The sequence below is a fragment of the Arachis ipaensis genome, chromosome B6 (genome assembly GCF_059453495.1).
Source record: "Arachis ipaensis isolate K30076 ecotype BB chromosome B6, ASM5945349v1, whole genome shotgun sequence".
In the NCBI taxonomy this organism is placed as follows: Eukaryota; Viridiplantae; Streptophyta; class Magnoliopsida; order Fabales; family Fabaceae; genus Arachis; species Arachis ipaensis.
Genome location: NC_142441.1, coordinates 130,858,857 through 130,930,945, shown reverse-complemented (window position 1 = coordinate 130,930,945; position 72,089 = coordinate 130,858,857). Strand labels below are relative to the sequence as shown.

At 38.0% G+C, this 72,089-nt stretch overlaps 3 protein-coding genes, 1 non-coding gene and 1 pseudogene across 4 annotated transcripts; 3 read left to right on the top strand and 2 right to left on the bottom strand.

Annotated features, from left to right (window-relative positions):
- The first annotated feature begins 19,263 nt into the window (after nucleotides 1–19,263).
- On the top strand, nucleotides 19,264–22,684 carry CCB1 (cofactor assembly of complex C). Its single transcript, XM_016306582.3, has 4 exons — nucleotides 19,264–19,722; nucleotides 19,811–19,932; nucleotides 21,788–21,940; nucleotides 22,075–22,684. Exons 1-4 carry the CDS (start codon nucleotides 19,399–19,401, stop codon nucleotides 22,259–22,261), a joined length of 786 nt encoding a protein of 261 aa, XP_016162068.1. The 5' UTR covers nucleotides 19,264–19,398; the 3' UTR covers nucleotides 22,262–22,684.
- Nucleotides 22,685–23,323: 639 nt separating this feature from the next.
- Nucleotides 23,324–26,309, bottom strand: LOC107604877 (cytochrome b-c1 complex subunit Rieske-4, mitochondrial). The gene is made up of 2 exons (XM_016306583.3): nucleotides 26,029–26,309; nucleotides 23,324–24,230 (listed from the first exon to the last, which is right to left on the bottom strand). The coding sequence occupies exons 1-2, from the start codon at nucleotides 26,189–26,191 to the stop codon at nucleotides 23,587–23,589; spliced, it is 807 nt and encodes a 268-aa protein (XP_016162069.1). The 5' UTR covers nucleotides 26,192–26,309; the 3' UTR covers nucleotides 23,324–23,586.
- Nucleotides 26,310–28,407: 2,098 nt separating this feature from the next.
- On the top strand, nucleotides 28,408–29,498 carry LOC107647316 (uncharacterized; annotated as a pseudogene).
- A 15,865-nt stretch (nucleotides 29,499–45,363) lies between these two features.
- LOC148562748 (small nucleolar RNA R71) lies at nucleotides 45,364–45,471 on the top strand. The gene has a single exon (XR_015886559.1). It is a non-coding gene; the product is annotated as a small nucleolar RNA R71 (small nucleolar RNA).
- An 8,757-nt stretch (nucleotides 45,472–54,228) lies between these two features.
- LOC107604878 (cytochrome b-c1 complex subunit Rieske-4, mitochondrial) lies at nucleotides 54,229–57,257 on the bottom strand. Its single transcript, XM_088490009.1, has 2 exons — nucleotides 56,909–57,257; nucleotides 54,229–55,197 (listed from the first exon to the last, which is right to left on the bottom strand). The coding sequence occupies exons 1-2, from the start codon at nucleotides 57,069–57,071 to the stop codon at nucleotides 54,557–54,559; spliced, it is 804 nt and encodes a 267-aa protein (XP_088346135.1). The 5' UTR covers nucleotides 57,072–57,257; the 3' UTR covers nucleotides 54,229–54,556.
- Nucleotides 57,258–72,089: the final 14,832 nt, after the last annotated feature.

The window sequence follows — 72,089 nt, the reverse complement described above, 5'->3', positions numbered from 1 at the left end:
TGGTAGTTCAGCTCGGATCCCTGTAGCGCTTTGCTAATGAAGTAGACGGGTTGTTGCCCACTTTCGTCTTCTCTAACTAGTGCTGAGGCTATTGCCCGGTTTCCTACTGCGAGATATAATATGAGCGGTTCTCCTTCTCGTGGTCGAGATAAGATAGGCGGCCGTCCTAAGAACTCCTTGAAGTCTTGGAGGGCTTGTTCACATTCTGTCGTCCATTCAAACTGCTTTCCCTTCCTTAAAGTAGCATAGAAGGGGAGATATCTTATCGCTGCCCCTGCTAAGAATCTGGATAGGGCGGCCAATCTCCCGTTGAGTTGCTGCACTTCTTTGACACAAGTGGGGCTCTTCATGTTGAGTATGGCTTGGCATTTATCCGGGTTTGCTTCAATTCCTCTTTGTGTGAGTATGAAACCTAGGAATTTGCCTGCTTGTACTACAAAGGTGCATTTTGTAAGATTGAGTCGCATGTCGTGTTTCCTTATAGTGTCGAACACTTGAGTCAGGTCGGACAGTAATGTGTCTTCGCTTTGTGTCTTTATCAACATGTCGTCCACATAGACTTCTATGATTTTTCCGATGTGGTCTGAGAAGACTTTGTTCATCAGCCTTTGATAAGTAGCACCCGCGTTCTTGAGACCGAAGGGCATCACGATGTAGCAGTAATTTGCTTTCGGCATTAAAAACGAGGTATTTTCTTGATCTGGTGGATACATGGGGATTTGGTTGTATCCCGAGTATGCGTCCATAAACGAGAGGTATCTATATCCGGAGGAAGCATCTACCAGAGCGTCGATACTTGGGAGTGGGTAAGGATCTTTTGGGCAGGCTTTGTTGAGATCGGTGTAGTCAGTACACATTCACCACTTCCCATTTGATTTTTTCACCAAGACGACATTGGCTAACCATAGTGGATACTTGACTTCTCTTATGAATCCTGCCTCCAGTAGTGCCTGTACCTGCTCTTCCACAGCTTAGGATCGTTCCGGTCCAAGTTTTCTTCGTCTCTGCTGCACTGGCCGAGATCCTAGATAGACCGCCAACTTGTGGCACATTAGCTTGGGGTCTATGCCTGGCATGTCTGCGGCTTTCCATGCGAATAGATCGACATTATCGCGTAAGAATTGTATCAGTAATTCTTTTGAGTCTCCTCTTAGGATTGTTCCGATATTAGTTATTTTGTCTGAGGTGTCTCCGATCTGAACCTTCTCTATCTCGCCTTCTGGCTGCAGACGGAGTTCCTCTCGTCGCTGCACTCCGCCAAGCTCAATTGTATGAAACTCTTCTCCTCTGCCTCTGAGGTTTAGACTTTCGTTATAACAGCGGTGCACCATCTTTTGATCTTCTTTTATTGTAGCTATCCCTTCTGTAGTTGGGAATTTCATGCATAGATGTGGGGTCGAGACTATTGCGCCGAGTTGATTGAGTGTTGTCCGACCTATTAGAGCATTGTAGGTTGAACTTACGTCGACCACAATGTAGTCTATTTTGAGGGTCCTGGATTGGTTCCCTTTTTTGAAGGTTGTATGTAGTGATATGTATCTTAATGGTTGTACCGGGGTATCTCCCAGTTCGAACAAACTGTTCGGGTATGCCTTAAGCTCCTTGTCTTCTAAACCGAGTTTGTCGAAAGCTGTTTTGAATAAGATATCGGCGGAGCTTCCTTGATCTATTAGTGTGCGATGGAGATTGGCATTTGCCAGTATGATGGTAATGACCATGGGGTCGTCGTGTCCTGAGATGATTCCAGATGCGTCCTCTTTAGTGAACGTGATTGCAGGGATGTCGGGTGCTTCCTCCTTTCCTTCGACATGATATACTTCTTTGAGATATCTTTTACGAGATGATTTGGAGATTCCTCCCCTGCGAATCCGCCATGTATCATGTGGACGTGTCTTTCTGGTGTACGAGGTGATCGCGCGGTTCGTCCGATATCTTCGTCCCTTCGTCTCTTTCTTTGATCATCATCTCGGATTGCTAGAAACCGATCTAGTTTTCCTTCCCTCACCAACTTTTCTATGATGTTCTTTAAATCGAAGCACTCATTGGTGGAATGACCTTGCACTCGATGGTATTCACAACACCCATTCCGATTTCCTCCCCCTATTTTGCCTTTGAATGGCCGAGGTGGGGGTATTTTCTCCGTGTGGCAGACTTCTTTATATACGTCAACTAGGGATACCTTGAGAGGAGTGTAATTGTGATTTTTTTTATTTTCTCCCCTTGTCGATCTTCTTTCCTTTTGGATTCCTTGTCTTTATCTCGATAGGGGACCCCAGATTTGGAGGTTTCTCCCAACCGAGCGTTTTCTTCCATGTTGATGTATTTTTCTGCTCGCTCCTGTACTTCGTCTAAGGAGGTAGGGTACTTCTTTGATATAGATTGGCTAAAAGGTCCCTCTCGTAGGCCGTTATGAGTCCCATGATGGCGGTCTCTGTTGGTAAGCTTTGAATGTCCATGCATGTTTTGTTGAATCTCTCCATGTAGTTGCGGAGGCTCTCCCGTTCTCCTTGCTTGATCCCTAGTAAACTGGGGGCGTGCTTGACCTTATCTTTCTGGATGGAGAATCTGGCCAGAAACTTTTTGGCCAGGTCGTCAAAGTTTGAGATGGAGGTAGGTTGTCGAACCATCTGATTACTGTCTTCGTGAGAGTTGTTGGAAAAGCTTTGCAGCGAACGGCATCTGAGGCGTCGGTAAGGTACATTCTGCTTCTGAAATTGCTGAGATGATGGTTGGGATCTGTGGTGCCATCATACAAAATCATATCCGGGAGCTTGAAGTCTTTTGGAATTTTGGTTTTCATGATTTCCCTGGTGAATGGATCTTGTTCTTTGCGTGAATTTTCCTCAGGAGCGGTCCGAGGAGCTTTTGATTTGAGATCGGCTTCTAATTGCTGTAGTTTGTCTTCCAATTCTTGACGTCGCCGTACCTCTCTTTGCAGATCCTTTCCGATCTCCCGTTGTTGTTGGGATTCTTTCTCAAGTTGCTTTAAGCGATCTTTAAGTGCTTCTATTGCTCCCGGATTTGATGAGTTTTTGTCTCCGTTGGATTCCGGAGCATCCTTCAATGTAGTGTCCACATTCTTGTGCGGTGTTCTGTTTTCTAGATCTGAGTCGTGGTCGTTGTCATGGCCATCCGCCATGGTGTTGGGATGACTTCTAGGTTCCCCGGCAATGGCGCCAATGTTCCGAGGGTCACCTGAAACTATAGGTCGATCTCGGATGAGATCTTCTGACTGGTCGGAGATGACGTGTTTGGCTGGTGAGTGGCAGCCGGAGCTGTTGTGTCCGACTTGTTGGACTGGCTGCACTTCTGATCCTTGGTCATCGGAGGGTGGGGGGTACCTGCAAGAGACTCCGATGCTTAAGTTAGCATGGGTATTAAGCAGGTTTTATGTAGAATCAGAGTATGAGTTATACCTGGGTGCTCCAGTGTATTTATAGTAGTGAGATGTGACCTTCTTTGGATAAGATAAGTTAGTTATCTTATCTTATCTTATCTTTTGTTGAGGTCAGCTTATCTTCCGTGGAACCGCCCTTGTCTCTATTGGCTTGGGTTGCCTTTGGATCTGGGTCGTATTCCTTGAGTTGGGCCCTTCTTTGGGCTTTTCATGTCGCTTTGGCCGACTTCTTCGTAAAGAAGTCGGTCTGCTTGACCTAAAGAGGTCGGTCGCTTTGCTACTGAACATCCCGGCTCGGTCATCTCGACCCAGGGTATGAACGGGGTCTTTAGCTTGGTAGGTCCCTTCTATTTGTGAGGTAACTACTTGTGAATCACTGAAGATAATAAGATTTTGAGCTCCTACCTCCTTGGCCAGCTTCAAACCAGCCAATAGTGCCTCATACTTGGCCTGGTTATTGGAAGTAGGGAACTCGAATTTCAAGGAGAGTTCGATTTGGGTTCCCTGATCGCTTTCTATTATCACACCTGCCCCACCCCGGTTTTGTTTGAAGAGCCGTCTACATAGAGATTCCACTTTATAGGAGTTCCCGGGGTGTCAGTGTATTCAGCAATAAAATCGGCCAAGTACTGAGTCTTGATGGCCGTCCAAGCTTCATACTGAAGATCGAATTCAGATAGCTCGACTGCCTACTGTAGAATCCTTCCAGCTAAATCTGTCTTCTGTAAAATGCCTTTTATGGGCTGGTTAGTCCGAACCTTGATGGTGTGAGCTTGAAAATATGGGCGAAGTCGTCGAGATGTTAGTATGAGAGCGTAGGCGAACTTCTCTATCTTTTGATAATTCAGTTCGGCCCATTGCAAAGCTTTGCTGATGAAATAGATGGGTTGTTGCCCACTTTCGTCTTCTCTGACCAGTGATGAGGCTATTGCTCGATTTTCTACTGCGAGGTATAATACGAGTAGTTCTCCTTCTCGTGGTCGAGTTAGAATAGGTGGCTGTCCTAGGAACCATTTGAAATCCTGGAAAGCCTGCTCGCACTCCGTTGTCCATTCAAACCTATTTCCCTTCTTTAAAGTGGCGTAGAAGGGGAGAGACCTTATGGCCGATCCGGCAAGAAATCTGGACAAGGCTGCCAGTCTTCCATTGAGTTGTTGACCTCTTTGACGCAGGTCAGACTTTTCATGTCGAGTATTGCCCGACATTTATCCGGGTTTGCCTCAATTCCTCTTTGTGTGAGCATGAAGCCCAGGAACTTGCCAGCTTCTACTGCAAAGGTGCATTTTGCTGGATTTGTCGCATACCATACTTTCTTATGGTGTCGAACACTTTGGTGAGGTCGGATAGTAGCGATTCTTCACTCTGTGTGTTTACCAACATGTCATCTACATATACCTCCATGAGTTTCCCAATATGGTCTGCGAATACTTTGTTCATTAATCTTTGGTAAGTAGCTCCTGCATTTTTGAGTTCGAATGGCATGACGACATAACAATAGTTTGCTTTTGGAGTTAGGAATGAGGATTTTTCCTGATCGGGTGGATACATTGGGATTTGATTGTATCCTGAGTAGGCATCCATGAACGAGAGATACTTGTATTCAGAGGAGGCATCCACTAGAGTGTCGATATTTGGGAGTGGATAGGGATCTTTTGGGAAAGCTTTGTTGAGGTCGGTGTAATCAGTGCACATCCGTCATTTCCCATTTAACTTTTTCACTAAGACAACATTGGCTACCCATAGTGGATACTTGACTTCTCTTATGAATCCTGCCTCCAGTAGAGCTTGTACCTGTTCTTCCACAGCTTGGGATCTTTCTGGTCCGAGCTTCCTACGCTTCTGCTGTACTGGCCGAGATCCTGGGTATACTGCCAGTTTATGGCACATTAGCTCGGGGTCTGTACCTGGCATGTCTGCAGCCTTCCATGCAAAGAGGGCGACATTGTTCCTTAAGAGATGAATTAGAGGTTTCTTTACGTCCTCATTTAAGGTTGCCCCGATATTTGTTGTTTTGTCCTGGTCATCTCCGATTTGGACTTCTTCGATCTCGCCTTCTGGTTGTGGACGGAGTTCTTTTCGACCTCGAACTCCCCCGAGTTCGATAGTGTGGATTTCTTCCCCGTTGCCTCTGAGGTTCAGACTTTCATTGTAACAGTGTCGCGCTATCTTCTTATCTCCTTTTATCATGGCAATTCCCTCTGAAGTTGGGAATTTTATGCATTGATGCAGAGTTGAAACTACTGCTGCGAGCTGATTCAATGTTGCCCGACCTATCAGGGTGTTGTAGGCTGAGCTTACGTCGACTATAATGTAGTCTATGTTGAGTATCCTTGATCGGGTTCCTTTTCTTAAAGTTGTGTGTAGAGAGATTTATCCAAGCGGTTGAATTGGAGTGTCTCCTAGTCCAAACAAGCTGTTCGGATATGCTCTAAGTTCTTTCTCCTGCAGGCTGAGTTTATCGAAGGCGGGTTTAAACAAAATATCCGCCGAGCTTCCTTGGTCTACTAGTGTACGGTGAAGATTTGCATTGGCCAATATGATGGTGATGACCATAGGATCGTCATGTCCCAGGATGATGCCTGCCGCGTCTTCTTGGGTGAAAGTAATTGTAGGGAGGTCGGGTGATCCTTTTCCTCCCTCGACATGATATATTTCTTTGAGGTGCCTTTTGCGAGATGATTTTGAGATCCCCCCTCCTGCGAATCCTCTGTTTATCATGTAAACGTGTCTTTCTGGTTGTGAGGTGGTCGTTCTCTTCGTCCGACCTCTTCGTCCTTTCTTCTTTTTCGAGGCTCATCCGATTTGTTGGCTAAATACCGATCTAGTCGTCCTTTTCTCACCAATTTCTCAATAACATTTTTCAAATCAAAGCATTCGTTGGTAGGATGTCCGTAGATTCGGTGATATTCACAGTACTCTGTCCAATTTCCTCATTCTTTTTTCTTTGACTCTTTATCCTTATTTCGGGAGGAGTAGAAGAATCCGGATTTTGAGGTCTCTCCTAGCCGAGAATTTTTCTTCATGTTGATGTACTTATCAGCTCGTTCCTACACTTCATTTAGAGATGTTGGATGTTTCTTTGATATGGAGTGACTAAAAGGTCCTTTTTGCAGGCCATTGATGAGTCCCATGACGGCTGCTTCCGTTGGTAGGCTTTGTATGTCCAGGCATACTTTGTTGAACCTCTCCATGTAGCTACGAAGACTCTCCCGATCTCCCTGCTTAATTCCTAATAAGCTTGGGACGTGTTTGGCTTTGTCCTTCTGGATGGAAAATTGGGTGAGAAATTTCTTGGCCAGGTCGTCAAAACTTGTGATGGATCTTGGAGGCAAAGTGTCGAACCACTTAATTGCTGTCTTTGTCAGGGTTGCTGGGAAGGCTTTGCATCGAATGGCATCTGAGGCATCCGTGAGATAGATTCTACTTCTGAAATTGCTGAGATGATGCCTAGGATCCGATGTGCCGTCATACGGAGTCATGTCGGGAGCTTTAAAGTCTTTTGGGACTTTGGCCTTCATGATTTCTTTGGTGAATGGATCTTGATCTTTGTGAGAGCTGCCTTCAGGATCATGTTGGATGGTTTTTGTTTTAAGGTCGGCTTCGAGCTTTAAGAGCTTGTCCTCTAACTCTCAACGTTGCCTAGTTTCTCTTCGAATAGTGTTTGAGTCTCAACTTGGTGCCTCATTAAAAAACCTTTTCAGGAAAAAGAGTGCATCCAATAGTGAGATCTTTTACTTTTCTAGCTGTAGTACCTTCTTTGGTTGCAGGCGTGCCATGATCTGGGAAGCTCTCGTCCATCGAGTTCGAACAGTCTGTAGTAGCCCTTTCCAAGTACTTTTACAACTCGGTAGGGTCCTTTCCAGTTTGCTGCCAACTTTCCTTCTCCTGGTCGAGTTGTTCCAATATCATTTCGGATTAGAATGAGATCGTTCTCCGTGAAACTTCTCGGCACTACCTTCTAGTTATATCTGGAAGCCATTCGATGTTTTAGTGCTTCTTCCCTGATCCTAGCTCTTTCCTGGATTTCAGGTAGTAGGTCGAGTTTTTCCTTCTGAAGTTGAGAGTTGGCCTCTTCATTGTAGTGGACTACTCTGGATGACCCTTCCTCGATCTCTACTGGGATCATTGCCTCCACTCCATATGCTAGTCGAAAGGGTGATTCATTTGTGGTGGACTGTGGCGTTGTTCGATATGCCCATAGGACTTGTGGAAGTTCTTCGGCCCAAGCTCCCTTTGCATCTTGTAGTCTCTGTTTCAACCCAGCCAATATGACTTTGTTGGCAGCTTCGGCCTGTCCATTGGCTTGAGGGTGTTCGATGGAGGTGAACTGGTGCTTTATATTCAAGTCGGCTACTAGTCTCCTGAAGCCTGCATCTGTGAATTGAGTGCCATTGTCTGTGGTGATGGAGTATGGAACCCCAAAGCTCGTGACAATGTTCCTGTATAGGAATTTCCGACTTCTTTGAGCGGTGGCGTTGGCTAGGGGCTCTGCCTCAATCTATTTTGTAAAATAGTCTACTCCGACTATGAGGAATTTTACTTGTCCTGATCCCTGGGGAAAGGGTCCGAGAAGATCAAGTCCCCATTTTGCAAATGGCCAGGGCGAGGTTACACTGATGAGCTCTTCTGGCAGGGCGATGTGGAAGTTGGCATGTTTCTGACATGGTGGACATGTCTTTACAAATTCTATAGCTTCTTTCTGTAGGGTTGGCCAATAAAATTCCGCTCGGAGTACTTTTTTGGCAAGAGCTCGTGCTCCGAGATGGTTGCCGCACATGCCGCCGTGTACTTCTTCTAGCACTTCCTTTGTGCTGTTGGTCGGCACACATTTTAGTAGCGGTATTGAGATCCCTCTTTTGTACAGGATGTTGTTTATAATAGTGTAGTACTGTGCCTCCTTTTTTAATCTCTTTGCCTCCTTTTCCTCTGTGGGGAGCGTCTCTGCTTTGAGGTAGTTAATTATGGGGGTCATCCATCCTTGGTCATGACTTGTTATGGCTAGAATTTTTTTCTCTTCCGAGATTGACGGGTTCTATAGCATTTCCTGGATAAGGCTTCTATTGTTGCCCCCTGGTTTGGTGCTGGCTAGTTTTGAGAGTGCGTCAGCTCAGGCGTTTTGTTCGCGGGGTATGTGGCAGATCTTATATTCCCCGAGTTGTCCGAGCTGGTCCTTGGTTTTATCCAAATACTTTTTCATGTTGGGATCTTTGGCTTGATAGCTCCCTGTTATTTGCGAGGTGACTACTTGTGAATCGCTGTAAATGTTGAGTTTTTGAGCTCCAACCTCTGTAGCCAGCTTCAAATCGCTGGTTGTTTGAGGCCGGGAACCCGAACTTGAGGGAGAGTTCAACTTGGGTTCCTTGGTTGCTTTCTATTATCACGCCTGCGCCACTTCCAGTCTTATTTGAAGAACCATCCACGTAGAGATTCTATTCTGTGGGGGTTTCTAAGGCATCTGTGAATTCTGCGATAAAGTCGGCCAGATACTGTGATTTAATGGCCGTCCGAGCTTCATATTGGAGGTCGAATGCTGATAACTCGACTGCCCATTGTAAAATTCTGCTTGCTAAATCTGTTTTTTGCAGTATTCCTTTTATGGGCTGGTTGGTTCGAACCTTAATGGTGTGAGCCTGGAAGTACGGGCGAAGTCGTCGAGATGTTAGAATGAGAGCATAGGCAAACTTTTCTATCTTCTGGTAGTTCAGCTCGGATCCCTGTAGCGCTTTGCTAATGAAGTAGACGGGTTGTTGCCCACTTTTGTCTTCTCTGACTAGTGCTGAGGCTATTGCCCGGCTTCCTACTGCGAGATATAATATGAGCGGTTCTCCTTTTTGTGGTCGAGATAAGATAGGCGGTCGTCCTAAGAACTCCTTGAAGTCTTGGAAGGCTTGTTCACATTCTGTTGTCCATTCAAAATGCTTTCCCTTCCTTAAAGTAGCATAGAAGGGGAGAGATCTTATCGCTGCCCCTGCTAAGAATCTGGATAGGGCGGCCAATCTCCCGTTGAGTTGCTGCACTTCTTTGACACAGATGGGGCTCTTCATGTTGAGTATGGCTTGGCATTTATCCAGTTTTGCTTCAATTCCTCTTTGTGTGAGTATGAAACCTAGGAATTTGCCTGCTTCTACCGCAAAGGTGCATTTTGCAGGATTGAGTCGCATGTCGTGTTTCCTTATAGTGTCGAACACTTGAGTCAGGTCGGACAGTAATGTGTCTTCGCTTTGTGTCTTTATCAACATGTCGTCCACATAGACTTCCATGATTTTTCCGATGTGGTCTGAGAAGACTTTGTTCATCAGCCTTTGATAAGTAGCACCCGCGTTCTTGAGACCGAAGGGCATCACGATGTAGCAGTAATTTGCTTTCGGCGTTAAAAACGAGGTATTTTCTTGATCTGGTGGATACATAGGGATTTGGTTGTATCCCGAGTATGCGTCCATAAACGAGAGGTATCTATATCTGGAGGAAGCATCTACCAGAGCATCGATACTTGGGAGTGGATAAGGATCTTTTGGGCAGGATTTGTTAAGATCGGTGTAGTCAGTACACATTCGCCACTTTCCATTTGATTTTTTCACCAAGACGACATTGGCTAACCATAGTGGATACTTGACTTCTCTTATGAATCCTGCCTCCAGCAGTGCCTGTACCAGCTCTTCCACAGCTTGGGATCGCTCCGGTCCAAGTTTTCTTCGTCTCTGCTGCACCGGCCGAGATCCTGAATAGACCAGCAACTTGTGGCATATTAGCTTGGGGTCTCTGCCTGGCATGTCTGCGGCTTTCCATGCGAATAGATCGACATTATCGCGTAAGAATTGTATCAGTAATTCTTTTGAGTCTCCTCTTAGGATTGTTCCGATATTAGTTATTTTGTCCGAGGTGTCTCCGATCTGAACCTTCTCTATCTCGCCTTCTGGCTGCAGACGGAGTTCCTCTCGTCGCTGCACTCCGCCAAGCTCAATTGTATGAAACTCTTCTCTTCTGCCTCTGAGGTTTAGACTTTCGTTATAACAGCGGCGCGCCATCTTTTGATCTGCTTTTATTGTAGCTATCCCTTCTGTAGTTGGAAATTTCATGCATAGATGTGGGGCCGAGACTATTGCGCCGAGTTGATTGAGTGTTATCCGACCTATTAGAGCATTGTAGGCTGAACTTATGTCGACCACAATGTAGTCTATTTTGAGGGTCCTGGATTGGTTCCCTTTTTCGAAGGTTGTATGTAGTGATATGTATCTTAATGGTTGTACCGGTGTATCTCCCAGTCCGAACAAACTGTTCGGGTATGCCTTAAGCTCCTTGTCTTCTAAACCGAGTTTGTCGAAAGCTATTTTGAATAAGATATTGGCGGAGCTTCCTTGATCTATTAGTGTGCGATGGAGATTGGCGTTTGCCAGTATGATGGTAATGACCATGGGATCGTCGTGTCCTGAGATGATTCCAGATGCGTCCTCTTTAGTGAACGTGATTGCAGGGATGTTGGGTGCTTCCTCCTTTCCTTCGACATGATATACTTCTTTGAGATATCTTTTACGAGATGATTTGGAGATTCCTCCCCCTGCGAATCCGCCATGTATCATGTGGACGTGTCTTTCTGGTGTACGAGGTGATCGCGCGGTTCGTCCGATATCTTCGTCCCTTCGTCTCTTTCTTTGATCATCATCTCGGGTTGCTAGAAACCGATCTAGTTTTCCTTCCCTCACCAACTTTTCTATGATGTTCTTTAAATCGAAGCACTCATTGGTGGAGTGACCTCGCACTCGATGGTATTCACAATACTCATTCCGATTTTCTCCCCCTTTTTTGCCTTTGAATGGCCGAGCTGGGGTATTTTCTCCGTGTGGCAGACTTCTTTGTATACGTCAACTAGGGATACCTTGAGAGGAGTGTAATTGTGGTATTTTTTGATTTTCTCCCCTTGCCGATCTTCTTTCCTTTTGGATTCCTTGTCTTTATCTCGGTAGGGGACCCCAGATTTGGAGGTTTCTCCCAACCGAGTGTTTTCTTCCATGTTGATGCATTTTTCTGCTCGCTCCTGTACTTCGTCTAAGGAGGTAGGGTACTTCTTTGATATAGATTGGCTAAAAGGTCCCTCTCGTAAGCCGTTGATGAGTCCCATGATGGCGGCCTCTGTTGGTAAGCTTTGAATGTCCATGCATGTTTTGTTGAATATCTCCATGTAGTTGCGGAGGCTCTCCCGTTCTCCTTGCTTGATCCCTAGTAAACTGGGGGCGTGCTTGGCCTTATCTTTCTGGATGGAGAATCTGGCCAGAAACTTTTTGGCCAGGTCGTCAAAGTTTGAGATGGACTTTGGAGGTAGGTTGTCGAACCATCTGATTACTGTCTTCGTGAGAGTTGTTGGAAAAGCTTTGCAGCGAACGGCATCTGAGGCATCGGTAAGGTACATTCTGCTTCTGAAATTGCTAAGATGATGGTTGGGATCTGTGGTGCCATCATACAAAATCATATCCGGGAGCTTGAAGTCTTTTGGAATTTTGGTTTTCATGATTTCCCTGGTGAATGGATCTTGTTCTTTGCGTGAATTTTCCTCAGGAGCGGTCCGAGGAGCTTTTGATTTGAGATCGGCTTCTAATTGCTGTAGTTTGCCTTCCAATTCTCGACGTCGCCGTACCTCTCTTTGTAGATCCTTTCCGATCTCCCGTTGTTGTTGGGATTCTTTCTCAAGTTGCTTTAAGCGATCTTGAAGTGCTTCTATTGCTCCCGGATTTGATGAGTTTTTGTCTCCGTTGGATTCCGGAGCATCCTTCAATGTAGTGTCCACGTTCTTGTGCGGTGTTCTGTTTTCTAGATCTGAGTCGTGGTCGTTGTCATGGCCGTCCGCCATGGTGTTGGGATGACTTCTAGGTTCCCCAGCAACGGCGCCAATGTTTCGAGGATTACCTGAAACTGTAGGTCGATCTCGGATGAGATCTTCTGACTGGTCGGAGATGACGTGTCCGGCTGGTGAGTAGCAGCCGGAGCTGTTGTGTCCGACTTGTTGGACTAGCTGCACTTCTGATCCTTGGTCATCGGAGGGTGGGGGGTACCTGCAAGAGACTCCGATGCTTAAGTTAGCATGGGTATTAAGCAGGTTTTATGTAGAATCAGAGTATGAGTTATACATGGGTGCTCCAGTGTATTTATAGTAGTAAGATGTGACCTTCTTTGGATAAGATAAGTTAGTTATCTTATCTTATCTTATCTTTTGTTGAGGTCAGCTTATCTTCTGTGGAACCGCCCTTGTCTCTATTGGCTTGGGTTGCCTTTGGATCTGGGTCGTACTCCTTGAGTTGGGCCCTTCTTTGGGTTTTCGTGTCGCTTTGGCCGACTTTTTCGTAAAGAAGTCGGTCCGCTTGACCTAAAGAGGTCGGTCGCTTTGCTACTGAACATCCCGGCTCGGTCATCTCGACCCAGGGTATGAACAGGGTCTTTAGCTTGGTAGGTCCCTTCTATTTGTGAGGTAACTACTTGTGAATCACTGAAGATAATAAGCTTTTGAGCTCCTACCTCCTTGGCCAGCTTCAAACCAGCCAATAGTGCCTCATACTTGGCCTGGTTATTGGAAGCAGGGAACTCGAATTTCAAGGAGAGTTCGATTTGGGTTCCCTGATCGCTTTCTATTATCACACCTGCCCCACCCCGATTTTGTTTGAAGAGCCGTCTACATAGAGATTCCACTTTATAGGAGTTTCCGGGGTGTCAGTGTATTCAGCAATGAAATCGGCCAAGTACTGAGTCTTGATGGCCGTCCAAGCTTCATACTGAAGATCAAATTCAGATAGCTCGACTGCCCACTGTAGAATCCTTCCAGCTAAATCTGTCTTCTATAAAATGCCTTTTATGGGCTGGTTAGTCCGAACCTTGATGGTGTGAGCTTGAAAATATGGGCAAAGTCGTCGAGATGTTAGTATGAGGGCGTAGGCGAACTTCTCTATCTTTTGATAATTCAGTTCGGCCCATTGCAAAGCTTTGCTGATGAAATAGATGGGTTGTTGCCCACTTTCGTCTTCTCTGACCAGTGATGAGGCTATTGCCCGATTTCTTACTGCGAGGTATAATACTAGTAGTTCTCCTTCTCGTGGTCGAGTTATAATAGGTGGCTGTCCTAGGAACCATTTGAAATCCTGGAAAGCCTGCTCGCACTCCGTTGTCCATTCAAACCTATTTCCCTTCTTTAAAGTGGCGTAGAAGGGGAGAGACCTTATGGCCGATCCGGCTAGAAATCTGGACAAGGCTACCAGTCTTTCGTTGAGTTGTTGACCTCTTTGACGCAAGTCGGACTTTTCATATCGAGTATTGCCCGACATTTATCCGGGTTTGCCTCAATTCCTCTTTGTGTGAGCATGAAGCCCAGGAACTTGCCAGCTTCTACTGCAAAGGTGCATTTTGCTGGATTGAGTCGCATACCATACTTTCTTATGGTGTCGAACACTTTGGTGAGGTCAGATAGTAGCGATTCTTCACTCTGTGTTTTTACCAACATGTCATCTACATATACCTCCATGAGTTTCCCGATATGGTCTGCAAAGACTTTGTTCATTAATCTTTGGTAAGTAGCTCCTGCGTTTTTGAGTCCGAATGGCATGACGACATAACAATAGTTTGCTTTTGGAGTTAGGAATGAGGATTTTTCCTGATCGGGTGGATACATTGGGATTTGATTGTATCCTGAGTAGGCATCCATGAACGAGAGATACTTGTATTCGGAGGAGGCATCCACTAGAGTGTCAATATTTGGGAGTGGATAGGGATCTTTTGGGAAAGCTTTGTTGAGGTCGGTGTAATCAGTGCACATCCGCCATTTCCCATTTAACTTTTTCACTAAGACAACATTGGCTACCCATAGTGGGTACTTGACTTCTCTTATGAATCCTACCTCCAGTAGAGCTTGTACCTGTTCTTCCACAGCTTGGGATCTTTCCGGTCCGAGCTTCCTACGCTTCTGCTGTACTGGCCGAGATCCTGGGTATACTGCCAGTTTATGGCACATTAGCTTGGGGTCTATACCTGGCATGTCTGCAGCCTTCCATGCAAAGAGGTCGACATTGTTCCTTAAGAGCTGAATTAGAGGTTTCTTTACGTCCTCATTTAAGGTTGCCCCGATATTTGTTGTTTTGTCCTGGTCATCTCCGATTTGGACTTCTTCGATCTCGCCTTCAGGTTGTGGACGGAGTTCTTCCCGACCTCGAACTCCCCCGAGGTCGATGGTGTGGATTTCTTCCCCATTGCCTCTGAGGTTCAGACTTTCATTGTAACAGCGTTGTGCTATCTTCTTATCTCCTTTTATCGTGGCAATCCCCTCTGAAGTTGGAAATTTCATGCATAGATGCGGAGTTGAAACTACTGCTGCGAGTTGATTCAATGTTGCCCGACCTATCAGGGTGTTGTAGGCTGAGCTTACGTCGACTATAATGTAGTCTATGTTGAGTGTCCTTGATCGGGTTCCTTTTCCGAATGTTGTGTGTAGAGATATTTATCCAAGCGGTTGGATTGGAGTGTCTCCTAGTCCAAACAAGATGTTCGGATATGCTCTAAGTTCTTTCTCCTGCAGGCCGAGTTTATCGAAGGCGGGTTTAAACAAAATATCCGCCGAGCTTCCTTGGTCCACCAGTGTGCGGTGGAGATTTGCATTGGCCAATATGATGGTGATGACCATAGGATCGTCATGTCCCAGGATGATGCCTGCCGCGTCTTCTTGGGTGAAAGTAATTGTAGGGAGGTCGGGTGATCCTTCTCCTTCCTCGACATGATATATTTCTTTGAGGTGCCTTTTGCGAGATGATTTTGAGATCCCCCCCTCCTGCGAATCCTCTGTTTATCATGTGAACGTGTCTTTCTCGGTTGTGAGGTGGTCGTTCTCTTTGTCCGACCTCTTCGTCCCTTCTTCTTTTTCGAGGCTCATCCGATTTGTTGGCTAAATACCGATCTAGTCGTCCTTCTCTCACCAATTTCTCAATAACATTTTTCAAATCGAAGCATTTGTTGGTAGGATGTCCGTAAATTCGGTGATATTCACAGTACTCTGTCCAATTTCCTCCTTCTTTCTTGCTTTTGAGTGGACGAGGTGGTGGTATCTTTACAACATGGCATACTTCTCGGTAAACATCCACAAGAGACACCCAGAGAGGGGGTGTAGTTGTTGTATTTTTTAGGCTTCTCGCCGTATTGATCCTCTTTTTTCTTTGACTCTTTATCCTTATCCCGAGAGGAGTAGAAGAATCCGGATTTTGAGGTCTCTCCTAGCCGAGAATTTTTCTTCATGTTGATGTACTTATCAGCTCGTTCCTACACTTCATTTAGAGATGTTGGATGTTTCTTTGATATGGAGTGACTAAAAGGTCCTTTTTGCAGGCCATTGATGAGTCCCATGATGGCTGCTTCCGTTGGTAGGCTTTGTATGTCCAGGCATGCTTTGTTGAACCTCTCCATGTAGCTACGAATACTCTCCCGATCTCCCTGCTTAATTCCTAATAAGCTTGGGACGTGTTTGGCTTTGTCCTTCTGGATGAAAAATCGGGTGAGAAATTTCTTGGCCAGGTCGTCAAAACTTGTGATGGATCTTGGGGACAAAGTGTCGAACCACTTAATTGCTGTCTTTGTCAGGGTTGCTGGGAATGCTTTGCATCGAATGGCATCTGAGGCATCCGTGAGATACATTCTACTTCTGAAATTGCTGAGATGATGCCTGGGATCCGATGTGCCGTCATACGGAGTCATGTCAGGAGCTTTAAAGTCTTTTGGGACTTTGGCCTTCATGATTTCTTTGGTGAATGGATCTTGATCTTTGTGAGAGCTGCCTTCAGGATCATGTTGGATGGTTTTTGTTTTAAGGTCGGCTTCGAGCTTTAAGAGCTTGTCCTCTAACTCTCAACGTCGCCTAGTTTCTCTTCGAAGGTCCCTCTCGGCTTCCCGTTGATGTTCAGCCTCTTTTTCGAGCTGTTTGAGGCGATCATGTTGAGTTTGTAGTGCCTCCATGATTTCCGAACTTGGCAAATTCTTGTCTTTGTTTGGTTGAGAAGTATCCTTTGGTGTGGTGTCCGCGTTCTTGTGCGGCGTCCTGTTTTCTATATCAGAGTCATGGTCGTTGTCAAGGTTGTCCGCCATGATGGTGGGATGATCTCCAGGTTCCCCGGCAACGGCGCCAATGTTCCGAGGGTTACCTGAAACTGTAGGTCGATCTCGAACGAGATCTTCTGTACTGGTCGGAGCTGATGTGTCCGACTTGTTGGACTTGGAGGTGGTGCTCATCCTTCTTCACCGAAGGGTGGTGGTACCTGCAAAGGACTCCAATGCTTAAATTAGCAAGGGTATTAAGCAGGTTTTTAGTAGAATCAGAGTATGAGTTATACCTGGGTGCTCCAGTGTATTTATAATGGTGTGGAGTGACCTTTCTGGAGATAAGATAGTTATCTTATCTTATCTTTGAGTGGAGTTATCTTATCTTCAAGGGAACCACCCTTATCCTTCTAGACTTGGGCTGCCTTTGGACTTGGGTCGTGTTCCTCTGTTTGGGCCCTTTTTGGGCTTTTCCTATTGATTTGGCCGAACTCTTTAAGAAGAGGTCGGGTAATCCTGACCTGAAGAGGTCGGTCGACTTGTCGTCAATCAGCCCGGGTCATACAGCTCGACCCAGGGCATGAACAGGGGTGATTAGCATTCAACGCCAGCTTTGGGTCTCCTTTGGGGCGTTGAACGCCAGCCAGGGGGTAGCTCTTTGGTGTTCAACGCCCAATATGGGCAGGCTCCTTCGAAGAAAAGTATAGACCATTATATATTGCTGGAAAACGCTAGAAGTTAGCTTTCTAATACCGTTAAGAACGCATCATTTAGACCTTTGTAGCTCCAGAAATACTCGTTTGAGTGCACGGAGGTCAGAATTTGACAGCATCTGCTACGCTTTCCTTGCCTCTGAATCAGACTTTACCAAAGCTCCTCAATTTCTGCCAAAAATTACCTAAAATCACTATAAAATACAACAACTCAAGGTAGAATCCAAAAATTTGAATTTTGCACTAAAACCTATGAAAATATAATAAAAATTAAACAAAACATAACTAAAACAATATGAAAATGATGTCAAAAAGCGTATAAAATATCCGCTCATCAGTAGTGGGGTGTAGTTGTGATATCTCCTTAGTTTCTCCAAGCTAAGTTCCTCTTCTTGGGTTCTTTTTCCTTTTCTCGTGCTTGGTAAGGATTCCCTAATCGTTAATTAGGTTCTCGTAGCTTGGCATTTTCTTCCATGTTAATGTACTTTTCAGCTCGCTCTTGCACACCATTGACCAGCCGTATTATTACCACCTCGGTGGGTAAGTTTTGAATCTCCAAGTATGCCTTGTTGAATCTCTTCATGTGGTCTCAGAGGGATTCTCCGACTTCCTGTTTGACTCTGAGTAGGCTGGGTGCATGCTTGACCTTGTCCTTTTGAATTGAGAATCGTGTGAGAAATTTTCTTGCGAGGTCGACAAAGCTGGTGACTGACCTAGGAGTTAAGCTGGCGAACCACTTCATGGCCGACTTAGTTAGAGTTGTCGGGAAAGCTTTGCAGCGAGTCCTGTCTGAAGCGTCGGCCAAATACATCCAACTTTTGAAGTTGCTTAAGTGGTGCCTCAGGTCGGTCGTTCCATCATAAAGACACATGTCTGGGCTTTTAAAATTTCTAGAAACTCTGGCCCGCATGATGTCTTCGATAAAAGGATCTTCCCCTCATAGTGGGATATCTTCCCGAGTTATATGTGAATTCTTGCTTCGAAGGTCGGATTCCAACTTTGAGAGCTTCTCTTTCAACTCCCTTCGTCGTCTGATTTCTCTCTTTAGGTTTCTTTCTGCCTCCCGTTGTCGCTCTAACTCTTGCTCTAGTGGTCCGAGTCGGCCATAATGTCTGTGTAGTAGCCCCATAAGATCGGCGGAATGGGGTTGGCCTTCACCTTCCGGGTGACGAACCTCGGAAGGGATTCTCCTATGAGGAGGATTACTCGACGTGCCTTCCCCATGTGGTTCTTCCGTTCTTGGAGGAGGTACCATGAGGGCTTGGTCGTTGTTAACTACATCTTGGTACTCTGGTTCTGATTCCGATGCTGTACGTCCGACCTCGAGGTGATCGTACGCCATAGAGTGCTGATTTCTAGGTCCCCGACAACGGCGCCAATGTTTCAGAGGTTACTTGAAACTGGATTGGGTTTGGACTTGGACATGAGGTCCAAGCTCTAGGTGAGGTGGTTTCTGACTTAGCCTATGTCCAGCGGCTGTCGTCCAAATTGTTCGCAAGAAGATGGGGGGTGGTACCTGCAAAACACTCTGATGCCTGAGTCAGCAAGAGTATGAGCAGGTTTATAGTGTATTGGATCTTAAGTATACCTGAGAATGTCAGTGTATTTATAGGTGATGAGCCAATAACCACCGCTGGAGTAGTTCCACTACTGATGGTGGATAATTGCCCTTTTATCTAAAAGTTGTTAAGATCTCTCTTCTAAAAGTAGGTGAGAGATATTAGAAATTAGTTATAACTCCTATTGAGGGGAGAGTTATTATTTTGCAGCGCTTTATCCGACCTCTAAAGAGATCGGTTATATGATAGCTTTCTTTTAAGCTTTCTTAACTTTTAGACATGACTTATATTTTAGATCATATATGAACAAAAATTAAATCCCAAGAATTTATCTTTTTATAAAGATAAAGACCAAATATATATAAAATTAATAAATAAAAATAATTAAATAATAATTTAATCAAATTTATTAAATTATTTATGAATTTTCATGTGAAAAAAACTTGAGTTTCTATCTTCTAAAAATATTTTGACCCGAACTTTTTTCACTTCCACTCTTGATTTGTTTTATGATAACCTCTCATCCACGTAATGCTTGTACATCCTCATCAAATCTAGACCGTCAAAATGAAGTGACCAATTCAGTGGTGAAACAAGTTCTTATAAACGAAAGCCACCTGAAAAATCGAAAACCATCCTATCCATTCTCATTTTCTCTTCAACAACAACAACAACAATGGCAGCAACAAAGATGCTGTTATCCCCACACCCACACCCACACCACCCTCTCTGTTCTTCTCCTCCATTTCTTGCGAAATCCCACTGGCTACAACAACAACCCCCTCAAGTACCAAGGAAGCTCCATGTGTCCCTTCAAGACCCCATTATCGATTACATCATCACAAACCAGCAACAAGAACTGAACCCTAATTCTAATTCCCTGGTGTTGCTTGCGGAGAGTGTTGGTTATTCTACAGCCAGTTATTATACTTCTTTGGGTCTCTTTGTTATATCTGTTCCTGGACTTTGGTCCCTCATCAAACGTTCTGTCAAATCCAAAGTAAGAATCTAATTTTTCATGCATGGAAATTGAAGTTCGAAAGTAGTTTCCACTGTTTACATGTTCTTTCTTTTTGGTGAACAATTAGATTGTGAAGAAGACTTTCATAGGTGAAGGGGAAAAGAAGGCGCCAAATCAGGTTGCTGGGGAGATACTATCATTCTTCACTCGTAACAACTTTGCGGTGACCAATAGAGGAGAAACAATCACGTGAGTGCCATCAGGTTTCCTTAGTTATAATATCATGTTTTCAATCAAGCTTGTTTTTGTCCTCTCTTTTCATGCCTAGTGTATAGTACAAGTACTCAGGTAGGCTGCATTTGATTTTAGAAACAGAATAGACAGAACACCGAAAATATGATAGAAATGACAGACACATAAAAATTAGTGTTTTGTATTTTGTTTGGTTATAAACTATATATAAGATAGAATCAATTATGAAAACTTGAAAAGTCTAATTTACTGATTATTTTCTTCCTGGCACAAAATATAGGAAGAAAAATGTAATGATAAAAAATATAATTATGAAAATAGGGATAATGAAAAAAAAAAAAAAAAAAGTGGTGTTTCTTATTAGTGTTTCTACTTTCTCCTATCAAAGGTACAAAATACACTAATTTAGTATTTCAGAACATAATATGTTTCTATATCTCACTTGCCAAATATGATTTTGTGTTTCCGTGTTCTTGTTAGTGTTCCGTAATGTAAACAAACACAGCTGTATAGAACATGTTTGGTAGAATAAAAATCTAATCCTTTCTGCTCTGTGGGCACGTGCATGTGTGGATAAGAACTAAGATTGAAAGTTCAGGAGGAGGTACTAAACAACCAACATTTGAGCAAAACAAAGCACAGCAATTTAAAAATAAGGAAATAAGCTTAGTGTGGATGTTTGAGTATAGTTAATACAAATAAGCCAAGAGAAGAATTAGAGTGGACATTTCCAAGTATTGGATTAACTGATAAGATTCTTAATCCTGAATTACATTGAATGAATGCATTTATTGCAATGCTTTACTATTTGGAGTTGATGGAATGAAAAGATTTTTCAAGAGAAACAAATTTTACATTTGTGGAAGCTTAGAGCGAAGCGGAATGGTGGTGCAATAATGGATTATGAAATGAGTTATATGTAAAAGTGTGGAAGACATTTGATTCGAATTTGAGGGGCTGGTGAAGTATTCTTGGTCATTAAGTTGTATGTTCTGTTTTGCTCTGACCAAGTTTTATATAAGATTACTCCATTTGCTGATTATGTAAAGCTTTGAAAGCTTATCATTACTTTGCGGTTTGTAGACTACAACAACTGTTAAATCTGGAATGAAAGAACTAGAAGTTGAAGGTTCATTTCTTCATTACGCACTTCTATTGCAAGATGTTAATACATTGAAATTCTGCATAACAGTTGCCTTTGATCTTTTTTTCAATCCTGATGGAAATGCTGAAGAGTTTTGGAGGATTAGCTAATTTTGTTTGAAAGTGTGTTTAATAATTATGCCTGTTGTATGAGTTAGAAGGGTGAAGGAACTAGTAAGCATGAAGTATGAAGGAGATTTTGATATCACAAATTGGAGTAGAAAGCATTAGAGAGGAAATTTGATTTCTTAGTTGTAGAGTAGTCCTATAATCATGGGATTTTGAGGACTGCAGATACAAAGCCCTTTAGTTTTCGTATTGGCTGTTATGCTACGTCCTGGCATTGAGTTTTTTTAAATATCAAGAAATAATATCAGACTGTGTTAATGCGGAATGCTTGTGCAGCAGGCTGCCCTTTATATATATTGTAGGCCATCTTAGATTTTAACTTTAGACAAAAAACACAAAGGATACTCCAGATTTGAAATACTGTCAAGATCACAAGTCAAAGTCCCATCAAGAAGAAAGAATAGCCATTATCTTTTCATGTCAAAAGTGTTTGATATGATGATATCCATCAATTAATGTTACAGTTTTAAATTTTTAATCAATCAATCCTGCAGTTTTCCCTCTTTATCATTTGCATTTGCTCATTAAGTGAAAAGAATATGGAAATCTAACTCATGTTTTCTGGGTTTCTTCTGTGAAGGTTTGAAGGAACGATGGTTCCTAGCAGGGGCCAAGCAGCACTATTAACTTTCTGCACTTGCATAAGTCTTGCAAGTGTGGCACTTGTGCTCACCATAACTGTCCCGGATTTCGGCAATAACTGGTTTTTTATCACAGCCTTAAGTCCATTGGCGTAAGTGAAGAAGGCATTGAAAATTTACATTACACTTAGTAGTTCATTGTTTTGGAGAGTAGCTTAAACGTTAATCCATCCGTTTAGTCCTAATATGTGGATGTTGTGTGGTTCTTCTTTGGGAATTTTCACAGTGGTGCATATTACTGGACTCGGGCATCTAGAAAGGAGGAAATTAAGGTGAAAATGATTGTTGATGATGATGGAACCTTATCAGAGATCGTTGTTCAAGGTGATGACCAACAAGTTGAACAAATGAGAAAGGAACTCAATCTCAGTGAAAAAGGAATGGTCTATGTTAAAGGCGTTTTTGAAAGATGATGGCAGAATCAAAATATCATAGAAGCCTCAAGAAACAAAAAGCATCGGAATCATTGTGGATGTTACTACTGGACTTGAAAAAAAATGGATATAGCTTCTCCCATAGAAGCCTTGGAAGCATGGTGAATCAGCTTGGTCAAGCAGCAAGTTAACAGTGGCTAATTAATTGTTTAATTTGTTGGATGGCACAAGTATGCGAAATGCTAGATACCTATTTTGCTAAAGCAGAAAATGTCAATGTTTTTACTTAAGACATGCTCAGGGCTCAGCAGTACCTCATTATAAAGTTTGTTGTAAAGAAGCTTGGACTTTTCTGCTTAGGAAAATTCTCTGTGGTTCACATATGCAGCAGTACCGCATTTTATAATATTTTCTGATTTCTCTCCATCATGCTTGGATTGAAATTCAGTTCGGAAGACAAAATCAGTTCCACAAAATTTAAACGTTCAATTACAGTCTCTCATCATTCAAACCTTGGCACATATTGATCTATCCACATAATATTATTCTAAAACTAATCCTACAATTCTAATCACTGAAGAGTCGTAAACTATACAGCAAATATAAACTGCTTTCTTGGTTCGGCTTTTACCATAAGGGTTCTGCCCCTCTGTTTACATTATCATTTTGCCACGTTGACAACAATGAAGCGACTGAAATGAAACTAGATATGTAAATTCCATACAATGAAAGACATTTAGAGAAATTGTTTTGAATATCAGCGAGCCTTGGAATTATTTACTACAACATTTAAGGCTTGTTTTAACGTAGCAAACGGATCCCAGTATCCCCACATTCACTAGTCTTAGATGAGACATGAAACTTAGTATCCTCTTATAGAAAAACATCCATTTAAAGGATTAACTTGTCTAATTTCTCTACTTAACATTAACGAAATAGCTAATAACACTATAAATGGTGAATTTAATTTGTATCCATCGTCACTATATGAAAATGTTTTATACACACGTTATAACCCAAAATAAATAAATAAATAAATCCTATTGAACAACTTACCTCAAAAATCATGATGATTCAGTGACTAAAAGAACTCGATTCGCATTAGTCAAAATCCTTAAATTTTACTGCTTCAGCAGAATTTTATAATTATACAAAGCTCCTGTAATCATCAACTAATGAAAGCAAATGACAAGCAAAATGGCAAGCATATGACAGAAACAGAAATCTCTGTGCTGCATAAACACTTGCTAAATAAACCAAATAAGTACTCAAGAAGAAGAGAGATATCCACGCCGCATTTCGACATTATCAATAAATTAAAAAAATTATTGTAAACTGGTTCAGTAGGTAGTATCCTGTGTCTTTCAACCAATTAACAACTTGTTCTCTTCCAAGAAGGTATATGTTGGTACCTCCAGATTGTATGGCGCTGGTCCTTTCCTAATTCTGCCAGATATATCGTAATGTGAACCATGACAGGGGCAAAACCAGCCACCAAAGTCACCAGCATTTGGCAAGGGTATACAACCCAAATGTGTGCAAACCCCAATCACAATGAGCCACTCGGGGTTCTTGACTCTCTCCGCATCCTGCTGTGGATCGCGAAGAGATCCAACGTCAACACTGTTTGCCAGCTTAATATCATCTTCCGTCCTACGCCTGATGAACACAGGCTTTCCACGCCACTTAACAGTCACAGTGGTGCCTGGCTCAATGCTGGAGAGATCAACTTCAAGTGAAGCCAGAGCAAGAACATCCTTACTGGCCGACATACTGAGCACAAACTTGAGGATAAGGAGACGGACAAGAGAGGCATAGACAAATCTGCCACCTGTTAGGACAAAGTAGGCAAATGCCCTCTTGCTTGGGTCACCAGGAGGATATCGTTCATGATTGTGTTCATCGTATACAATCTTAGAGGAAGGGTTTTTTACAGCTGCGACAGTTGCTGGAATTTCAGGAATAATGCTGTTTTCGTTTGCATGGACTGGCAATCCAGTAGCAAAACCTGGGTACAGATTGAAAATAAATTATCGACTCACATTAATTTGGCTAAGATGTTAATAAACCAAACCCTGGAAAATAAAAAAGAAGGCCAGCGTTCAATAACTATAGCAAAACCCAAACTGCGACGGGTACATGGTACTGCTAAATGGTTGCCATAACCATATTGCCACATCGGCATTGGGTACTGTCCTTACTGGTACTCGGAATAGATGCCCAAAATTCACTTATCTTTTTGCACACACTTAAAAAATCAACACATGCACAATTAAAAGCCACAATACTCAGTCAAATAATAAACTTCATAATATTTACCAATCAATCTCAATAAGCTTCACTAATGACCATTTCTTTCTTTCTCCTTTTCTTTTCTTTTTATTTTTATACCTTTTAATTTTTGTAAGTGAATAACACGCTTTCATTATGAATTATTGAACCACAGAACCAGTTCCAGGGAAGCCTAACTTATGATTAACAGAACTCTTGCATAAACAACCTTTTGTGAACTATTGAACTAGTGATATCGGAGGGGCAAATAATAGGATGGCTGCCAATTTCATTATGAATTATTGAAGCAGTTATGGGGAAGCCTAACTCAACAATTACAGAAATTATTGATTAAACAATCTCTTGTGAACTATTCAACTAGTGATATACTGATACAAGAAGGGCAAATCATAAGATGGAATACAATTTGGTTATGTACTATTGAATCAGTTCTGGGGAAGCCTAAACTTATGAATAATAGAATTCCTGAATAACCAATCTCTTGAGAACTATTGAACTAGTGATTTAGGAAGGGTAGATCATAGGATGGCACAAACAAATACCTTACAGCATACACATATAACAATCATGAAGATAATCAAGCCCCAATCAGAAGCACAAACACTCAACTGCATGATTTGAATTACATAAAGTTCAGAATTAGAAATGGAATTTACTAGTTATTAGCAACACAAATAGATGTATACACATAGTCTGGGAGTAATTTGTTTGAAATTGTAGTTCATGTACAAGCTACTCTCGATTTTAGAAAGAAAGCTCCCCAGTTGGTATGTTCTGTACTTTCATAATTTTTCATTGGTAATGCAATCTCTTATACATTCATGTTACTTGATGTTTTTAATATAATCCAAAGCCTATATTACAACTAAATGTGTCACTCTAGTTTCCACTAGAAATGATGTATAATAACAACAAAACCAACAATGAAGCATAATCTGTTATACTTCAGAAGAACAGCATGCTAGACTTGGGCAAATTTTGCTACTTATATATTCACTCAATATAACACTCTTGAAAAGCTTTTGGTAAGAAGATATTTTCAACACAACATGATAGTTCAAATGCTCGATGGATTTAAATTCTATGCAAGACATGTCTCGCTGCCCTGAAATCAAAATTCAAAATTCCAAAAGAAGAAAAATACGAGCACTATTCAACGCATCTTTTATCCTTCTGTTCTTTGGGCACAAAATAGCACGTGTAGAAGAACACCACCACCAACAATCACTACCACCCCCAAATCCCAAACAAATGTCCGATTGCAATCAGCAAAAAACACGCTCACAATACATAAACTTCGAATCTAGACACCAACCAAGAACGAGTTAAATGATTTGCGTCAAGCAACTACCAATACTACGATATGACGAATAATAATAAAATCAGGTTGGCGCACATAATCAAGGGCACGGGGCAGAAATAATCACAAATCAACTTGTTTGGTCTCTTTTGATTTGGAGCTGAAACAAAAATGAATATGGAAAGGGAATGGGAAAGAGGGAGAAAACCCTAACCTCGGAATGGGAGAAAGAATTGGGGTTGGGGAGCGGATCCGCCATCGTGGGAGTCATAGTGAGGGGCGATGGGGTTCCGAGAGACGAAGGCAGAGGCGGCACGGTTAGCTCTCCATGAAGACGATGACAGAGAAGACAACCTCTTTGCTGCAACCCTCAACATCTTCCTGCGATTCTTTTTTCCTACTGATTTCCTCCCTTTTCACTTTTGCTGCCTCTATTGTGTGGAAAGAGGCGATGTGTCTCCATGTTTTGGGATTTAATAATGGTTAGTTTGGATTGATTTTGAGAAATGTATTCTTTTTTTTTTTATTTTTTTTAAAGATTTTTTAACAGATACAAATTATTTTATATTTTTTAACTGTGAAGCATGGGGTTGAGTACTTGAGTTATTGTGTTTGTATATGCATCCATTTTGGATATTATGATCATTGACATTTGTTCGATATATCATATGTCTGTCGTATTTAATTCTGTCTTAATAAAAAATAAAAAAAAAATTTAAAATACACTTAAATTCATCTAAATATTATTACATATAAGTATGTTCAGTCTTATTTTTAATATGTATTCTTAAACTGATATTTAAAGACAAAGAAAATACAAAGCGAAGCTCAATTCAAGGTAGATTTCATATAAAAATATAAATTAATTATTTTATTATTTTTGTTTTTAGGTTAGAATAATATATTTTTTTATTTGATATTTTTAAGTATGTTAGTTCTATATATTTAGTTTTTATTGGGTATACAAAATAACTAACATGTCATGAGTATTTTGGCCGAATTAAAGCTCATAAAATACAATATTTTCTATATATTATTTAGCTATTGACAAGTAATAAATTATTAATTTACATTGTCTTCGTAATATATTACTAAATTTGTTTATGAAAAAATTATAGGAAATTCGAGTGATAGTTCTAATGGTGTTCATTTTCAATCGGTGTTGTCCAACATTACAAATAGCATTAATACAGATTTATTTTTGGATGATTTTTTTTATGTATTTTGATTTTCCTACTATTTATTCAATTATAAACTTTAACAGAAAATATGTTCAAAACTAATATCTCGAGTTATCTTATTAGGTAATAACCCAACACCATATCGATCAAGGTCTCCAACTACTAATCTACACTATGTAGATGAAAAAGAACGATGTTCCAATATTAGTGATATTAGTAATTCGGGTATCACACGTGAAATGATAGCCCATGTCAACAGACAAGTCAGCAACATCTTCAACATACATCAAACAATATCGACCAGTTACAAAGCCAGCATATGTTAATATGCTTTTATTATTTAAAGACCAAACATTTAACTTTTCAATTGGTCTATTAAAAACAATCTTTGGTATATGCTAAATAATTATTATAGATTCATTGGAGTACACAAATTGAATTAGATTGCAAAGGGATGCAAGATTGAATAGGAAGATTATGCTACTTCAAGAGAGACATGGTAAGATAAGCATGATAGATTGTAATTATCACAAAGCTAAAATTTTACTTCTTTTATCTTTAATACTACTTTCATAATATATATTCATAATTCAGCTGATTCAAACATTTAACATATATTCATTTTTCTTTTTCTTGATGTATTATCTCTAATGATTACAGGAGCAAGTACATCTAATTCAAATTTAGATACTAAAGAATTAAAAGAAGTATGCATAGTTGAAAAAGAAAGACACCTGATACAAAGAAAAACATTCTTGAAGGAATTGACTATAAATCTTTCAAAAATTTTTGAAGAAGTTGAGGATATTACTGAAAACACGACTATATTAGATGATTCTGTGCAAATTGAATACCCAGCCATATTCGATGTTGCTGAGAATACAGGTAATTTAAGAAGTAGCAATATCAGCACTTTATTATTTACTATTGTTATGCTTTTTATAAACAAAAAATTATCGTTTAGTGTTCAAATTTTAAAATTCAAACTAAGATATGGTTATATATTATAATTTTTGTATTTGAACATTGATTTATTGTAATTCTTATTGTTTGATTAACGTGCATGTAAAACTTAAATCTTGAGGTTGGCACAATGAAATTGTATTATATGATATCATCTTTTTAATCCATAAATTGCATTCTTCGGTAATTTTTTATAAATATTATTTTTATACTTAACATGGTGAAAGAAATGTATATTTTTATATAAAGTATTTGTTGCAGATATAACTGAAACAATTTATTATCTTGGTGATTATTAGATGTGATAGATATTGGTGACCCAGAATTTTTTTGTCGGCATTGCGACGCCATGATGTGGTATGAGGATAGATCAGAGAAGTCCAAAACAGGATCCAATTTTGAGTTCTCAATATGTTGTATGCGAGAAAAGGTACAACTGCCATTTTGAAGCACTTGATCGGACGCTCAGGGATCTTATGTCATTTACCAATCAACATAAGACACATCAACCATTTGGTGGTAAGGTTGTTGTTCTAGGAGGTTATTTCAGACAGATACTTCCGGTGATTCCGAAAGGAAGTAGACACGATATATTGACATCTGCTATTAACTCATCCCATCTGTGGTCATTTTGTAAGGTTCTAAAACTGCATACGAATATGAGGCTTCTAATGTCTTCTTTGGATCAAGATGAAGGTGAAATAAAGAGATTTGCTAATTGGATACTTGATGTTGGAAATGGAAATATTGGCTCTGTTGTTGGTGATGAATCAGAAGTTGAAATTCCAGATGATCTATTGATTACAATTACTGATGACCCTCTCTCTCATTTGGTAGACTTTGCATATCCAAATTTGTTGCAAAATATGTCAGATTACAGGTATTTTCAGAGTAGGGCAATTCTTGCACCCACGCTTGAGAGTGTCGAGAAGGTAAACGATTTTGTCTTGACAATCTTTCCAGGGATAGAAAAGGAGTATTTGAGCTCTGACACAACATGTCAAGCTGATGAGAATGAAGATGTACAACAAGAGTGGTTCACACCAGAGTTCCTAAATGACATCAAATGTTCGGGACTACCCAATCACAAGTTGACTTTGAAACCAGGAGTCGCTGTAATGCTACTGCGAAACATAGACCAGACTTCAGGTTTATGCAACGGGACAAGATTAATAGTTAACGAACTTGGCAGCAACGTAATTAGAGCGACGATAGTGACCGGTAGAAATATTGGAGATAAAGTGTACATTCCAAGAATGAACTTGATCCTTCAGATTCAGGATTGCCATTTAAGTTCCAACGGAGACAATTTTCATTAACAGTATGTTTTGCAATGACCATTAACATGAGTCAGGGTCAATCATTATCACATGTACGACTTTATTTTCCAAAATCAGTGTTCACCCATGGACAACTTTATGTTACTTTGTCAAGAGTTAAGAGTCGCAGTGGCCTCAGGGTTTTAATTTTAGACGAAGACGGCAATCCAAAGTCATCAACAACAAATGTCGTGTTCAAAGAGGTTTTTAATAATATTTAGGTAAGAATAATATTATTTTCATTTTAATAGCATGTTATGATTTACACTTTTGTACAAATATTTACTATAGATATAACTAATTTATCTATAACTCTTTTTTCAAATTTGAAATGAAATGTGTAACAAGGAGCACAACATCCTATGCCAATTGCTTTTCTAATGAAGTTAGTAAGATACTAGGTTGTCGATAAATTTTTATCAGCTTTTTGATATAAAATTTAGGGTAAAATTAACATGCTATTATTACAGTTATATATGTTCTTATTTTTTTATGTTTCCCTCCTTATGGTTTAAGAATATTATAAACTTCAAACTCTTCTATTTATATTTTACTTTGAATAAAGATAAAACAACATATTTAACACGTTTATTATATAACGACGATGATAGTGTTATACTAAATTTAAAAAATATATGGTTATAAAATATTATTTTTAATTTAACTTATCAAATTTAAATATAAGCCCATGCATCGCACGGGTTTAACACTAGTAATGGTTAGTTTGGATTGATTTTGAGAAATGTATTCTTTTTTTTATTTTTTTTAAAGATTTTTTAACAGATAAAAATTATTTTATATTTTTTAACTGTGAAGCATGGGGTTGAGTACTTGAGTTATTGTGTTTGTATATGCATCCATTTTGGATATTATGATCATTGACATTTGTTCGATATATCATATGTCAGCGGTATTTAATTCTGTCTTAATAAAAAATAAAAAAAAAATTTAAAATACACTTAAATTCATCTAAATATTATTACATATAAGTGTGTTCAGCCTTATTCTTAATATGTATTCTTAAAATGAATTTAGAAATAATATATATTATTATTTATTAAAATAAAAAATATTTTAAATACTTTATATAGTTAAAAGAAGATATTAAAAACAGTTAAAAAATTATTTTATATTTTAATATCAATAAAATATGAAAATATCATTGTAATTTATCTAAAAAATACTTTATATTTTATATATATGTCGTGTCTCTATGTCTTATAATATTTTAAAATTCGTGTGTCCGTGTTTCATATCTGTGTCAGTGTCCATGTATTATAACTTTTTTAAAATGAGTTTTTAAGTATTAAGTGTTTATTTGGGTGCCATTATCTTGATAAAAAAAAAATATCTTTTTCATTTTTTAGCGTGTTTGGCAAATTTCTAATAGTAAAAGTAAAAGTACTAAAAAAATAATAAAAACAACTTTTTTTGAGAAGTTGCAATTTACATCTTTTTTTTAAAAAAAATCTTTTTTCTTTCAAAAAAAGATGTTTTTCATGTAATAAATAAACAAAAAGTACTTTTATATTATTATACCCAAACATAATTGATAGATAAAAAGATATTTTTGCATGAGATATCCAAACATAAAATTACTTTAACTTTTCCACAAAATCTTTTAAAAAAAGATAACTCGAAAAAAGATTTTTTCTTAGAAGCTTATCCAAACAAGCCTTAAAAATGTCTTTTACTTTTGCTTTTACTTATTTTAAAAATAAGGTATTGTTTTGTTCTGGAAACACGTCTTCCTATTCTATCTTTTCTCGAATCTCCTTTAAGGGATGAAATAGAAGCTCGAGAAGGAATAGCAAAACCTAGTTGACTTCCACTCATTGACGAAAAGGGTGTGGGTTGGGAGAAGGAAACTTCCTTATCGTAAGATTCGGAACTTTCGCTCTTCATTCACTCGAGGGCCAATCTCCGTTTGGCCCGAGGAAACCTCCGCTTGTGGCTGTGCCAAGAAGCTGCAGAAGGCCCGAGATCCGCAACGTCTTAGTTCCTCATGCACCTTCGCCTCGAGTTTGAGTCCATCAGAGGCCAGCTCCCGCACCTATCGGTACAGTCTAACTTTTAGAAAAAGCAAATAATTTGGTTTTTTAAATAAAAATACTTTTTTTTTAAAAGATACATCTAAATAGGTTTTAAATTGAATAAAAGTATTTTATTAAAAAAAATACTTTTTTACTTAAAAAACTAATCCAAACTAGCACTAAGTTAGCTGCAAAAAAAAGCTAGATAGAAGAAACAACTAAATAAAAAATGTCAAATAAAAAGTTCATGTTTAAAATTATTATAAAAGATAATAACAGAAGTGTCAATTAGAGCACGATTTTTATAATGATCTAATTTTCAGTATGTCATGGCTAATAATAGTCATTAAGTATTACTATTTAGTCGACCTTAAGACTTTTAGACTATATATTAGTTATATTAATATGAGTGAGCCTGTAGCATGCGTTATAATCATAACTTAACCAAGTCTATCAATATTAGTACAATAGTTAAGCATACAACACATTCATGATAAAAATAGAAAAGTATAGATAAATATATCACATAAGTATCGGAAGGCCTTCATACAATATGATCCAATAACTGATAATCCATCACAGGTTCAACCGATATTATTGGCTCTGGCACTGCATCAAACCACTCGAGATATATGGACTGCATGTCGAAAGGAGACTCTGGCTCGAGCTCCATCGAGTACAGTGACTGAGGAGGAAAAGAGAAGTTAAAACTTCTCGGATGCAGCTCAAACAGTAGAAAATCATACGACACATCAGGATCAAACTTCTGACTAAAAAGAGAGTGAGAGAAATGTCTCTCAGAAAGAACATATGTGCGGCAGTGAACATCGCCCCATATGGCTGTCCCACCCCATATGGGGTCCAAGTAGTAGCACGGTGTGGAGATCTCAAAGAAGATGATTCTTGATCCCATCTACAAAGTGGGAAAGAAGGAGGGTGAGAACCAAATATTTCCAGCAAGCTAATACAGAGAATAGAGAGATTTCATGCTAACTCTAGATTTTGTGGAAAATTAGAATTTTTACATACTAAGTTTACGTTTATTGAGGTCATTCCGATAAAGTACACATACAAGTAATAAATCAAGTAGATAACAGAATATAATTAGCAAACACAAGCACATAATTTTAGTCACCAAGAGAATGCACAATAAGATATGATGCAAATTTGTTCCTATCGCAAGCCATGAGCTCATGCGTCGGTTGACTACCTGCAACCCAATGTTATTCGACCCTAAATCCAAATATGGTCACTCAACTGCATACAGTCAGGATATATGCCTAACGAGAATTGTCCTTTTGTACAGTCATGGCACTTGGCATATAGCCCTTAATATGCATACAGTTGAGAAACTCTCCATATGGTAGGCGTCCCCACGTCATACAATTACTGGTTAAATGATATAGAATTTCACACTATCAGGCAGCCCTTAAGCACTTTGGGATTTACATTTCTCTTTAGGGCACAATGTAGTGATTATTGAAGGGGCCCTTTTGTCCTTGATCTCTCAATACACTGCCATAGTAGTCTTACATAGCTCAAGAGACTTTTTTACTATTAGCCTTCTAACATCGATACCATTTTGTTCTTATTTGTACTAAGGGACCTTTTACCCTTAGCAATTTAGTTAAAGTCTTTTATTAATGTCATTTTTATCCTTTTTAAGCATAAAATACTATCTTTTCCTTAAAATATTATTAATTACTAAATTGTTATTTTTTACCTCTAACTTTTACTAAAATTTTTAATTAGACTCAACACTTTTTTTTAATTTATGATTTTGACCCCATTATCTCATATAATTATACATTTATCCCTAATACTTCTATATTCATACTTTTAGATTTAATTATTGTTAATTGCATGTTTAACCCTTTTAGTTCTCTTATTTACCTAAGTGTCACTTTTGGTGAATCATACTTTCTTTTTAGAGTTACAATTTATACTTTTAACCTCTTTTGACTCGCTTTCACACATTTTTTACTCTCTTTATTAATTATCTTTCTTACATTTCATATCATGACTTATATTACCTCTTGGTGTCTTTTATGACATGAAACCACTACAAGAAAACAGATCTATTGTCACGCTTTTAAAACGTGGCGAAAAGTTGAAAAAAGCGTGACGATAGCTTTTCGCCACGCTTTTTGAGCTACCGCCACACTTTTGAAAGGGTGGCCTCTACAAGCGTGGTGGTTGCTCTATTGCCACGTTTTTGGTGATCTATCGCCACGCTTTTTCTTTTGTCACGCTTTTTACAAATGGCCACCCGTTAAAGCGTGGTCGTATGTGGGAGATATGGTCACGCTTTAAAAGCATGGCCATATGAGAGATATGGCCACGCTTTTGAAGCGTGGTGATAACAAGATATGGCCACACTTTTTTCTTGTAGTGAACTCAACTCCAAGTGCATCGTACATTTTCGGCCTTCATTCATACATTAGACATAGCTATAATGTTCACATATAGTATACATTGCATCAATAAAGAGACAATTCATCATATAATCAAGTTTCATGCAAACATATGTCTCATTATTCTTTAAGAGAAGATATGCCTATCACTTTCAAGCATAGGAATCAAACAAGTGTTACTAACCCTTACCTTTTTCTTGATTCACTCTTTTGAACATGTTAGTTACCTAAATTTTTTTAAGGGCAATTTGATCATTAATGAAATAATGGTGCTTATGGCCTAAACTTAGAGGAATGGAGGAGATAAAATGCAAGTCTCTTAAGCTTGAGTTTGAAATCTCTTATGCGTGCTCCTTGTGGTTCCTTGTGATGGCTATTTAGATCAAAAAGTGAACAGCATGGTCTCTTTATGGAAGGCTCTCAAAACCGAAAAAGAGAAGAGAGAAACTAAGAATGTTCTCGCACTTACCTTGCTGAACTTTTTGGAGAAAAAATAAGAAAAAAGTGAAGCAATGGACTAAAAGACTTGACCTTTGAAGATATGTGAAGTGCTCCTTGAACTAGTGGTGTAGGAATGTATGAAACAAAGCTAGTTTTCTCTCTTTTTCTCACTTAAGGCTTCGATCTCTTCTCTCTTTTCTCTTTATATTTTCTTTCTTCTCTCACTTACTAATTTTGTTTAAAGTGATGTGAAATAAAAAATATGAGGGTGGTGGAGAAAGAGTTTATGACTTATGAGAATTAATGAAAAGGATAAGGTACAATTTAAGAATCTGTCATCGCTTAGTGGATAACTTTATCCTTAATAATTTTCTAATATAAAAATTAATTAATTGGAGAGAGAGAAGGGAGGGAGGGAGGGAGAGAGAGAGAAAAATTGTGATGTTTAGGAATAGTGTATTAGGTTTAAGTGAGTCTTAAGGAAGTATTTTACCTCATGGTAAAATATGAGTGGACAAGATTTAATTAAGAAGGTAGTTCTTAGGAATGAGTGGCTCGAAACTTTTCTTGGAGAAGGAAAAAGCCAAGGTAGTAAATTTCTACTAACAAGTTTTTACGATTTTCTGTGAAACTAATCAATTAACCTAGTTTGACTTTGATTGGCATTAATTATAATCCCAATTCTAGAATATCTCTAGGATATTGTAGAGAGGGTAACAGATAAAATTATCTGTGAAACTAAAATTATTTATTTATTTATGTTTTTTTTAAAAAGCAGGTTCTTACAATATTCTGCTTCTGTGCTTGATCGAGTGATAAAAGTTTATTTCTTGGTACGTTAGGAGATTAGAGAGTCACCGAAAAACAAACAATAGCCAATAGTAAAACAATAATCAGTGGAGTCATTAGCTCAATCAACATCTGAATATGTTTGAAGGGTTAAAGAAGATTGAACGGGAAAATAAAGACCTTGAAACATAGTATCGTTGACATAGCGAAGAATCCGAAGAACAGCGGCATAATGAGTAGTGCGTAGTGCTAATAAGAACTGGCTAACAACATGAATAGCACATGCAATATCTAGTCGATAAGCTTCTTTAAGACTGATAAACCCATATTTTATGATTTATCTTGTGCTCAATTTGAGTGTTTTTATCAATTCTTCACCCACTTATTCATATGAAGTGCATGGTTTTACTTTTCCTTTTTTATTATGTGATAAGTGTGAAAACATGTTCCCTATGCTTTAAAAGTATTAATTTTAATTATCCTTTATTACCATTCGATGACGTGATTTGTGTGTTAAGTATTTTTAGGTCTCATAGGGCGGGAATGACTTAAAGGACAGAAAGGAAACATACAAAAATGGAAGAAAAGCACAAAAATGGAGTTTTGAAGAAAAGGCAGCGACGCGAATGCATGAACGACGTGAACGCGTGCCTAGCGCGAAATGGCACTGACGTGAACGCATGAACGACGCGGATGCATGCCTTGAGCAGAACGCAAATGATGCGTACGCGTGACCAGAGAAAACTCCAAACCACGCGAACGCGTGACCCACGCGCACGCGTGACGGACGCCATGTACAGGAATCTGCAAAAAATGCCCCCAGCAATTTCTGGACCCTTTTTCGGCCCAGATCCAAGCCAGAAACACAGAATATAAGCCAGAGAATGGAGGAATCAAAGGAGGACGTAATGACAATATTCATAACACACAATTTTAGGATTTAGATGTAGTTTTTAGAGAGAGAGACTCTCTCCTCTCTCTCAATATTCAACTTCTTCTCAGGTTCAATGTTTCTTTAATTTATGTTTCTCTTCTACTTTTAGATACTCTAATGCTTTTACTTGTTAATTATTTATGTTGCAAAATTGGCTTATGAATCTTTTCATGTTAGATTTAAATATTCTATTTAATATAATTTAAGGTATTTCAGATTTATGATTGTCTTATTTTATTTATGATTGCTTTCTTTTATTTATTATATAAATAATTTAGATTTTTTCCCTTTTGGCTATGGTTGAGTAATTGGTGACACTTGAGTTGTCAAATTCAGCTGTTGATTGAAAATTGGGAATTGCTGATTGATTTGGATCGCTCTAAAGCTAGTCTTTCCACAGGAGTTGACTAGGGCTTGAGGATCAAATTGATTGGTCCACTTGACTTTCCTTTATTTAGTAAGGGTTAACTAAGTGGGAGCAATAAATAATTCTCATCACACCTGATAAGGATAACTAGGATAGGATTTCCAGTTCTTATACCTTGCCAAGAGCTTTCATAATTATTAATTTAATTTTTTTGCCATTTAAATTACTTGTTCATTATTTCAAAAACCCAAAAATACACTTTTTTCCATAACCAATAATAAATACACCTCCCTGTAATTCCTTGAGAGACGACCCGAGATTTAAATACTTCAGTTATAAATTTTATTGGGTTTTATTACTTGTGACAACCAAACTTTTGTACGAAAGGATTCTCTGTTGGTTTAGAAACTATACCTACAACGCGATTATTTTTACGAATTTCTTTACTGGCAAGAATCCGCTCGTTAAGACCATAGAGTGCCTTGCAAAAAAAAAACTTTGTTAGGAGAACAAGAATATCTCGGAGAAGGTTTCATGTAGACTTTATTTTTCAAGTCATCGTTGAGAAAAGCATTTTTCACATCCATCTGACATATAGATCATTTGCAAACTGTAGTAATTTCAAGAAAAACTCGAACATATGTGAGTCAAGCAAGAAGAGCAAAAGTCTCTTCATAATCAATACCATACTCTTTAGTGCATCCTTGAGCAACCAAACGACTTTTACACCTGTCAATAAAGAGTGAATCTTGATTTTGTGAACCTATCTACTACCCACAACTTCTTGATTAGAAAAATAATCAACCAAATTCCAAGTGTGTGCTTTATTTAATGCCAAAATTTATTCCCGCACTGTCAATTTGAATCTTTGAAAGCTTCCTTAATGACCTAGGTTCATGAATGTGAAGGATAGTAGCAAAACAATGATAATAATAAAGATGTGGAGGTGAATTTCTTACCCCAGTACTGTGAGTGGTCGTAGGAAGAAGGACCATAAGAGAAGGATCATCGTTCAACCTTGGATAATTGGGAACAGTAGAAGGTACATGAATAGGAGGCTCAGGAGGTGAACTTGTCACAGTGCCTGTATTATCATCACTAGAGAAAAAATCAACAATAAGATTAGTAAAGAAAGGTGAATAAGTAGAAGGAATGGAATGAAAGGAGGAAAAGCTCGAAAACATGTGATATTTCCATAATACAACATGTGAAGATATATATTTTTGGCGAGATATAGGATCCCAAAAACGATAACCTTTATGCTAAGTTCTATAACCAAGGAGACAACATAGGCGAGCTATAAACACAACCAAAATAGACACAACCATAGGTTTAAGTTTATTACGTTCATAGGGCTGAAGAAGAACAAAATAGACATAACCAAAAATTCGAAGTGAACTATAGTTTGGTGAAGTATTATAGAGATGCTAAAAAGGAGTAATGTTACCTAGAATAGAGGAAGGATGACGATTGATAACATGGACAACAGTAAGTACAGCTTCACTTCAAACACGTTTAGGATAAGAAGAGGAAATAAACATGCACGAACAAAGTCAAGGATATGACGATGTTCTCGTTCAGCTCTACCATTCTGTTGAGAGGTTCTAGGGCAAGAGAATTCAGACAAAGTGCTCTGTGCAGCAAGAAAGTTTAAAAGTTTAGAGTCACAGTACTCCATTGTATTGTCACGTTGAAAAACTTTAATGACTTTGGAAAATTGTGCTTTAATCATAGTAGCAAAATTGATATAAATTTGAGGCAACTCATGTCTGTTAGAAATTAAATACACCCAAGTAAAACATGAGTAATCATCAATAAAGACAACAAAATATCAAGCCCCCATAGAAGTTGTGGGAGCAAGCCCCCAAACTTTAAATTGTATAAGATCAAAAGAAGAACAAGTGTAAGAACCGGGTTTTTTACGAATAAAATTATTTAAATGTCCAAATTAGATTTCAAAAAGTTAGAACGAGAATTTGGGGATTTAAATATGATTTTTGGACTCATTAGGTCTTTTTGAGTCAGAAAATGTGTTTTCTACGAAAAACCGCGAACCGACAGTTAAACCGGTTGAACCGGTTCAAGTCCGCCCTGTATTGCGCGAGAAAAAGATAAAACAGTCGAAAACCATATAAAAATATTAGGAATGAAAAACCAGGCGTTAGTGTTAAAGGTTTGGCCCAAAGTTGGGGCGAACGGGCTAAAAACACTAACAGGTTGGACCGGACCCAAGTTGGGCCCAAGTCCAACATATATAAGGGTTCATTAATGAACCCTTCACCTCATAAGCACACACACACTCAACAGAAAAGAAGAAGAGGGAAAGGAGAAGAGAGAAGAGCACTATTCACTTCTCCATTCAATCCGCGATATCTCGAGCTATGGTGCTCCAATTCGCGTGCCGTCAGCGGCTACGCGAAGCTCTCGCTGAGTCCGTCATTTATATCTAAGCTTTGTGGTAAGTCCCTTGAGTTTCCCTGCCTAGTTTTCGTGCCCTTGTTCATTTCGAGTTTTAGGGTTTGGTTTTGAGGGAAATCTTGTGTCTTGGGTGTTTTAGGTACACTCTAGCACTTGATTGTTGGTGGTTGTGGCTTCAAAAACTGTTGAACAAGGTAAGAGTTCTTGAAAACCCTTGTGAGATCATGTTTATGTTGAGCCCTAGCTTGATTAGTAATGTTTGGTGTGTATATAGCTTGTTTGTTGTGAGTTTCTAAGCTTTTGGAGCTTATTGGTGCTTGTTGGAGTCATATTGGAAGCTTGCTTGTGGTTGGAAGCTCAACTTGTGCTCTTTGGGGTTTTGGTTCATAGCGAAAATCGGCCAAGGTATGGTTTCGATTTCCTCTATATAGTATATAATATTCATGGACACTTAGGCTAGTGACCCATAAGATAGGAATGAATTATAATGGTTGTTGAGGTGTTGAGTGTTGATGTATGTTGAATAATATTAATATGTTGAGAATGAATGATTGTATGTGGTTGTGATGTGTGAGGATAACTTGTATGGAGATGATGATGTTATGGAGTTTTGAAATGAGGAATGTGTGAATTTGATAATCATTGTTGGTATTTAAGGATTATGATGCTTGATGTTGGGAATATGACTTATTGTTGTTGATATGGTTGATGATTGATAATGATTAGTGATCTTGTGGTATATTGAAGGTGAGTGTTGAGATTGTTGATAAATGATGTGAATTATGATGAGTTGATAAATCATGAATGTTGAAATTGGTAAAGGTGGTGTGAGAGATTGAAAATTGAAAGGATATGGGATTGATTTTGATGTTCGGTAATGATTGAATTAGGATTTTAGAAAGTGTTGCTGGAGGATTGATTTTGGTATCACATGATTGAGATTTGATGGCTGGGAATGGTATAAAATGATATAAAGGGTAGGTTATGATAGAAAGTAGAGTTTGAAGTGGTTTTGGTTTGGTTTGTGGTATGCGAAATTGTTACTCAGAGGTTGTAAAATTTGTTGTTCGTTCTCTACCTGGCAATGGCGCCAATAACTGGTGCACAATACCATGGTCCAAACATAACTTCACAACTTCGCACAACTAACCAGCAAGTGCACTGGGTCGTCCAAGTAATAAAACCTTACGTGAGTAAGGGTCGATCCCACGGAGATTGTTGGTATGAAGCAAGCTATGGTCACCTTGTAAATCTCAGTCAGGCGGATATCAAATGGTTATGGAGTTTTCGAAAATAAATAATAAATAAATAGAAAATAAAGATAGAAACACTTATGTAATTCATTGGTGGGAATTTCAGATAAGCGTATAGAGATACTTTCGTTCTTCTGAACTTCTGCTTTCTTGCTGTCTTTATCCAATCAGTCTTACTCCTTGCCATGGCAAGCTTTCTGTAAGGGCATCACCGTTGTCAATGGCTACATCCCATCCTCTCTGTGAAAATGGTCCAAATGCTCTGTCACGGCATGGCTAATCATCTGGAGGTTCTCGATCATACTGGAATAGGATTTACTATCCTTTTGCGTCTGTCACTACGCCCAACACTCGCGAGTTTGAAGTTCGTCACAGCCATCCCTTCCCAGATCCTACTCGGAATACCACAGACAAGGTTTAGACTTTCCGGATCTCAGGAATGGCCATCCATGGGTTCTAACTTATACCACGAAGATACTAATAACTCGGACTCGGTCCCCTGTATTAGATATCTAAGAGATACTCATTCTAGCTTGGTTGCATGTAGAACAGAAGTGTTTGTCAGGCACGCGTTCATAAGTGAGAATGATGATGAGCGTCACATAATCATCACATTCATCATGTTCTTGAGTGCGAATGGATATCTTAGAAGCGGAATAAGTTGAATTGAATAGAAAATAGTAGTACTTTGCATTAAATCATGAGGAACGGCAGAGCTCCACACCTTAATCTATGGAGTGTAGAAACTCTACCGTTGAAAATACATAAGTGATGAAGGTTCAGGCATGGCCGAGAGGCCAGCCCCCAAACGTGATCAATATGATCCAAAGTTGAACTAAAAATCATAAGATGTCTAAAAGACTAGTAAAACGTTCTATTTATACTAGACTAGCTACTAGGGTTTACAGAAGTAAGTAATTGATGCATAAATCCACTTCCGGGGCCCACTTGGTGTGTGCTTGGGCTGAGCTTGAAGTTTACACGTGGAGAGGTCATTCTTGGAGTTGAACGCCAGTTTGTAACGTGTTTTTAGCGTTCAACTCTGGTTCGTGACGTGTTTCTGGCGTTTAACTCCAGACTGCAGCGTAGAACTGGAGTTCAACGCATTTTTGCGTCATCTAAACTCGGCCAAAGTATGGACTATTATATATTGCTGGAAAGCCCTGGATGTCTACTTTCCAACACAATTGGAAGCGCGCCATTTTGAGTTCTGTAGCTCCAGAAAATCCACTTTGAGTGCAGGGAGGTCAGAATCCAACAGCATCAGCAGTCCTTCTTCAACCTCTGAATCTGATTTTTGCTCAAGTCCCTCAATTTCAGCCAGAAAATACCTGAAATCATAGAAAAACACACAAACTCATAGTAAAGTCCAGAAATGTGAATTTAACATAAAAACTAATAAAAACATCCCTAAAAGTAACTAGATCCTACTAAAAACATACTAAAAACAATGCCAAAAAGCGTATACATTATCCGCTCATCACAACACCACACTTAAATTGTTGCTTGTCCCCAAGCAACTGAAAATCAAATAGGATAAAAAGAAGAGAATATACTATAAATTCTAAAATATCAATGAAACATAGCTCCAATCAGATGAGCGGGACTTGTACCTTTTTGCCTCTTGAATAGTTTTGGCATCTCACTTTATCCATTGAGGTTTGGAATGATTGGCATCTATAGGAACTCAGAGTTCAGATAGTGTTATTGATTCTCCTAGTTCAGTATGTTGATTCTTGAATACAGCTACTTTATGAGTCTTGACCGTGGCCCTAAGCACTTTGTTTTCCAGTATTACCACCGGATACATAAATGCCACAGACACATAACTGGGTGAACCTTTTCAGATTGTGACTCAGCTTTGTTAAAGTCCCCAATTAGAGGTGTCCAAGGTTCTTAAGCACACTCTTTTTTTGCTTTGGACCTTGACTTTAACCGCTCAGTCTCAAGTTTTCACTTGACACCTTCACGCCACAAGCACATGGTTAGGGACAGCTTGGTTTAGCCGCTTAGGCCAGGATTTTATTCCTTTAGGCCCTCCTATCCACTGATGCTCAAAGCCTTGGGATCCTTTTTATTTACCCTTGCCTTTTGGTTTTAAGGGTTATTGGCTTTTTGCTCTTGCCTTTTGGTTTTAAGAGCTTTTGGCTTTTTCTGCTTGCTTCTTCTTTTTCTATTTTTTTTTTGCCATTTTTTTTCTTTTTTTTTTTCTGCAAGCTTTTGTATTCACTGCTTTTTCTTGCTTCAAGAATTAATTTTTATGATTTTTCAGATTATCAAATAACATTTCTCCTTATCATCATTCTTTCAAGAGCCAACATATTTAACATTTATGAACAACAACTTCAAAAGACATATGCACTGTTCAGACATTCATTCAGAAAACAAGAAGCATTGTCACCACATCAATATAATTAAACTAAGTTCAAGGATAAATTTAAAACTCATGTACTTCTTGTTCTTTTGAATTAAAACAGTTTTCATTTAAGAGAGGTGATGGATTCATAGGACATTCATAACTTTAAGACAAAGTTACTAAATACTAATGATCATGTAATAAGACACAAACATGGATAAGCACTTAACATAAAGAAAATGAAAAACAGAGAATGTAAGAACAAGGAATGAGTCCACCTTAGTGATGGTGGCGTTTTCTCCTTGAGGAACCAATGATGTCCTTGAGCTCTTCTATGTCTCTTCCTTGTCTTTGTTGCTCCACCCTCATTGCTTTTTGATCTTCTCTAATTTCATGAAGGATGATCGAGTGCTCTTGATGTTCCACCCTTAGTTGCTCCCAATAATTGTGTGGAGGAAAATGTATCCCCTGAAGTATCTCAGCGATCTCTTGATTTGCAGTCAAATGTTCTACCACTGAGCTATAGATCCTTGATGGAAGCTTTTGTCTTCTCTTTTCTCTTTCTAGAGGTTTCTCTGGCCTTAGGTGCCATCAATAGTTATGGAAAAACAAAAAAGCTATGCTTTTACCACACCAAACTTAGAATATTGCTCGCCCTCGAGCAAAAGAAGAAAGAATAGTAGAAGAAGAAGAAGATATGGAGGTGAGTTGATGGTTTGAATTTGAGTGGGTGGGTGTAGGTGGGTTGTATGATGGTTTTAGGGGAGTAATGGATATGAGTGGTGAAGGGTTCTTGGGAAAGGGTGATATAGGATTATGAGGAGGTAAGGTGAGTGGAGGTATGTGGGGATCCTGTGGGGTCCACAGATCCTGAGGTGTCAAGGATTTGCATCCCTGCACCAATTAGGTATGTAAAACACCTTTGCATGCAATTCTGGCGTTTAAACGCCGAATTGATGCTTGTTCTGGGCGTTCAGCGCCCATATGCAGCATATTTCTAGCGTTGAACGCCAGCCAGATGCTTGTTTCTGGCGTTCAGCGCCAGCTTTTCCTCAGTGTGCATTTCTGGCGTCTGAACGCCAGGATGCTGCTTGTTTCTGGCGTTCAACGCCAGATCCATGCTCTGTTCTGGCATTGAACGCCAGCCAGATGCTCCTTACTGGCGTTTAAATGCCAGTAAGATCCTCCTCCAGGGTGTGATTTTTCTTCTGCTGTTTTTGATTCCGTTTTCAATTTTTATATTTATTTTGTGACTCCACATGATCATGAACCTAATAAAACATGAAATAACAATAAAAATAAAAATAAAATTAGATAAATAAAAATTGGGTTGCCTCCCAACAAGCGCTTCTTTAATGTCAATAGCTTGACAGTGGGCTCTCATGGAGCCTCACAGATGTTCAGAGCATTGTTGAGACTTCCCAACACCAAACTTAGAGTTTGGATATGGGAGTTCAACACCAAACTTAGAGTTTGGTTGTGGCCTCCCAACACCAAACTTAGAGTTTGACTGTGGGGGCTCTGGTTGACTCTGCAGTGGGAGAAGCTTACTGTGCCTCTTTTCCATGTTTACAGAAGAATAATCTTGAGTTGTAAACACAAGGGAGTCCCCATTCAATTGAAGGACTAATTCACCTCTGTTAACATCTATCACAGCTCTTGCTGTGGCTAGGAAGGGTCTTCCAAGGATGATGGATTCATCCTCATCCTTCCCAATATCTAGGATTATGAAATCAGCAGGGATGTAAAGGCCTGCAACCTTTACTAACATGTCCTCTACTTGTCTATAAGCCTGTTTTCTGAAATTGTCTGCCATATCTAATGAGATTTTAGCAGCTTGTACCTCAAAGATTTCTAGTTTCTCCATTACAGAGAGTGGCATGAGGTTTATTCCTGACCCAAGGTCACATAGAGCCTTCTCAAAGGTCATGGTGCCTATGGTACAAGGTATTAGGAACTTTTCAGGATCCTGTTTCTTCTGAGGCAATCTCAGTTGATCCAATGCATTTAGTTCATTGGTGAACAGGGGAGGTTCATCTCCCCAAGTCTCATTACCAAATAAATTGGCATTCAGCTTCATGATTGCACCAAGGAACTTGGCAACTTGCTCTTCAGTAACATCCTCATTCTCTTCAGAAGAAGAATACTCATCAGAGCTCATGAAGGGCGTAAGGAGGTTCAATGGAATCTCTATGGTCTCTAGATGAGCCCCAGAGTCCTTTGGTTCCTCAGAGGGAAACTCCTTATTGATCACTGGACGTCTCAGAAGGTCTTCCTTTTGGGATTCACGTCCTTCCCCTCTCTTGTGGGTTCGGCCATGATGGTCAATTCAATGGCCTTGCACTCTCCTTTTGGATTTTTTTCTGTATTACTTGGGAGAGCACTAGGAGGGGTTTCAGTGATCTTCTTACTCAGCTGGCCCACTTGTGCCTCCAAATTTCTAATGGAGGACCTTGTTTCATTCATGAAACTCACAGTGGCCTTAGATAGATCAGAGACTAAGTTTGCTAAATTAGAGGTATTTTGTTCAGAGTTCTCTGTCTGTTGCTGAGTGGATGATGGAAAAGGCTTGCTATTGCTAAACCTGTTTCTTCCACCATTATTAAATCCTTGTTGAGGCTTTTGTTGATCCTTCCATGAGAGATTTGGATGATTTCTCCATGAGGGATTATAAGTGTTTCCATAAGGTTCACCCATGTAATTCACCTCTGCTATTGCAGGGTTCTCAGGATCATAAGCTTCTTCTTCAGAAGATGCCTCTTGAGTACTGTTGGATGCAGCTTGCATTCCATTCAGACTCTGAGAAATCATATTGATTTGCTGAGTCAATATTTTATTCTGAGCCAATATAGCATTCAGAGTATCAATTTCAAGAACTCCCTTCTTCTGAGGCGTCCCATTACTCACAGGATTCCTCTCAGAAGTGTACATGAACTGGTTGTTAGCAACCATGTCAATGAGTTCTTGAGCTTCTGTAGGCGTTTTCTTTAGGTGAATGGATCCACCTGCAGAAGTATCCAATGACATCTTAGCTAATTCAGACAGACCATCATAGAATATATCCAGGATGGTCCATTCTGAAAGCATGTCAGAAGGACACTTTTTGGTCAGTTCCTTGTATCTCTCCCAAGCTTCATAGAGGGATTCACCTTCTTTCTGTCTGAAGGTTTGAACATCCACTCTAAGCTTACTCAGCTTTTGAGGAGGAAAGAACTTGGCTAAGAAAGCCTTGACCAGCTTATCCCAAGAGTTCAGGCTATCTTTAGGTTGAGAATCCAACCATATTCTAGCTCTGTCTCTCACAGCAAAAGGGAAAAGCATGAGCCTGTAGACTTCAGGATCTACTCCATTAGTCTTAACAGTATCACATATCTGCAAGAATTCAGTTAAGAACTGAAAAGGATCTTCAGATGGATGTCCATGAAACTTGCAGTTTTGTTGCATCAAAGAAACTAATTGAGGTTTCAGCTCAAAGTTGTTTGCTCCAATGGTAGGGATGGAGATGCTTCTTCCATGTAAATTGGAATTAGGTGCAGTAAAGTCACCAAGCATCCTCCTTGCATTATTATTATTTTTGGCTGCCATCTCCTCTTCTTGTTCGAAAATTCCTGTAAGGTTGTCTCTGGATTGTTGTATTTTAACTTCTCTTAGTTTCCTTTTCAGAGTCCTTTCAGGTTCAGGATCTGCTTCAACAAAAATGTTCTTGTCCTTGCTCCTGCTCATATGACAAAAAAGGGAATAACAAACAAAATATGGAATCCTCTATGTCACAGTATAGAGATTCCTTTGGGTGAGTAGAAGAAAAGAAGAATAAGAATGTAGAAGAGAAGAATTCGAACTCAGAGGAGAAGAAGGGGTTCGAATTTTTTTGGTGAAGAGAAGTGTTAGTAGATGAATAAATAAATAGAAGGAGATGAGGGAGAGGAAATTTCGAAAATTGATTTTGAAAAATAGTTAATGATTTTCGAAAATTAAAGGAAAATTGAAATTAAAATTAAAATTTAAACAATTAATTTATTAAAAAGAATTTTTGAAAAAAAGGGAGGTATTTTCGAAAATTAGAGAGGGATAGTTAGTTAGGTAGTTTTGAAAGAGATAAGAAACAAACAAAAGGTTAATTAGTTAGTTGAAACAAATTTTGAAAATCAATTTTTAAAAGATAAGAAGTTAGAAAAGATATTTTAAAATTAAATTTTTGAAAAAGATATGATTTTGAAAAAGATAAGATAAAAAGATATTTTTGAAAAGATATGATTGAAATTAGTTTTGAAAAAGATTTGATTTTTAAAATCACAATTAATGACTTGATTCACAAGAAATCACAAGATATGATTCTAAAACTTAAAGTTTGAATCTTTCTTAATAAGCAAGTAACAAACTTGAAATTTTTGAATCCAAACATTAATTGTTGATGATATTTTCGAAAATATGATATAAAATTAAGAAAAAGATTTTTGAAAAATATTTTTAAAATTTTTGAAAATAAATAAGAAAAATGAAAAAGATTTAATTTTTTGAAAAAGATTTTGAAAAAGATAAGATTTTTAAATTGAAAATTTGATTTGACTCATAAGAAACAACTAAATTTTAAAAAGTTTTGAAAAAGTCAACTCAAATTTTCGAAAATTTATGAGTGAAAAAGGGAAAGATTTTTTTTTTAATTTTTTTAATTTTTAATGATGAAAGACAAAAACATGAAAAAGACTCAATGCATGAAAATTTTGGTCAAAACATGTGATGCATGCAAGAACACTATGAATGTCAAGATGAACACCAAGAACACTTTGAATGTCAAGATGAACACCAAGACTTAAATATTTTTCATGTATAGACACTATGAATGCAAGAATGCATATGAAAAACACCATACAACACAAAACAATATAATATGAAGATCAATCAAGAAGGGTTATCAAGAATAACTTGAAGATCATGATGAATGCAATGCATGAATGCAATTTTCGAAAAATGCAAGATGAGTATGCAATTGACACCAAACTTAAAATTTGACTCAAGACTCAAACAAGAAACACAAAATATTTTTGGTTTTTATGATTTTATGATTTTTTTGTATTTTTCGAAAGTTATTTAAAAAAGAAAAATAAGGATTCCAAAATTTTTAATATGAATTCCAGGAATCTTGCACTCTTAGTCTAAAGCTCCAATCTGAGGGTTAGACATGGCTTAATAGCCAGCCAAGCTTTAGCATGTAACTCAGATATACTGCTCATTAGTTATCAAATTAACTTGCCTCTATGCTGATGGTTTGGAAGCCTTAGTCCAAAAGATTTTAGACATGGCTTTACAGCCAGCCAGGCTTCAACATGCTTCATGAAACACTAGAATTCATTATTAAAAATTCTGAAGAAAAATGTAATTTTATTTTTTTGAAAACATTTATTTTGGGAAAAACGAAAAAGAGGAAAAAATTTTTGAAAACTTTTTGAAAATAAAATAAGAAGAAAATTACCTAATCTGAGCAACAAGATGAACCGTCAGTTGTTCAAACTCGAACAATCCCCGGCAACAGCGCCAAAAACTTGGTATGCGAAATTGTTACTCAGAGGTTGTAAAATTTGTTGTTCGTTCTCTACCTGGCAATGGCGCTAATAACTGGTGCACAATACCATGGTCCAAACATAACTTCACAACTTCGCACAACTAACCAGCAAGTGCACTTGGTTGTCCAAGTAATAAAACCTTACGTGAGTAAGGGTCGATCCCACGGAGATTGTTGGTATGAAGCAAGCTATGGTCACCTTGTAAATCTCAGTCAGGCGGATATCAAATGGTTATGGAGTTTTCGAAAATAAATAATAAATAAATAGAAAATAAAGATAGAAACACTTATGTAATTCATTGGTGGGAATTTCAGATAAGCGTATAGAGATACTTTCGTTCTTCTGAACTTCTGCTTTCTTGCTGTCTTTATCCAATCAGTCTTACTCCTTGCCATGGCAAGCTTTCTGTAAGGGCATCACTGTTGTCAATGGCTACATCCCATCCTCTCTGTGAAAATGGTCCAAATGCTCTGTCACGGCATGGCTAATCATCTGGAGGTTCTCGATCATACTGGAATAGGATTTACTATCCTTTTGCGTCTGTCACTACGCCCAACACTCGCAAGTTTGAAGTTCGTCACAGCCATCCCTTCCCAGATCCTACTCGGAATACCACAGACAAGGTTTAGACTTTTTGGATCTCAGGAATGGCCATCCATGGGTTCTAACTTATACCACGAAGATACTAATAACTCGGACTCGGTCCCCTGTATTAGATATCTAAGAGATACTCATTCTAGCTTAGTTGCATGTAGAACGGAAGTGTTTGTCAGGCACGCGTTCATAAGTGAGAATGATGATGAGCGTTACATAATCAACACATTCATCATGTTCTTGAGTGCGAATGGATATCTTAGAAGCGGAATAAATTGAATTGAATAGAAAATAGTAGTACTTTGCATTAAATCATGAGGAACAGCAGAGCTCCACACCTTAATCTATGGAGTGTAAAAACTCTACCATTGAAAATACATAAGTGATGAAGGTTCAGGCATGGCCGAGAGGCCAGCCCCCAAACGTGATCAATATGATCCAAAGTTGAACTAAAAATCATAAGATGTCTAAAAGACTAGTAAAAAGTTCTATTTATACTAGACTAGCTACTAAGGTTTACAGAAGTAAGTAATTGATGCATAAATCCACTTCCGGGGCCCACTTGGTGTGTGCTTGGGCTGAGCTTGAATTTTACACGTTGAGAGGTCATTCTTGGAGTTGAACGCCAGTTTGTAACGTGTTTCTGGCGTTCAACTCTGGTTTGTGACGTGTTTCTGGCGTTTAACTCTAGACTGCAGCGTAGAACTGGCGTTCAACGCCCTTTTGCGTCATCTAAACTCGGCCAAAGTATGAACTATTATATATTGCTGGAAAGCCCTGGATGTCTACTTTCCAATGCAATTGGAAGCGCTCCATTTTGAGTTCTGTAGCTCCAGAAAATCCACTTTGAGTGCAGGGAGGTCAGAATCCAACAACATCAGCAGTCCTTCTTCAACCTCTGAATCTGATTTTTGCTCAAGTCCCTCAATTTCAGCCAAAAAATACCTGAAATCACAGAAAAACACACAAACTCATAGTAAAGTCCAGAAATGTGCATTTAACATAAAAACTAATAAAAGCATCCCTAAAAGTAACTAGATCCTACTAAAAACATACTAAAAACAATGCCAAAAAGCGTATAAATTATCTGCTCATCAGTTTGGTTGGAAATGTTGGTAATGTTGAGGTTTTGAGACTTTTGTTAAAAGTGGATTTTTGGTGAACTTTGTTTGATCATAACTTTTGACTCAGTTTTCAAAATTGATTGAGATTTGTTTGAAATTAAAGCTTATTGAAAACCCTTTAATTTGATATAAAGTTTGTAAAATTTGGAATTTTGTAGAGGGAGTTATGATCATTCAAAGTTGGTGTTAAAAATCTGAAATTTTGCAAAGTTGCAGAATTTTATAATTTTTGATATGTGTGCACGCACAGCCTTGTGCGTACGCACAGGCAGGAAAGGGCTCTCTGCTTGCAGCGTTAGCACAGCTTGTGCGCGTGCACATCAATGAAGAATTGCGCCCTGTGCGTACGCACAGCCCTGTGCGCACGCACAAGTCGGGAAGGGTCGTCTGTTGGGGGCGCTAGCACACTCTGTGCGAGTGAACAGATTTTACAAATTTTAGTACCTGTGCGCATGCACACCCCTGTGCGTACGCACACGCCTTGATTCTCAAATTTTAACTTTGTTTTCAACTATTTCACCTTCCCAACAAGGTTGTAAGCTTCTATAACACCATTTTAAGGCTTGTAGGCTTAATTTTGAGTATGATAATATGAGAGATAACCTAAGGGTTTTAGTTGATGATTATTATGAAAAATTAGAAAACGGAAGTTTAGGTTTCGGGTGTAATGAGGATGGTTTGATGGCTTGTGAAGGTAGATGGGTATGTGAACTGAGAAACTGATAGACTAATAAGTCCGGAGTGGAATGGCTTATGATGAACTTTAGAAATATGAATGTTGAGAGTGTGTCAGGCACTATATCCTTAGAATGTTGAGAGTTGATAATTGGAAGTGATTTGAGATGAGAAATGATGATGATTAGAGATTGATGGACTTGTGGATGTGGAAAGTGTGTCAGGCACTATATCCTCGGAATGATAGTGTTTGAAAGAGAGTGGGCCAGGCACTATATCCTTGGAATGATTTGTGATGAGTTATGTGTAATTGTTGTTTTCATTTTCTGCCGCAAGAGTGGGCCAGGCACTATATCCTCGAAACGGTAGTGTGCCAGGCACTATATCCTCGGAATAAGAGCGGGTCAGGCGCTATATCCTCGGAAGTGGCAGAAAGGCGACATCCAAAAGGATGTGTCGGGTTGGCATTTATAGACCGACAAGTGATATCACGAGCCAATAGGATAGACATTCATCATATGCATTTCCTATGTGCTTGTTTGCTTTGATTACTTGAGCCTGCCTAATTGTATAATATGCCTACTTGCTTCTTGAATTACTTGTTATATATTTGAATATTACTTGTATTTTCCTTGCTTGTATTATCTGTGTTTGTCTGGTGCTGAGGAGGGTAAGTAGGCGGTGGCAATGGGATCGCAGAGAGGATTGGTTGGTGAAGGCTGTGGGACAGCGGTGTTGGTTAGAATAGAAATTTCTTAAGATAGATTACCTAGTTTATTTATGTTAAGGTTTATATAACTATGCTTATCCATTTTAGTATGCTTTAAGATTGAATCTTGTGATGGATATGGAGCTTAGGATTGCCTTTGGCGTCCCGAGATCTTATATCCTACATCAGTAGGCACTGTTACCATACTGAGAACCTCCGGTCCTCATACCATATTTCTGTTGTATTTTTCATATGCAGGTCGCAACCCACCACGGTGAGTTGTCTGGTTGGTGACAGGAGCGGAAGATCCGGATATCTTTTTGAGTCTTTTTGACTTATTTTGTATATGTCTCTCACTTTTGTATTTTGCCTTGCCTAGAGGCTTGTGTATTGAGAGAACAAAACTTGTATAAGTTGTTTTTACTGTCTGATTTGGTATACTTGTATATGGCTAGCCAGCTTAAACTCCGCGAGCCGTGGCTAGTTTCTTATGATATTATATACTTATCTTTTGTTATAATGTATCTGTTTCTTATGTTTTAAGTTAGAAGCTTCGTTAGTACGTTTCGCACTTTTCAAATCCAAAATTTGAGCTATATCCTTCATCGGGCTTCTCGATTATATTATTCTTTCTATATAAATATTATGTATGAGCTTAGAACTGTCGTAATCTCTGATTAACCTTTGTTTTATGACGCGAGGTAAAGTTTAGGCTAATTAGGGTGTTACAACAAGCAAGAGGTGAACTATTATCGAAAGATAAAGGTTGTTTTGTAGTTTGACAAGAAATGTAATCAAAAGACTCATTATTATTAACTGATCCTAATACTTTCTTAGACACGAGAGGACGCAATTTTCCTAATAAACTGTTAGCAGGACGACGATACCATAAGTGAAGTGTGGATGGAGGAGAAATAGCACAGAGGTTTGTGGTAGAGGAAACATGAAGATTCCTAAGTTCAAATAGTCTTTTGACCTTATATCTAGTCCTAATAATTTGTCCCGTCTCCTGCACACAAAAACTAGAAATAGAAAAGTTAACATCAAAATCAAGTTCAACTAATTGACCCACAAAGATAAGATTGAAATTCAATTTAAAAATGAAATGAGTATAAGGTAGGTGAAGGTTAGAATGTGAGATAGATCCTTTATGATTCACATACATAAGAGATCCATCGGCAGTATGAATAAATGGTGTGGCGGTAATGGTAGATAAAAAGGAGAAAACATGATGCATAGGTGACATATGATTGAAACAACCAGAATTAAAGTACCATTTAGAGTTACCTGGAGGAGTGGACAGAGCAACAGAAGTATTACAAGAGTATGAGAGAAGTTGTTTAAGAAAAAACTCAATATCGGGTAGAGAAACAGAAGATGGACTACCAAAGGTAGATTGGGTAGATACATTAGAGGCGGCAGCTGCAGTAACAGGCACAGACTTTGGAGCGCTGAAGCGAGGATGATACCTGTTTTGATTTGGAAGAGGTGGACGGGTAGGACAAGTAGTTATCAAATGACCCAATAGAGAGCAGAAGATCCATGTGGCTCCCAGTCAGCAACATGATGTGGCATGGGTCAACAAGGTTGATCGATCAACATATAGATTCAAGCGGGTCGTGAGTGGAACCAGTTGGGTCTAGATATGTGCATAAACAAAATTCTTTGATCTGGACCGTTGATCTTTGAATTTGAGATGGATGGTCCAGATTGAATCTGAAAATCCGATTGAAGATAGATGGGGCAGCAAACTTCTTGGTGGAGCAGCGATCTTTGAACGGCACATGATGACACATCTAGTCTCCGACGACGGTGATGTTGAGTCTATTGAACTCACAACAAAGAGGTGAACACAATGGTATGTGAAAATTTCTGAAAAACGTTGGGAAGATGACAAAAAAAGACCAAGAAAACATTGCAGTGAGAATGATGATGAAGGTTCAACAGTTTCATCAACAGAAAATATGGTGAGGGGTGAGGGCACGTGAGGCAACGAATTCACAAGGTGCTTTATTCGTACAACTCAGAACGACATAGAGAATCTTTTAGGATGGTTTGTGATCTAATACAACAATAGAAAGTGACAAAAAAAATAGAAGAAAAAATTGCTGCCACAAACTAAAAAAAAAAAAAAAAACTCTAGATACCAAGTTAGGAACACATATATTGAAAGAAATCTATTTTCTGAGTTGCTTGTTAAATGATACACATATATACTGATAATCAAACTACAATCATCACTAACAACTCAACTAAATACACCTAATTTACTAACCCTCCAGTATTCCAACTATATTTAACCTAATCCACTAATATTATATTCTAATAGTTTCAACCCCTCACTTATATTGTCAATGGAACGAAACTACCATTCCTATGAAATTATAATAATACAAAATAAACTGAACAAAGTCATAATCCTTGTTAGATATAAATGATCATAAAATCAATATCGTGCAAACAGAATAAAACATACGTTCTTGTCAAACTAATAACAAAAATAATGCAAGCAGAATAAAATATCCGTCCTTGCTAATCATCATCAATCATAATCAAAATACATACTTGGGGACTAATATCCATTCAATCACTATCCATCATAAATCAAAATGTATTATATCTATTCAAAACCTCTTTTCTTAATCAAAACACTACAGGGCTAATCATCAACAATATCATTTAGATCGCCTCACAATCATCACATCCTCCCACTTCAAATCGCAAAACACTTGCTCTACAGTTCAGGTTGGACCGGCGGAAGTCTCTTAAACGACTTCCTAGACTCAAAGTAAAAAAGTATTTTGAATTGTCCCAAACTTGCCAAAATAGTTTTCTTCCATGTATATAAGATGCTAACCATCCAACATACCTTCACATATGCTGTCACCCACACAGGACGTACTCTTCTATCATGACCCTTCACGGACCTGGAACTTTTTTGTACATACGCATAGACTTGTCTAATTTATTCCTAATCTCTATAATATAAATAGTATATAATATATTACTATTTATTAAAACAAAAAATTGATCTCAAATGTTTTATGTAACTAAAGAAAAATTTAAATAACTAAAAAATTCAATAACATCTCATTATATTATTACAATTTATCCCAAAAATACTTATATCTTCATGTCAAAAAATAAAAAATAGTGTGTCCATATCCCATGTCCCTGCTTCATAGCATATAATCATGTTACGGAGGAAAAACAAAAAACACGTTATATATATATATATATAAAGCTAACTGAACCACTCACCTCAAAAGTCATTACTATCCAGTGACTAGAAGAACTCGATTCACATTGATTAAATTCCTTAAATTTTACTGCTTCAGCAGAATCTTATTTCTAGATCATCTAAAAGTATCACTGCTATAAATTATACAATACACCTGAAGTCATCAACTAATGAAAGCCTATGACAAGCAAAAATCCAGGTGATTATTGATATAGGTCACGCCAAACACAGAAAGTTAAATTTCTGAGCTGCATAAACACTTGCTAAACAAACCAAATAAGTACTCGAGAGCAAGAATGTCCGTGCCGCGTTTCGACATTATCGAAAAAAATAATTGTAAACAGGTGCAGTAGGTATTATCCAGCGACTTTCAACCAATTAGCAACTTGTTCTCTTCCAAAAAGGTATAAGTTGGCACCTCCAGATTGTATGGCGCTGGTCCCTTCCTAATTCGGCCAGAAATATCGTAATGTGAACCATGACAGGGGCAAAACCAACCACCAAAGTCACCAGCATTCGGCAAGGGAATACAACCCAAATGTGTGCAAACCCCAATCACAATGAGCCACTCAGGGTTCTTGACTCTCTCCGCATCCTGCTGGGGATCGCGAAGAGATCCAATGTCAACGCTGTTTGCCAGCTTAATATCATCCTCTGTTCTGCGCCTGATGAACACGGGCTTTCCACGCCATTTAACAGTCACAGTGGTGCCTGGCTCAATGCTGGAGAGATCAACTTCAAGTGAAGCCAGAGCAAGAACATCCTTACTGGCCGACATACTGAGAACAAACTTGAGGATAAGGAGACGGACCAGAGAGGCATAGACAAATCTACCACCTGTTAGGACAAAGTAAGCAAATGCCCTCTTGCTTGGGTCACCAGGAGGATATCGTTCATGATTGTGTTCATCGTATACAATCTTAGCGGAAGGGTTTTTGACAGCAGCAACAGTTGCTGGAATTTCAGGAATAATGTTTTCGTTTGTATGGACTGGCAATCCAGTAGCAAAACCTGGGTACAAATTGAAAATAAATTAACGAGTAACATTAAGTTGGCTAAGACGTTAATAAACCAAACCCTGGAAAATAAAACGAAGGCAACCCAAATGTGATGGATACAACATACTGCTAAATGGTCTCCATAACCATATCAGCACGACGGCACCGGGTATTGTCCTTGCTGGTACTTGTATATAAATGCCCAAAATTCACTTACTTTTATAGCACAATTAAAAATCAACATACACACAATTAAAAGCCACAATGCTCAGTAAAACAACAAACAAGTACAAAATATTTACCAATCAATCTCAAATAAGCTTCACTAATGACTTTCTTTCTTTCTTCTTTTCTTTTCTTCCTATTTTTCTTTTTTAAATGTTTTGTCGTTGAATAACACACTTTCGTTATGAATTATTGAACCAGTTCCAGGGAAACCTAACTTATGATTAATAGAACTCTTGAATAAACTACTACTTGTGAACCATTGCACTAGTGATATAAGAGGGGCAAATCATAGGATGGCAGACAATTTGGTTATCAACTATTGAACTAGTTCCGAAGAAATATTGAACTCTTGATTAAACAATCTCTTGAGAAATATTGAACTAGTGACATAGGAGGAATAAATCAAAGAATGGCACAAACAAATACCTTACATCATACACACATAACAATCATGAAGATAATCAAGCTTTGTGACCTGTCAAATATACTTTGGTATGTATTCAAATAAACAGCTTAATATTTTATTTTTAATTTTTTGTGAAAGGGTAGGCTTTTTATCCCTAGAAGCTGGAATCAAAAGCACAAACAGTTATTAGCAATGGAATTTACTAGTTATTATCAGCACAACTAGATGTATGCAAATAGTTTAGGAGTAATTTGTTTGAAATTGTAGTTCATATCGATGCTAGTATCGATTTCAGAAGGAAAGCTCCCCACATGGTATGTTTTACACTTTCATAATTTTTCATTGGTAATGCAATCTCTTGTACACGTTATATTTTTACTATAATCCAAAGTCTACAATGAAGCATAACCTGTTATACTTCAGAACAACAGCATGCTAGGCTTGTGTGTGTCTGCTCTCAATAAAACACTCTTGAAAAGCTTTTGGTTACAAGATATTTTGAACACAACATGATAGACTGATAGTTCAAATGCTCATTCGATTTGAATTCTATTGACAGCTGGTAACTTCTGACTATCAAACGAAAAATGACGATAATACAAACGCAAGATATTTCACGTGTCACGATCAAAATTCAAAATTCCAAAAGAAGGAAGATAAGAGAATTATTCTAACGCCATCTTTTATCCTTCTGTTCTTTGTTCTTCGGGCACAACATAGCACTAGTAGAAGAACACCATCATCAACAATCACTAACATTCTCAAAATCCCACACAAATATTCGACTGCAAAAAAAAAAAAAAAAAAAAAAAAAAAAAAAAAACTCGCAATAGATGAACTTCGAATCTGGATACCAACCAAGGAAGAGTTAAATGATTTGCGCAAAGCAACTACCAATACTACGATATGGCGAATAATAATAAAATCAGGTTGGCGCATAAGCACCGAAACATACCGAACAGACAAAAGCATCAAATCAAGGGCACGGGGCAGAAATAATCACAAATCAATTTGTTTGGTCTCTTTTGATTTGGAGCTGAAACAAAAATGTATATGGAAAGGGAAAGGGAAAGAGGGAGAAAACCCTAACCTCGGAATGGGAGAAAGAATTTGGGTTGGGGAGCGGATCCGCGATCGTGGGACTCATAGTGAGGGGCGATGGGGTTCCGAGAGACAAAAGCAGAGGTAGCATGGTTAGCTCTCCATGAAGACGAAGACAGAGGAGAAAACCTCTTTGCTGCAACCCTCAACATCTTCTTCGTGCTCTTCTTGTTTTTTTTTTTTTTTTCACTGCTTTCCTCCTCCTCACTTTTGTTTTTTATTTGCTCCCTCTGTTCTGTGGAACGCCATGTGTCCCGATGCTCTGGGTTTTTTTTTTTTTTTTTTGGGTCAAATATGCCTTGCCGCCTTGGGAATTAATCAGTTAACAAGGTCGGCTTGCTTGTTTGTTTTGGTCCAAATTGTTGAGATAATCTGTTTCTTAATTTCCTCTCAGCCACGTCGTTTGTCATTGGGCCTTTAAATCAATTCAAAGGTACATAGCGGGTGACAAACGGGCTAGTTCTCCCATTTTACAAAAACTTTATTATTTAGCAGGCTGGTTCGTTCCATCTCCTCTAACAAAGCGATTCCGAATTTCATTTCCGTCTTGTTTATTGGTGGGTGGGTAGATTAAGCCTGTCAATTTTTTTTTAATTTTTATTTTATTTTATTAATAAATCATTAAATATTACACTATATATATAACATAATTTTATAATTATTTTAATAAAATTATAATTTTTAAAAATATAAATAAATTATAATTTTTAAATTCATAAATATTAAAGTCTCTATAATTCTAAATATGTAATAAATATAATTATCAGCCAAATTTTTTGAAACAAAATAATAAAATTAACATTGTAAAAAATAAAATAAATATTGTCCAAAATATATAATTAAACATCTTAAAGTCTCAAGATGGGGTGTGGAAAACGGACCTGAATGTCCTTAGAAGGGAAGCTGAATCCTTCTATAAATGCCTATTCTGCCAGAAATTTTAAATAGGCTTCAGTCTGATCATTGTCCTATCCTAGTACGCTGTACAGGTCGTCCCCAACCGAAAAAGAATAGACCTTTTCGGTTTATTGCAGCTTGGGCAACTCATCCGGGGTACAGAGATATTGTGAACTAGTCATGGTGGCTACAGAGAGATGCATGGCAAGCTTTCAGAAGTGCAGAAGAACTCTTTGGAGTTTAATTCTAAAGTGTTCGGCAACATTTTCGTTAGGAAATGCAAATTGGAGAGACGGATCAATTTCCTTCAGAAGCAACTTGAAGTAATGGAAGATTTGTCTATGCGGCAAAAAGAAAAACAGCTGATTGAGGAATTTAATAACACGCTTGTGCAGGAGGAACTTCTATGGTTTCAAAAATCCAGAAAGCAGTGGGTAAAATTTGGGGATAGAAATACCAAGTTCTTTCATGTCCATACTCTTGTGTGGAGAAAGCATAATAAGATTCATGGTCTCTTTCTTCAAGATGGGGTGTGGAAAACGGACCCGGATGTCCTTAGAAGGGAAGCTGAATCCTTCTATAAATACCTATTCTGCCAGTCGGAGGATGTAGACTTAGGTTGTCTTGGTGATGTGCCGCTGCCTTCCCTGAATGATGAAGCCTGTTGTAGCCTCACAGCGCCAGTTACTCTGGAAGAAGTTAAGTCGGCTGTTTTCAGTATGCATTCTTTTAAGGCGTCGGGCCCTGATGGGTTTCAGGCTTTCTTCTTTAAAGAATACTGGAAGATTGTTGGTTTTGATGTTTGGACTATGGTTCGTCATGTGTTCTCTGGTTTGGATATGGATCCAAGGATGATGGAAACTCTTGTGGTTCTTATTCCGAAGGTAGAAAACCCGATTTCCATGAAGGATTTCCGACCAATTAGTCTCTGTAATGTGGTTTACAAAGTTATAACGAAGGTCCTGGTCAATAGACTTCGTCCCCATCTCAAAGAGATTATTGGGCCCCTTCAAGGAGGGTTTATCCCGGGGAGAGGAACCCCAGACAACATCATTGTAGCACAAGAGGTTCTCCATTTCATGAAGAAGACAAAGTCAAAGAAAGGCACCCCGGCCTTTAAGATTGATTTAGAGAAAGCGTACGATAGAGTGGATTGGGGATTTCTGAAACAAACCCTGGTGAGTTTTGGCTTTCCTCCTCCGACAGTCAATCTGATTATGCGTTGTGTCACTGCTTCCTCACTGTCTATCCTCTGGAATGGGGATAGATTAAATAGCTTTACTCCGAGCAGGAGTCTTAGGCAAGGAGATCCTATATTACCGTATCTGTTTGTGTTGTGTATGGAGAGATTGTCCTGTTCTGTTAATCAGCAAGTTGATAAGGGCTTGTGGAAGCCGGTTGCGGTTTCTAGAGGGGGTCCAAGAATTTCTCATTTGATGTTTGCCGATGATTTGCTTCTTTTCTGTAAAGCTGAAAAATAGCAAGTTCAAACTGTAATGGTAGCTTTGGAAAATTTCTGCAGAGCCTCTGGAATGAAGGTTAATGTGGAAAAATCTAAAGCGCTATGCTCCAGGAATGTTTCAGCAACAAGAAAAGAGATTTTCACTGGAGTCTCCTCCATCAGATTCGTCCAGAACTTGGGCAAGTATTTAGGGGTGAACCTTAATCACTCTCGGGTGACACGCGCAACTTTCAACGATGTTTTGGACAAGATTCGGGGAAGGCTAGCCAGCTGGGAAGGGAGATTGCTTAATAAGGCAGGCAGACTCTGTTTGCTCAACTCGGTAGTGACTGCGATTCCTACTTATCGCATGCAAGTATCTCTCTTCCCTAAAGGGGTAACTAATAAGATAGAATCCATGATGCGAAACTTTCTATGGACGGGTCAAGCTGATGGTAGAGGCCTGAATCTAGTTAACTGGAAAGTGTTGGTCACTCCTAAGAAGTTTGGAGGTCTGGGAATTAAAGATCCTTTTTGTGCCAATATTGCTCTTCTTGGAAAACTAGTTTGGCAACTTTTTCACCATCCCGACAAGCTATGGGTTCAACTGTTGACAGAGAAATACCATTCTTCTAAGGATGATTGTTTTAGTCGGTCTCGAGGAAGGGGATCTTATGTTTGGAAGAGTATATGTCGAGCTTGGGATATCCTGAAGGAAGGTTTTAGTTGGTGCATTGGGGATTTGGAACAGAACTTTTGGTTTTCTAAATGGAGAAGAGAGGGGCAACTGTGTCAGGAGATGGATTATGTTCACATTTCTGATTCGGATCTCAGGATCTTGGACCTTTGGTCATCTGGACAGTGGAACCTTGAGAATATCTATTCTCCTCTGAATCAGTCTCTGCAGAGCAACATTAACTCTTACAACCCAGATGTTCAAGCTGGTTCAGAGGTCGGTTGGTGTTGGACTGGTGCGGCCTCAAAGGTTTATGATGCTCATAGTGGTTATTTGTGGCTCAGTAAGAAGATGTTTAGTTGGGAGGATAGGGGTAATTGGCTTTGGCTTTGGCGTCAACATGTTCCGGAAAAGCACAAATTTTTGGCCTGGCTATATCTTCGGGAGGCTCTTCCTACTGCTGCATTTCGTTTTAGGAGGGGCATTTCGCACACGGATAGCTGTCCACGATGTTTCTCAGGTCAAGAATCGGTTTTACATTGTATTCGGGATTGTCCAAAAGCCCAACTTGTTTGGCAAGCTTTAGGGATCTCCGATCAACCAGTGGATTTGATGAGTTGGTTCTTACATAATAGCAAACAGCGCCCCTTTAGATTCTTTTCTGATCTCTGGTGGATTTGGTGTTCGAGAAATAAGGAGATCTTTCATTCTCACGAGCATTGGACCACAGACAAGGTGATTGGTATGGCTTTGTCCTTAGAAAAAGAGCTCCGAAATATTTTTGAGTTGCAACGACTATCTATCCCCTCAACCATTAGTGGCTCTTGGATTCCCCCCTCAGTGGGTACCTTTAAGATTAATTGTGATGCTAGCTATCCTGACAGTGGTGCTCGAGTTGGTTTTGCTTGTGTTAGCAGAGATTGGAAGGGAATGTGGCAACGAGGCTGTCTGGGAACAATTGAGAGTCGTAGCATTTTGCAAGGAGAGTTGTTTGCTATTTGGAGAGGCTTTCTTTTAGCATGGGACTCGGGACAAAGAGACATTATATGTGAGACAGACTGTGTGGAGGCTTTTACTATTGTTAATAATTTACAAAATTGCTCTGGGTTTATTGATCCTTTGGTGTTAAAAATCCGAGATATCATGTCTTGGAAATGGCGTGCTGATCTTCGGTTGATCTTGAGAGATGCAAATACAGTAGCAGACATCATGGCAAAGACTGCAATGAGGACTATTTCTCCCCAAGTGGAGCTTCCATTGCCTTGGAAGGAGTTTGAGAGTAGTATTCATTGGGACTGTCTTTCTTAAGCAGTTTCTTGTTTTTTTTTCTTTCTTAGTTTTTGTTTATTTTCTTTTAAGTCACCAAAAAAAAACATCTTAAAGTCTCTAATCAATCAAATATAGAATATAATTTAAATTATAACTTAGAACATCTTTAATTATCATCTTTAATTACAAAAGAAAATAATAACAGATCCACCAGAAAAATCCGCCAAAATACACAGATTAGACAAAATTAGACAAACTTTTTAATTATGGCGGTTTTAAATTTTTAGTCTATTTCACATTTTTTATCAAGTTACGTGCATTTTGGCCCGTTTGCCCCTTATATACAAGGATAACTGATTGTGCTGATTTCTAATTTCCTATAAATCCAAACCCGGAAAAAAATAATTTGGTCCTATAAAAACCTTAAGAAAAGGTAAACCACTAGCCAACCTGAATTAGTGTAATTAATTCACTAGACCGTTAGACAAGTGTCAGAGATTGTGACAATAAAAAATAAAAAAACATAAAAAACTACATATTTTAATTTTTAAAAATTGATGCATTCAAAATTAAAAATTATATGATTATCAAATATTACATATTTAAAATGAGAAAATATAGTGAATCTGCTTTTAATTAGTTAATATTAGTCAATTTTTTAATTTAAAAAATTTTTATTTTTTGAAAACCTTAATATTAATAATTTAAAGTTTAAAATTAATAGTTTATGATTTAGGTCTAGAATTTAAAATAAATAAAATATTTTTTAATAAATTAATTAATGTTTGTTAGAAAAAGTTGGCAAGCATTACTCGTAGAATTTAATAAAAGAAAATTTTATTTATTTATTTGTTTCTAAAAAATTATGTGAATTCTCACAATTTTAAAATTTTTTTCGAAATAAAAAAGTGATAAATACTTAAATAGTCTTTTATTTTACCATCTGCCCAGAAAAATAGGTGTCTATAATACATGATTTGTGACACACTCCTTTTTTTCTTTTTCCCTTTTTTCTTCTTGTTTTATGAAAAAAAGAATTATCCAACTTTTTTACTAATTTTAGACTTTTTACCTTTTTTATCATTCACTTTTTCCCTTATTTTTCAATTTTCTCTTCCCATATAATTTTAAATGTAGGGTCAATTTAGATAAATAATTTAATTAAATTTAAAAAAAAAATTAAAACATAAAAACTTATATTAGGCTCCTTTTTTGTAATCTATTTTATTTTTGTCCAGTAACAGAACCATGTTATAAAAAAAGAGTCAATGATCCCCCAAATTAATAAGTTGTATATATAAGTCTCTAATTTTTTAATTTAATCCCTTTCTAATTTTTATTTTTTTTTCTTCTTAACTTATATTTTTTATGTTGGCCCTCTCAAAAAAATTTCTAACTCCACCACTATTTCTGTCATTGTTATCAAGGTAACCAACCATCTCCCCTCCTTCATAGCTAACACCTTTTTCATTTTTCCAAATTCTGTCAAAATGTCATTTCTGAAACTACTTTTCGCACCATTGTTATTACTGCCATTATTATCAATGCTTTCTCTGTCTTGAGAACATGAATTTGTGTCTACAATGAAAGATAAAAAAAAGAGTAAGATTCAACAGTCCTCTTTTTTCTCTCTCTTATAGTTCATTTGTATTTGTTGTCTTTTTATTTTTAAAAAAAATTTTCATGGCCTAAAATACTAGTCAAGAAGTGGTTTAATATAAAAAATAATAGAGAAAAAGATAAATAGGTCCCTGACCTTTTGTCTTGCGGACATTTTTGTCCCTGACAATTGAAAAATACTTTTAAATTTCTGACCTTCACAAAACTTGGACGGATCAATCCCTCCGTCCAAATGCCTCCGTCAGGGACTGATCCGTCCAAATGCCTTCGTTAGGGACTGATCCGTCCAAGTTTTGTGAAGGTCAAGGACTTAAAAGTATTTTTCAATGATTAGGGACGAAAATGTACGCAGAACAAAAGCTCAGGGACCTATTTGTCCTTTTCTCAAAATAATAAGATGATGAAGTAGCAAGCTAATTAGCCTCCCTATGACAACAATAAAAAATTACTCTCTTGCTTAGCTTTTTTGCTTTCGGTTATATTTGGATTTTTTATTTGCTAATTAATTATTTTTTTTAAATAGATCTTATATTACTATTGTCGGAGTGATTATTATGTTATTGTTACAGATACAAAAATGTCCACCGAATTATAACATCTTTACTAGTGAATGCTCTAAACTTTTCCAATTGTATGCACTGTATAATTACTACTCTTAATTAATTCATAATTAAATATTATTCTTTTTTAAAATTTATTAATTGTTGTTGTTATTGCATACTTGAAAGTTGCTTTAGTTATTAATTATACATAATTAATCTACTTCATCTATATTGATTGTGCTATACGTTTGTGAAATTTTTTAGAATTTTTATGATCTTATTTCATAAAAATAAATATATAGATATTATAACGAAAAAATTTAGAAATTAAATAAATAAATTAAGTACTAAAAATATCTAATATTAGTATCCAAAAATATCCAGATCAATATATAAAAATATTTACAATCTAGAAATATTTACAAATTATAATGAACCAACTTGTGAGACCTATAAATAGACCATCATGGAGTTTATTGTAATCAATTAACAAACATATTAAGTCTCACTAGCCTTTGTATTCTCTCCTTAACCCATCAATAATATAACTATCAATTTTTTCAAACCATTCATCCAAACTACTTTTTTCATCAAAACTATCCTTACTACAATATTCAAATCCATAATATACTAAACCAACATCAAACTATTTCATAAAACTAACAGTGATATCAGAGCTATGTTCGATCATCTATTGGGCATAGAATCTTTCTTCCTAACCTATCAACTATACGTATCTACCACATTATAACCCACTCAAACAAATTTCTCCATAACCATGACTATCTCAACCATAAATATTTTCGTGCCCATATTGTCAGAAGACAATTATGAGGACTGGCATTCTCAAACAAAAACCTTTCTACAAGCACAAGACTTGTGGGATATTGTCTACAAAGGATTCACCATGCTAGAGAATCAAGCAACACTTTTCATTGCAGAAAAGAAAAAATTAAAAGAAGAGTAACATAGAAATTATATTGTTTTATGTTTCCTCCAACAAGTTGTAATGAAGACAATCTTCTCAAGAATAAGAAGAATATCGTTAGCTAAGAAAGTGTGGAAAAACTTGGAGCAAGAGTTCAGAGGCGACACAAAGGTACGCACAATTCTCTTCCAATTTCCAAGGAAGCAATATGCAAATATGAAAATGAAAGATTTTGAGAAAATAAAAAGTTACTATACAAGATTAATGAGTTTAATAACTGAAATGAAAGCTTATGGAGAGGACTTGTCACTTGCCCGATAAAAAGATAGTGGAGAAAATACTCATTAGTTTACCTTCCAAATTCGATCCTAAAGTGTCTCCAATTGAGAAAACTAAGGATCTATCAACGCTACTACACATTTTTTAACAAAGACTAGCAAGTCGAGATGATAAAGATTCAATAATAAATGTATTTCAGTCTAAACTCAATATAAAATCTCAGAATCTAAATAAAAAGGAGGAGGAAAAAGATAAGAAAATTCTAGAAATTCAGACACTTCTAGAAAAATAGAAAATAAAACTGAAGATAGGAGACAATATTCTCTATGTGGCATATGCAAGAAAACCAACCACCTAGAGAAGGATTGTTGGCATCGTGAAAAATCACAGCGTCGCAATTGTAAAAGTTTTTGGCATATAGATGAAGATCAATCATCGCACAAACTTCTCTAAAGAAAAAGAGGGAGAAGAATGTCTCTTTTATGCATCATCACAAGAAGAGTGCAAGAAGAAAGATGACATATGACATATGATATCTTGATAGTAGTTGTAGTAATCACATGACAGGTGATCAAAGCCTATTCAGTGACATCAATAAATCTGTTCGATTTGGCATCAGACTTGGAGACAGAACGATCGTGCAGGTGAATGGCAAAGGTACAATCACCGTCCATACCAAGATAGGAACTAAGAATATTCATGATGTACTGTTGGTTCCTAAACTTGAACAGAATTTACTTAGTATTGGCCAAATAATGAAGAAAGCCTACGTATTACACTTTAAAGAAGACTCGTGCACCATAAGTGAAAGGAAAACTAAAAGACTTCTAGCAATCGTCAAAATAAAAAACAGGAGCTTTCCACTAAAATGGAGTTATATCATAAAAACTGCATTAAAGGCACAAGAAGTTAATTCATGGCTGTAGCATCGAAGATTTTGTCATTTTTACTTTCATGGATTAAAGTTGCGACATCAAAAGCAACTAATGAGATATCTACCAAGTATCACAGAGATTAATCAACCTTACGAAGGATACTTAGTTGGCAAGCAACATCATCAATCATTTCCTTCTGGAAGAGCTTGGCGAGCCAAGGTATTGCTTGAATTAGTTCATAGTGATGTTTGTGGGTTAATGAAGACCCCATCACTCAATAACAATAGGTACTTCATTCTTTTCATTGATGATTATACTAGAATGACGTGGGTATATTTTCTACGTGAAAGATCAGAGATTTTTGGCATCTTCAAGAAATTCAAACAACATGTGGAGAAGCAAAGTGGTCGTAGCATCAAGGTACTTCATAGCGATAGAGAAACTGAATGCACTTCTAAAGAAATTAATAAATTCTGCGAAAAAGGTGTCAAGCATCAACTCACAATGGGATATGCTCCTGAGCAAAATGGAGTATCTGAAAGGAAAATATAACTGTGATGGAGATGGTACACTCGATCCTAAAGGAAAAAAATCTGCCAAATATCTTCTGGGCAAAAGCTGTTTACACAGTAGTATACCTACTAAATCACTGCCACACTAGGGCAGTAGAAAATAAAACTCCAATCAAAGCATGGAGTGGACGAAAGCTTTTTGCAAAGCATTAATAGACCACTATTTTATGATATATTATGGATTGAATTGAGTGTGTTTTGTCAACTATTCTCGCACTTCTTCATGTAAATTGTATGTTTCTAAGTTTCCTTCCTAATTTTGTGCTATAATTGAAAACATGCTTCCTAGGCCTTTAAATCACTAATTTTTAATCCTCTGTTATTAGCATTCGATGTCGTGATATGTGCGTTAAGTGATTATAGGATTTATAGAGCAGGAATGACATAGAGGATGAAGAGGAAGCATGCTAAAGTGGAAGGAACACAAGAATTTGAAGATTTGAGAGCAGGGAGTGACGCGCACGCATAGCCGAGGCGTACGTGTGATCAAGCCATTTTCCACTAACGCGTACGCGTGACTGATGCGTACGCGTGACCTTGTGCAGAGCCCACCGACACGTATGCGTGGCTGACGTGTACGCGTGACGAGCGTCACGTGCTGCAATTAACAGAACTTGCTGGGGGCGATTTCTGGGTTGATTTGGACCCAGTTTTAAGCCCGAAAATACAGACTAGAGGCTGTGATTGAGCTGAGACTGAACACACTACACACTTTAGCTTAGTTTTTTAGTTTTGAATTCTAGTGAGAGAAACTCCTACTTCTCTCTAGGATTTTTGGCATTCTTAGTTTTGCTTTGAATTGGATATTGAGAGAGCTGCTGCTACCTTCAATTGGAGTCATCTTCCTTATAGTTTTCTTCTCTAGTTCCTCTATTAATCTTTTACATTTGATTATTTTGAATTCATGTTTGGAACTTGTTTTGATTGAATGTTGTTAATGTATTGAGTTATTTCCACATCTAGTGTTATTGCTTATTTTGTTCTTGTTAATTATTTTCAGTGGTAATTTGAATTGAATCATTTTCCTATTTATTATCATGTCTTTTATCTTTGTTCACCAAGTGTTTGAGAAAATGTCATCCAATATCATAGAGTAGAATTCCTTGCTTGATTGGGGGTTGATAATTGGAGCCACTTGAATTGTTATACTCAAGTATTAATATGTAATTGGAAATTGCCAATTAGCTTGAAACTCGCCAACTCTTGTTCTTCTCTACGAAGTAACTAGGACTTGTGAGTTAAGGTTAATTGTTTCACTTGACTTTCCTTCACTTGTTAGAGGATAACTAAGTGAGAGAAATGAACTTTTACCATCACTCTTGGGAAAGACAATAAGGATAGAATTTCCAATTCTCACCCATAATCAAGGTTTTTTTATATTGATTATTTTACAACTCTTATTAATTATTCATTGCTTTAATTTCTAGTTATTTATTTTCCTTGTTCTCAAGCTCGAAAAAATCTCCAAGAACATCCTAACCAATAATTCGCATCTTGTATCAACTCCTAGGGAAAACGACCCGGGATTTTACTCCCGGTTATTTATTTCACTTGTGACACATTTTAAATTCGATAGCGGAAATCTCGTCGATCAAGACTGTACTTGCAACGTTAATTTGGAAAAATAGTTGTGGTAATTCTTGATCGGCATTTATCCGCTTATCAAGCATCTAAGAGTGACGAACGGATTTTCTGTTGGTAAAGAATTTCACAGATAAAAGTAATCACGTTGTAGGTATAGTTTCTAAACCAACAAAGAATCCTTTCGTACAAAAACTTTGGTTGTCACAAGTAACAAAACCAAATAAAATTTATAACCGAAGTATTTAAACCTCAGGTCGTCTCTCAAGGAATTGTAGGGAAGTATGATTTATTATTGGTTATGGAAAAAAGGTATATTTTTGCGCTTTTGAGATAAGGAACAGGAAAATAAATTGATAAGAAAGTAAATTAATTATCATGAAAACCATTGCAAGGTATAAGAACTGGAAATCCCATCCTAATTATCCTTATCAAGTGTGATGAAAATTATTTATTGCTCCCACTTAGTTAACCTTTACTAAATAAAGGAAAGTCAAGTGGACTAATTAATTTGATTCCTCAAGTCCTAGTCAACTCCTATGGAAAGACTAGCTTTAAAGGGATCCAAATTAATCAGCAAATTCCAATTTTCAATCAACAGCTGAGTTTGATAACTCAAGTGTCACCAATTACTCAACCAAAGCAAAGGGAAGAAATATAAATTAAATTGAAAGCATCAATAACATAAATAGAAGAAGGCAATCATAATTCTAAAACACCTCAATTTGTATTAAATAGAAATTTAAATTAAACATAAGAATTCATAAATCAAATAGCAACATAAAGTAATCAATAGGAGAAATAGATAAACTAGAGTACTAGAATAATTTAGAGTAGAAGAGAACATAAATTAAAGGAACATTGAACCTGGAATTGAGAAAATGAAGAAATCCTAATCCTAAAACCTAAAAGAGAGGAGAGAGCCTCTCTCTCTAGAAAACTACATCGAAAAACCTAAAATTGTTGATAATGAAAGTTGTATCATGAATAAATGGATTCTCCCACTTTATAGCCTCTAATATGTATTTTTTGGGCCGAAAACTGGGTCAAAAATAGCCTAGAAATCGCCCCCAACGATTTTTGATATGTCCAGCACGCGGCAAAGTCACGCGTGAGCGTCGTCCACGCGTGAGCGTGGATTGGATTTTTGCCAGGTCACGCGTGCGCGTGATCCACGCGTGCGCGTCGCCTATCTTCGGAGCAGCTATGGCAAATTATAAATTTTTGCGAAGCCCCGGATGTTAGCTTTCCAAATCAACTAAAACCGCCTCATTTGAACCTCTGTAGCTCAAGTTATGATCGATTTAGTACCAAGAGGTCAGGCTGGACAGCTTTAGCAGTTCCTTCAGCTTCTTGTATTCATTCCACTTTTGCATGCTTTCTTTCCATCCTCTAAGCCATTCCTGTCCTATAAACCCTGAAATCACTTAACACACATATCAAGGCATCGAATGGTAAAGGAGAATTAACTTTTGGTAATTTAGGAAGCAAGTTTCCAATTATAGAACAAAATTAGAAAGGAAAATGTAAAACCATGCAATTTATATGAATAAGTGAGTAAAGAGTTGATAAAAACTACTCAAATTCGCACAAGATAAACCATAAAATAGTATTTTATCAAATTTTCCACACTTAAACATTAGCATGTCCTCATGCTAAGCTCAAGAGAAGCTATAAAGGGGTGAAGAGGAATGATATAACTTATAAAATTCAACCTATCTATATGAATGAAACTAGATGTAAAATGATGTTGCCTACTTGGTTAAAAGTAAATAAACCTTTCAAGAACAAATATGAACTGGATTTCACTAATTCAAATCATAAAAATGAAGTACAAATAGACTTGCAGAAGAAAATAGCTCATGAAAGCCGGGAACAAATAATTGAGCATCGAACCCTCACTGGAAGTGTATACACTCTAATCACTCAAGTGTTTAAGGTTCGACTCTCTCAACTCTCTACTAACCTTGCTTTCTAAGGCTTGCTTTTCTTCTACCAATCAACAAAGAATTAATGCACAGATATACATATCAAGAGGTCTTTTAAGGGTTGTAATGGGGTTTGGGTCAAGGTAGGATTGTATTTGGCCAAGTGGACTAAAATCTGAATCCTTAATTAACTTAAACTTTTCCCACCTAACTTAAGACAATCCATGTAATCAAAGTACAAAATCTAACTATCCATTAACCATGTTTTCCACATATTCATGCATCCTGATTCGAGTACAGTACATATGCATTGCTATCACCATTTACTTTGGGGCATTTTGTCCCCTTTTATTATTTGCTCTTTTTCTTTTCTTTTTCTCCTTTATTTTTTTTTCTTTCTTTTTTTTGTTTATATATATGCCTATATTATTTTTTTCTTTTCTTTTTCTCAATGCATATGATTAAATTATTGAATGCATGAACATGTCCTAAACATTTCTTTCACATTTTCATAAAGAAGTTTAACATACTTAATTTCCAAAACCAAACGTTTCCAAACCCACTTTTCCCACACTTAATTCATGAGCACTCTCACTAGTCTAAGCTAACCAAGGATTCAAATTAAGGACATTATTGTTTTCCGCTTAGAGTTAGTGATGAGCTAAAATAAAGAACAAAGGGGTATAATAGGCTTAACATTGGTTTGCAAAGGATAATGAAAGGGTAAGGCCATATGGGTATGTAAGCTCAGTGAAACAAAGACCTCAATCATATAAGTGCATGCATACATCAAACCATGGAAATATAGAATTAATTAAGACAAAGATCACAATTCTAGAGAGAATAACACACACCAAAAATAAAATATTGGTTGATAGAATGCAACCAATTCAAATAAGCTAAAAAAGTCTCACAGGTTTTGTGTGTTCAAGCACTAAATCATGTTCCAATATAATATTTCTTCAAACAAGTTTAACAAAAAATTTTAAATCAAATTAGTGAAATGTTATAAAAAGTTTCTTGAAAAAGAAAATATTACTTCAACCAAGTGGTAAAATATGCACAAAAATCAAACAAACATGCAAATGCAACAACTCATTTAACAAAGAAAATTTAAACATTGGTGTTGAGAAGGAAATAACTAACCCATGGAGATCGGTATCGACCTCCCCACACTTAAAGATTGCACCGTCCTCGGTGCATGCTAAGATGTGCAAGTGGACGGGCTGCTACAACTGATGCTTTTCTCTAAAAATTGTGCAGATGGACTTGTCTGTTGTCCCATATAGAAGTTTCTCTTTCCCTTTCTCGGTGGCCAGCCTAAAAGAAGAGGAAAAAGAAGAAAAAGTGACCCAGAAATAAAGATAAGAAAATAAATAAAGTCTAGGTGGGTTAATGCCAAATAATAAGGGTCTCAATTACATGGTAGCTACAACATGCAAGTAAGAAAATAATAGAAGCACATGGCATACCAGTGGTGCAAAAGTTGCAACAATGGGAAAGAGAGTGTGGGTAATGCAAGATAGTGTAAGTTCATGTCAATGCAAGATAATATAAGTATCATGAAGGAGTAGCATTGACTTATGAAGAATAATACCCAGTCAGAGTAAAATAAGTCATGAAGCACCAGAATAATTCAAGAAAAGATGCAACAGTTGAAGAAGAAAATTTAACACCAATGGAAAAATAATAAATTTAGAAAAGAAAATAAAAATATGCACAAAATTAAAATACAATGAATGAAAGTATGCAAATAAATTAAATAAAATAGAATGGAAGTGAAGAGGGATGAGAGGTTAAAAAGATGAAGAAGAAAGTAAGAAAGAGGGAAGAAAGAAAGGGAAAAGAGAGAAGAAAGAAGTAAGAATTTAGAAACGGGGCACGACGCGTACGCGTGCATCACGCGGACACGTGAAAACCGAACGAGCCATGCAACGCGTAAGCGTCGCCCACGCGTACGCGTGGGTGGCCATAAAAGGAACATGACGCGTACGCGTCAGGGACGCATACGTGTGAATGAATTTGTGCCTTTCGCACGATGCCAGCCTCAAACCATCACAACTCTCTGTTCAACACGTTTTTACGCCGATTTTTCATGCCCACGCGTACGCGTCGCTGACGCTTACGTGTGGGTTGAACTTTCTGCAGGGGACGCGTATGCGTGAGGTACGCGTACGCGTGGAGTGGCTTGTGCTTCACACACCCCTCCCGCGCTTCTCTCGCGCAACTCTCTGTCTAGTTGCGCAGACACATACGATGCGTGCGCGTCGTTGACGCTTGCGCGTCGATCCCCCTTTTTTTTTAATGCAGAATACATATGACTATGCAGAAATTATGAATGAACACGAATAGAAATAAAATAAAATAAAACTAAGAACAAAAAGGAAAGAATATACCATGGTGGGTTGTCTCCCACCTAGCACTTTTAGTTAAAGTCCTTAAGTTGGACATTTGGTGAGCTCCTTGTTATAGTGGCTTGTGCTTGAACTCATCTTGAAACTGCCACCAATGCTTGGACTTCCAATAAACTCTGTCTATTCCATGTAAATTTCCTAAGCCTTG

What these genes read in the sequence shown, in the direction of transcription:
- LOC107604878 (XM_088490009.1), bottom strand. Translation starts at nt 57,071, where the DNA reads ATGTTGAGGGTTGCAGCAAAGAGGTTTTCTCCTCTGTCTTCGTCTTCA. An exon ending in ATTCTTTCTCCCATTCCGAG is followed by an intron (nt 55,198 to 56,908) that starts GTTAGGGTTTTC and finishes ATTTGTACCCAG; the next exon opens with GTTTTGCTACTGGATTGCCA.
- LOC107604877 (XM_016306583.3), bottom strand. Translation starts at nt 26,191, where the DNA reads ATGTTGAGGGTTGCAGCAAAGAGGTTGTCTTCTCTGTCATCGTCTTCA. An exon ending in ATTCTTTCTCCCATTCCGAG is followed by an intron (nt 24,231 to 26,028) that starts GTTAGGGTTTTC and finishes ATCTGTACCCAG; the next exon opens with GTTTTGCTACTGGATTGCCA.
- CCB1 (XM_016306582.3), top strand. Translation starts at nt 19,399, where the DNA reads ATGGCAGCAACAAAGATGCTGTTATCCCCACACCCACACCCACACCAC. An exon ending in AATAGAGGAGAAACAATCAC is followed by an intron (nt 19,933 to 21,787) that starts GTGAGTGCCATC and finishes TCTTCTGTGAAG; the next exon opens with GTTTGAAGGAACGATGGTTC. An exon ending in ACAGCCTTAAGTCCATTGGC is followed by an intron (nt 21,941 to 22,074) that starts GTAAGTGAAGAA and finishes GAATTTTCACAG; the next exon opens with TGGTGCATATTACTGGACTC.